General features: G+C 44.3%; 4 protein-coding genes across 7 annotated transcripts; all 4 read right to left on the bottom strand.

Moving 5' to 3' along the window:
* Positions 1-10,477: 10,477 nt before the first annotated feature.
* LOC120021486 (M-phase inducer phosphatase 1-A-like) lies at positions 10,478-25,120 on the bottom strand. 2 transcript variants are annotated; one of them, XM_038965266.1, is made up of 15 exons: positions 25,035-25,120; positions 16,493-16,609; positions 16,174-16,259; positions 15,724-15,766; positions 15,391-15,418; positions 15,227-15,292; positions 14,380-14,568; positions 14,041-14,124; positions 13,751-13,951; positions 13,412-13,507; positions 13,258-13,320; positions 13,065-13,163; positions 12,822-12,955; positions 12,567-12,678; positions 10,478-12,471 (listed from the first exon to the last, which is right to left on the bottom strand). In XM_038965266.1, the coding sequence occupies exons 1-15, from the start codon at positions 25,046-25,048 to the stop codon at positions 12,325-12,327; spliced, it is 1,479 nt and encodes a 492-aa protein (XP_038821194.1). In that variant the 5' UTR covers positions 25,049-25,120; the 3' UTR covers positions 10,478-12,324. The 2 variants fall into 2 exon arrangements, with proteins under 2 accessions (XP_038821194.1, XP_038821195.1); XM_038965267.1 differs by having other exon boundaries at positions 13,412-13,504.
* Positions 25,121-25,891: 771 nt separating this feature from the next.
* On the bottom strand, positions 25,892-28,818 carry LOC120021487 (putative nuclease HARBI1). 2 transcript variants are annotated; one of them, XM_038965269.1, is made up of 4 exons: positions 28,348-28,818; positions 28,136-28,251; positions 27,911-28,022; positions 25,892-27,822 (listed from the first exon to the last, which is right to left on the bottom strand). In XM_038965269.1, exons 1-4 carry the CDS (start codon positions 28,778-28,780, stop codon positions 27,431-27,433), a joined length of 1,053 nt encoding a protein of 350 aa, XP_038821197.1. In that variant the 5' UTR covers positions 28,781-28,818; the 3' UTR covers positions 25,892-27,430. The 2 variants fall into 2 exon arrangements, with proteins under 2 accessions (XP_038821197.1, XP_038821198.1); XM_038965270.1 differs by having other exon boundaries at positions 28,184-28,251.
* Positions 28,819-38,287: 9,469 nt separating this feature from the next.
* On the bottom strand, positions 38,288-46,323 carry LOC120021731 (UDP-glucose 6-dehydrogenase-like). 2 transcript variants are annotated; one of them, XM_038965575.1, is made up of 13 exons: positions 46,146-46,323; positions 44,346-44,436; positions 42,413-42,581; positions 42,048-42,149; positions 41,449-41,649; positions 41,139-41,336; positions 40,847-40,994; positions 40,564-40,658; positions 40,284-40,414; positions 40,027-40,169; positions 39,688-39,779; positions 39,413-39,523; positions 38,288-38,990 (listed from the first exon to the last, which is right to left on the bottom strand). In XM_038965575.1, the coding sequence occupies exons 3-13, from the start codon at positions 42,572-42,574 to the stop codon at positions 38,886-38,888; spliced, it is 1,488 nt and encodes a 495-aa protein (XP_038821503.1). In that variant the 5' UTR covers positions 42,575-42,581; positions 44,346-44,436; positions 46,146-46,323; the 3' UTR covers positions 38,288-38,885. The 2 variants fall into 2 exon arrangements, with proteins under 2 accessions (XP_038821503.1, XP_038821502.1); XM_038965574.1 differs by lacking the exon at positions 44,346-44,436.
* Positions 46,324-48,773: 2,450 nt separating this feature from the next.
* Positions 48,774-51,955, bottom strand: wdr55 (WD repeat domain 55). Its single transcript, XM_038965060.1, has 10 exons — positions 51,913-51,955; positions 51,729-51,788; positions 51,557-51,610; positions 51,293-51,438; positions 51,099-51,199; positions 50,851-50,938; positions 50,512-50,691; positions 50,284-50,383; positions 49,983-50,152; positions 48,774-49,679 (listed from the first exon to the last, which is right to left on the bottom strand). Exons 1-10 carry the CDS (start codon positions 51,925-51,927, stop codon positions 49,349-49,351), a joined length of 1,245 nt encoding a protein of 414 aa, XP_038820988.1. The 5' UTR covers positions 51,928-51,955; the 3' UTR covers positions 48,774-49,348.
* Positions 51,956-61,491: the final 9,536 nt, after the last annotated feature.

Here is a 61,491-nt window from a genome sequence, read left to right as displayed (position 1 = left end):
GCCGTGGACACACTTATCGGTGGACTTTCTTACCGATCTTCCCCCGTCCCAGGGAAGTACTACGATTTTGGTCGTTGTGGATCAGTTTTCTAAGTCCTGCCGTCTCATCCCATTGCCCGGTCTCCCTACGGCCCTGCAGACTGCGGAGGCCTTGTTTACCCATGTCTTCCGGCACTATGGGGTGCCTGAGGACATCGTTTCTGATCGGGGCCCCCAATTCACGTCCAGAGTTTGGAGGGCGTTTATGGAAAGACTGGGGGTCTCGGTCAGCTTGATCTCGGGTTTTCACCCCGAGAGTAATGGGCAGGTGGAGCGCGTAAACCAGGATGTGGGCAGGTTTCTGTGGTCATATTGCCGGGACCGGCCTGGTGAGTGGGCGAGGTATGTTCCTTGGGCTGAGCTCGCTCAGAACTCCCTCCGCCACTCCTCAACGAACATGTCCCCGTTTGAGTGTGTGTTAGGTTACCAGCCGGTCCTGGCCCCATGGCATCAGAGTCAGACCGAGGCTCCTGCGGTAGAGGAATGGGTACAGCGCTCCAATGACACCTGGAAAGCCGTCCAGGAATCGCTAAAGTTAGCAGGACAACGGCAGAAGAGGAGCGCTGACCAGCACCGCAGTGAGGCCCCCGTGTTCACACCGGGGGACAGGGTCTGGCTCTCGACCCGAAACCTGCCTCTCCGCCTGCCCTGTCGGAAGCTGGGGCTGCAGTGTGTGGGGCCGTTTAAAGTCCTGAGGAGAATAAACGAGGTGTGTTATAGGTTACAACTCCCTAGGTATTACCGGATTAACCCCTCGTTTCATGTGTCTCTCCTCAGGCCGGTGGTGGCTGGTCCCCTGCAAGAAGGTGAGGTGCCTGAGGTCCCTCCACCCCCTCTGGAGATCGAGGGGTCCCCGGCGTACACAGTACGTGCCATTCTGGACTCGAGACGCCAGGTGAGGGGCCTACAGTACCTCGTGGACTGGGAGGGGTACGGTCCGGAGGAGAGATGCTGGGTTCCGGTGGGGGACATTTTAGATCCTTCTCTACTGAGAGACTTCCACCGCCTCCACCCGGATCGCCCGGCACCTCGCCCTCCGGGTCGTCCTCGAGGCCGGTGGCAGCGCGCTGCGGGAGCCGCGCGTCAGGAGGGGGGTACTGTCACGACTTCCGCCGAAGTTGGCTCCCCTGCCTGTTCGGGCGGTGCTCGGCGGTCGTCGTCACCGTCCTACTAGCCGCCACCGATCCCTTTTTCGTTTGTCTGTTTGTTTTGTCTGATTAGTTGCACCTGTGGTTTTTTTGTTTCGTAAATGAGCTTCCCTATATTTAGGAGTTTGACCCGCCCTTGTTTTGTGCGGGATTGTCTTTTGGTTACGTGCGTGTGTTTTGGGTTTTGCAAGTGTTTCTCTGCGCCCTGTATGTTTGGGCTTATCATTTTTTTGTGAAGTAGTAAAAAGGAATATTTTTCCCAAGCGGCTCTCTCTCTGCGTCTGATTCTTTCACCCACCTAGTCCCGCGTGACACACACTCTCTCTCTGGGCTACCCTCCCAACCATGGATAGAGCTCTGTGCCATCTGCTCCTGGAGTTCCAAATCAAGGTTATCAACAAAATACACACGCAAACGTTCCCTCTATCGACTGAATGCCTGACTGACTGTATGTCTTTTTCTCTCTACTGGTTAACTCATTTTCAAACATCTGCGTTTATTGGTTTTACACACCATGTCAACATTACTGCCAGCTGCCACCCAGTTTGTGACTCAGTGGTGTCCAAGAAGTCTTTGATGGCACTCTTTAAAGGTGACATCATTCTGTGTATCAATCTCCAGAGATTAGTGCATATTGTACATGGCTCCTGGTAGCGTACAGTGAAGTAATCGTATCACAGTGTGTGTGTGTGCGCCCCACCAAACCAAGATTTGACATGTCCTGTCTGCGATAGACAAAGGGGTTTACGGATGGGATTTTTAGTCACTACGGCTGCGTTTAGACCGGCAGCCCAATTCAGATGTTTTTTTAACTAATTGGTCTTTTGATCAATCAGATCAGCTCAGAAAAATATCTAATGTTTAAAGATCTGATGTGATTGTTCAAAAGACCAAATAGTGGAAAAAAAGATCAGAATTGGCCTGCCTGTATGAATGCAGCCAGATTACTGTTTAACAACAACAACAAATAGATACAAAGGAAGTCCTCATCGGATACGATAGACTAACATAAGCAGCAGCAGTAGTGTGTCCACTTTTCTGTAACAGGTTTGACTTTAAGAGATATTGACAAGACACACTTACAGTATGTTGTTGTGGTGTTATTCTGACTGTGTACTGAGGTGGTAGTGTTGTTGTGGTGTTATTCTGACGGTGTACTGAGGTGGTAGTGTTGTTGTGGTGTTATTCTGACTGTACTGAGGTGGTAGTGTTGTTGTGGTGTTATTCTGACTGTGTACTGAGGTGGTAGTGTTGTTGTGGTGTTATTCTGACGGTGTACTGAGGTGGTAGTGTTGTTGTGGTGTTATTCTGACTGTGTACTAAGGTGGTAGTGTTGTTGTGGTGTTATTCTGACGGTGTACTGAGGTGGTAGTGTTGTTGTGGTGTTATTCTGACTGTGTACTAAGGTGGTAGTGTTGTTGTGGTGTTATTCTGACTGTGTACTAAGGTGGTAGTGTTGTTGTGGTGTTATTCTGACTGTGTACTAAGGTGGTAGTGTTGTTGTGGTGTTATTCTGACGGTGTACTAAGGTGGTAGTGTTGTTGTGGTGTTATTCTGACTGTGTACTGAGGTGGTAGTGTTGTTGTGGTGTTATTCTGACGGTGTACTGAGGTGGTAGTGTTGTTGTGGTGTTATTCCGACTGTACTGAGGTGGTAGTGTTGTTGTGGTGTTATTCTGACTGTGTACTGAGGTGGTAGTGTTGTTGTGGTGTTATTCTGACGGTGTACTGAGGTGGTAGTGTTGTTGTGGTGTTATTCTGACTGTGTACTAAGGTGGTAGTGTTGTTGTGGTGTTATTCTGACGGTGTACTGAGGTGGTAGTGTTGTTGTGGTGTTATTCTGACTGTACTGAGGTGGTAGTGTTGTTGTGGTGTTATTCTGACTGTGTACTGAGGTGGTAGTGTTGTTGTGGTGTTATTCTGACGGTGTACTGAGGTGGTAGTGTTGTTGTGGTGTTATTCTGACGGTGTACTGAGGTGGTAGTGTTGTTGTGGTGTTATTCTGACGGTGTACTGAGGTGGTTGTGTTGTTGTGGTGTTATTCTGACGGTGTACTGAGGTGGTAGTGTTGTTGTGACGAATGTGTACTTTTATTTAACCTTTCATTTTGACAGGGAGTCGATGCTGAGACCAAGGTCTCTTTTCCAGATAAGCCCTATACAGCACCACAATACACATCAAAATACAATATACTCATTAAAACTACACATTCATATACACAATAAAATCAACATTATTATACACAACACAAGAAAAGCAAACATAATCATAAAAAACTGACACGTACTTCAGTAAAAATAAGTGTATTGTCGATCATTCCAAACATAAGGAAATTAAAGGCTGAGATACCTTCCTCTCCAAAGGAGTCTCCAAAGTTAACCAACCCTGTGAACGGATTTGATAACTTGTCATTTCAAATCATAACAGTGATGTTAGGGAAGTCTGAAGTTTGTGGAGCAGGACTTTGTAAACAAAGGTGGTAGTGTTGTGAGGTTATTCTTTATTTTAACCCCCTTTTACGTGGTATCCAATTGGTAGTTACAGTCTTGTCTCATCACTGCAACTCCCGTACAGACTCAGGAGAGGCGAAGGTCGAGAGCCGTGCGTCATCTGAAACACAACCCAACCGCACTGCTTCTTGACACAATGGCCACTTAACTCGGAAGCCAGCCACACCAATGTCAGAGGAAACACTATGCACCTGGCGACCATGTCAGCGTGCACTATGCCCGGCAAGCCACAGGAGTCGCTAGTGCGCGATGTACTCCCGTACAGACTCAGGAGAGGCGAAGGTCGAGAGCCGTGCGTCATCTGAAACACAACCCAACCGCACTGCTTCTTGACACAATGCCCACTTAACTCGGAAGCCAGCCACACCAATGTCAGAGGAAACACTATGCACCTGGCGACCATGTCAGCGTGCACTATGCCCGGCAAGCCACAGGAGTCGCTAGTGCGCGATGGGACAAGAACATCCCTGCCGGCCAAACCCTCCCCTAAACCGGACAACGCCTGGCCAATTATGCAACGCCCCATGGGTCTCTCGGTCACGGCCGGCTGCGACACCGCCTGGACTCGAACCCAGAATCTCTAGTGGCACAGCTTCACTGTGATGCAGAGCCTTAGACCACTGCTCCACTCCGGAGGCCCCACATTACAACTGGGTTAACCGTATTGGTGTGAACTTGCGTATGGTGTTTGCATTTTACACCAGTGACCAGGGTTTGCGCCCCACTCCTGCTGTTTGCTATATTGGTGTCAGAAGTGGGATGGTGGCCATGGGCCCATGGGAATACACAGCCCGGGTTGTATGTGGGGGCTGAGTTTAGTGGAAGCACGGGGACGTGCCTTCCCGTTTGGAGGGATTCTAAGTTTGATTCAAGCATACTTCTAACTTTATTATATTGATCTCAGAGTAGGGTAGTGACTGATGACCAGATCAATGAACAATGACAACGACAACAACATGGTTTATTGTTCAAGACAAATTTTAATCATTCCAAGAGAAACGTCCTGAACAAACACAGCAATTTGAATACTCTGATTGAAATATGTGAATGTTGAAGGGATGTGATTTATGATGATTTATTGGGTCATTATAATGCATTCTTCACAGGGCTGTATTTATAGCCACAATCTAAACCATCAGTCTGGCAAGAGCCTGATAGCAGGGCTACCAAATAAGTTTGTTTTGGGGTAGCAGGTAGCGTAGTGGTTAAGAGCATTGGGCCAATAACTGAAAGGTTGCTGGTTCAAATCCACAAGGTGGACAAATCTGTCATTCTGCCCATAGCAAGGCAGTTAACCCCAACAACTGCTCCCCGTGAGCCGATAACGTGGATGTCGATTAAGACAGCCCCCCCCCCTCTCTGATTCAGAGGGGTTGAGTTAAATGCGGAAGACACATTTCGGTTGAATGCATTAGGTTGTGCAACTGACTAGGTATCCCCTTTCTCTTTAAGTCACAATAAGAGCAGGCCTCATGGCAGAATGCAGTTAAATTGTTTTATAAACTGGGTGGTTCGAGCCCTGAATGCTGATTGGCTGAAAGCCGTGGTATATCAGACCATATACCATGGGCATGACAAAACATTTATTTTTACTGCTCTAATTATGTTGGTAACCAGTTTATAATATAGCAATAAGGCACCTCTGGGTTTGTGATATATGGCCAATATACCACGGCTAAGGGCAGTGTCCTAGCACTCTGCGTTGCTTCATACATAAGAACAGCCCTTAGCCGTGGTATATTTGCCATATACCACACCCCCTCGGGCCTTATTGCTTAATTATACCAGCCTTCTGGTTCACACCTTTGTGATAATTTGTCTTGGAAGAGCATGCCAGTGGTTTTTCCAATAACATCACAATTAAGTAAGGTAGGTGTATAATGTTGGTATCTATCTGGATCGGTAAAACAACGCCATGAAAACAAGACAGAAAAGCACTGTAAAACGGTTAAAGGATGAGGCAGAACACTTGTTCCTGTCTGGTTGTGTAAGGATAAGAGCAGGATAAAACCTTCAAAATTATGTCATCGAGCTATGGTCATAACTATATCTATAACCATAGATCACCCCATCTCGCTCTCTCGCATGCCTTGATTTAAGTGCTTCCGTTTCAGGTACAGAGTCTTGGTATGAAAGATGACGTTTTATAGGACCAGCAATTAAATATATAGCTCATTTGTCACCAATAGAAAGAAAGGACACATACATGAATTTCCTAGACATGGAATATGCTAAATTAAAATGAGCACAATAGTGAATGGAATTTTGTATAGGCATCATGAACTTGAAACTAAGGGCAACACTTTATGCAATTCTTAAGTGACTTGCAATTTCCTTAAAAAAACATGTAACACTTATCCATATTACTCCTTAAAATAGTACAAATTATAAAGCTTATTGATATATATAAAAAAAAATGGGCGACTGGGTTTATGTTAAATTGATATTGGTTTAGCTAAGACTAATAATCGGCCTAGCCTCCTGTAGATTATTCATATTGTTTTACTATAAAGGATTGTCAATACTCTAGCCAGGCCTGCATTGTTAAAAAGTCAAGTAAAACCATTGTAGCCTATTTAACTTTTTGTCTCATCCAATGAGTGCTTTCTGAACCAATGACCTGCTATATTTACAAATAGAAGCACCGCATTTATGATCTCTGGAGATCCCTTAGAAAAAATAAGTCCCCTGACCGACTGTCCGTCGGTTGAACCCCTATATTCGAAAGTGACAGACAACCAGAAATGGTGTTAAAGGCTGTTACAGCGGAACAGTTTAGGAGAGACTGGATTTTCTTAACGAGGTGTACATGGAAGTGCAAAATGCGCTGGGTAATTTTATATCAATTCAGAATACACTAGTACAAGATGGAGAAAAAAATACTATTTGTGGCTGAGTGTGTCGAATTTCGCTTACCATGACTGAGGACATTCATAAGTATTCCAAGGACAATCATCATGCACGGCATCAGGTAAGAGAGGTCGGGAGTTGGGTACTTCATAGAGGTACTTGGTCCTCGCGCTCACTGACCCGCCGCCTGCAACATCCAGCCACACCGAGTTTGTCCCAGGATCGACTGAAACAAGGTAGCCGATACTTGCAAATGTGTGACAATTCCTAAACCTGGACTCGCAGGAATGCAGTGATTGCAGTTGTCACGTGTTTTTTTTAAGCGAGGGTGGCAGTAAAATAAATTACATGTATATTTTGATTAGCCTGCAGTGGTCAAGAATACTCAAAAACCCGTGCAAGCGTTCCGTGATCTTGTGTCACCACCAATTTAGAAAAATGTCCCTCCAAAGTTTCCAGAAGCTGTCAAGCGACACAGAGGCCAGTCCACTTTAATTCGTTTTGAATAATTATCAATTGCACTTATGTCGCCTTGCGTCGTCGGTCCTTAGTTGCGCTTGCAAGAGTTGAAAATAGATTAGTCAGACTGCATGGCGCATCTCAAACATCAAGCAGTGTTGTGATTGGCCCCCAAGTAAATGTAATACACAGACAGAAAAAGTGTGCATAGCCATACCCCGATGTGCAGCCTGGTCTCATAGACTAGACTTAATATAGTAAATGTAAATCCGGGACACTCAAGTGTGTATGATATGTTACATTTGGTATGGTTGCATGAGACAGATAGATACTTAAGGCAAAAACTAAAGTAGGGTGGTTGGTCAAGGTGGGCGTATAACGGGAACATCTAGCAACCCAAAGGTTGGGAGTTTGAATCTCACCACAGACAACTTTAGCATTTTCTCAACTACTTGCTAATTTGTAGCTACTTTGCAACTACTTAGCATGTTAGCTAACCCTTCCCCTAACCCCAACTATTTTAGCCAGTGGTGAAAAGTACTTAAGTAAAATTACTTTAAAGTACTAGTTAAGTAGTTTTTTGGGATATCTGTACTTTACTATTTATATTTTTTACAACTTTTACTTTTACTCCACTACATTCCTAAAGAAAATAATGTACTGTTTACTCCTTACATTTTCCCTGACACCCAAAAGTACTAGTTACATTTTGAATGCTTAGCAGGATAGGAAAATTGACTAATTCATGCACTTATCAAGAGAACATCCCATGTCATCCCTATTGCCTCTGATCTGGCAGATTCACTAAACACAAATGCTTTGTTTGTAAATGACATCTGAGTGTCAAAGTGTGCCCCTGGCTATTCATAAATTTAAAAAAAAATCAAGAAAATCATGCCGTCTGGTTTGCTTAATAAGGAATTTTAAATTATTTATACTTTTGATACTTAAGTATATTTTAGCGATTACATTTACTTTTGTTCTGAAGTACATTTAAAACCAAATACTTTTAGACTTTTACTCAAGTAGTATTTTACTGGGTGACTTTCACTTTTACTTGAGTCATTATCTTAAAGATACACTTCTTGTTAATCCAGCCGCTGTGTCAGATTTCAAAAAGGCTTTACAGCGAAAGCAAACCATGCTATTATCTGAGGATAGCACCCAAACAAAGACAGACAATCATAATTCAACCCGCCAGGCACGACACGAAACTCAGAAATAAAGATATAATTCATGCCTTACCTTTGACGAGCTTCTTCTGTTGGCACTCTAATATGTCCCATAAACATCACAAATGGTCCTTTTGTTATTAATTCCATCGTTATATATCCAAAATGTCCATTTATTTGGCGCGTTTGATCCAGAAAAACACCGGTTCCAACTCGCGCCACATGACTACAAAATATCTCATAAGTTACCTGTAATCTTTGTCCAAACATTTCAAACAACTTTCCTAATACAACTTGAGGTATTTTTTAACGTAAATAATCGATAAAATTTTAAGACGGGATAACTGTGTTCAATACCGGAGGAAAACAAAGTGTAGCGAGCTTTCAGGTCACGCACCTCTATCAAACAGTACCCTTCACTCGACCCTCGTTCTGGACAGCTTTACTTCTTCATTACCCAAAAGAAAAACATCAACCGCTTTCTAAAGACTGTTGACATCCAGTGGAAGCGATAGGAACTGCAAGCAACTGCCTTAGAATTCTAGATTCCCAATGAAAACCCATTGAAAAGAGTGACCCCCCCCCAAAAAAATCCTGGATGGTTTGTCCTCGGGGTTTCGCCTGCCAAATAAGTTCTGTTATACTCACAGACATATTCAAACAGTTTTAGAAACTTCAGAGTGTTTTCTATCCAAATCTACTGATAATATGCATATCCTAGCTTCTGTGCCTGAGTTTACTTTGGGCACGCTTTTCATCCGGACGTGAAAATACTGCCCCCTAGCATAAGTGGTTAAGTATCTTTACTTTTACTCAAGTATGACAATTGGGTACTTTTTCCACCACTTATTTTAGCTAACCATTTCCCCTAACCTAACTTCTAAACTTAACCCTAACCTTAGTACGAATTCTAGCTAGGTGGCTAACACTATCATACGATTGTACGTTGTGCAAATTCGTAACATATAATACAACTTTTAATTCGTAACATATCATACGAAATAGGTGATGGACATCCACAAATTAATACATACCATACGATACGTAACATATCATACTAAATGGAATGGCTTGGATTTATATACAGAATAATACGAAATGCTCTGAGACCCGGTTGCAGCGTGATGCACAATGATGCTGCAGGCCTGTCTGTGTGTGTTTACTTAAAATAATGCTACACATTTTGTTATAACTGTAATTACACTATAGAGGAAAACAGATGTACCTCCATACGTCAGAGAGGATTGAGTAAGCTACATATGTGCTTCAGCATGATTAGCTGGAATTCTTTTATTTTTTTCATCCGACCAAAGGACTCCATTGCGCATGCATATATTGTGTACAGTATGTTTGGAGAAAAATATTTAAAATATGACGAATCGCAAACCAGTGTCTGGAAAACGAATTGCCGGAAAGACATGATTACTACACCTCAAATATCCACCTCACACACACACACTAACTGACAGTAACATGATTCTCACACACTTCAAATACTTCGACAGACTACAGGGTCTTTCCATGTCATTTCAGGAAGCCATGACATTCACCATCTCAGATTGTTGCTGTAGTTAGAAACAGATAAGCATGACGGAAACATTATTTTGTTGAAATATAATTTGATCTGAGAAAGTAAACGAATTGATTGCACCCAAAAAGGCAATTTTAATATGATAGTACCTAACATCCAATTTGGACAACATTTTTTTAAACAATGAGTTAGACATGAAGAATCCAAAGTGGTCAAAAGCCATCCACGATCCCCCACACCAATCCCACCCAAACAAAGCGTATATAGTATCAGTTCTCTATGTTTGACAAGTAGTATGGCGCTGCAGCTCAGAGTATTGAATCCAACAACTTCAATGACTAATCTCTCTGAACAGGGGGGGGGGGGGACATCACCAAATTCACTAAGAATGCATTACATAGTATGAAGAAACAACACTCAGAGCCACAGCTCTATACTACTTGCCAAACAGAGAATCGAGACGATATATTCATTGTTGAGGTGTGATTGACATGGGGTGTGGGAGTTTCCGTGGGTGGTTTTTGACCATTTCTTTGGATTTTTCTGGACTGTCTAACTCATCGTTAGAAAAAAAGTATGGTCCTAATCAGATGTTAGGTACTATAATAATTGAATATTATATGAATCCTATAAATTAAAAATTGCCAATTTGGGCACAATCAATTAGCTTAATTTATCAGAGATAAAGTTATATTTCAACAAAAAAATGTTGCAGGAATGATAATCTTATCGGTTTCTAACAGAAACAATTTCAGAACAATCTGAGATGAAGGGTGTGTAAATACTTTTTCTTGTGCTTTTTGAGGTGGAACTACCATACAGGATTATCACACCACTGCCACCAATCAACTAGTGATTGAGGTGTAACAGCAAGAGCAGGGCTTGAACCTCTTGGCAGAGGCCATAGTAAAATCGTACATACGGGATGTCTACAATTATTACAAACATGATGGCCTTCTCTATTGAAATGTAATTAGACCCTGCAGAAAAAAAAGAAAAAAACTAGCAAATTGTAGTCAGCTATTAGGTTGGATTTCCTCTCACTGTTAGCAGTTGGGCTTTTCAACTGGACTTCCTGCATATTGTGCTGATGGACAACAACTAATCGCTCCATCACCGCCACAGTAATAATGCCACTTTAATAAAATGGAATGGATCACTTCACTTTCCCTACTGCTCCATTCTGGACTGCAGGGCATGTGGACCAGGGATTAAGCAACTCTCAAAATCCATTGGAACTCAGCTTGTATATTCCATACATTACACGATGCCAAAATGCACTAATAGACAGTCATGGTAGCCTACAGGATGATTTTGTTGAGCAGGTGGCTTTTGAAAGCTGCATCTTGAGACCCCCAATTGGACATAAAGGTTGATAACATGTGATTTCTTAATTCACAATCCTTTCCACCAATATCCTCATCTCCCCACTCAACATGGCCGTCCTCTCACTGCCTAGCCTGGGACTCGGAGTTGTTGCTGCCAGTGACTTTTGGCAGCAATCAGGGATCAGAGTATGTAGGCAGCCCCATAGGTGGTATTAAAAACCCACAAAAAGTTCTGACTGCCAAAAGGCCCACCACTCCAACAGCCAGCACCACTTCATTCCTCCTGGGACAGGTCTGAAGTCTGAACCATGGCCATTCCCACCCTATCCGCTTTCAGCATAGCCAGATCCCACTTTCTGGGGCCTGTGAAATCCCACAGTTCCGCATTACAGCTGCTGTGCAAAGAAGAGGGGGAGGGGCTTTTAACAGAGAGGGGCATAGAGTTAACCCAGCTGTGTTGGGGGAGGAATCACAGCTGCAAACTAGACACACCTGCAGCACTGGCAGGGAGGGATCAGGACTAAGCATATTCACAACAAAGCCTCTTCTAAAATACCACTCAAGATTTTTCTCCATTATGTTATGGTTTCTACAGTCCAGGGACCATTTCATATGATACCCATTAAAATAGTTACATTTTGTTGTGTTATTTAATTATACATCATTGTTAATGCAGCAATTCATTTTCAACTACCTGACAATCAAAACATTAAAAACTGAGTTATTTAACAAATATTAAACCTAAACTCCAAGGTCATTCACCCTGGTAAAAAAAAGTGTTTTCAGAACAGTTAAAATAAAATCATGATTCATGATCCCCAATAATAATACAAAATATATATCCATGATTGACACTGAAAATAATGCCACCCTTTCTGCTCTACAATGTGGAAATGAAATTAAGGCAATATCAAAAGCTGAAAAATGAAAACCCTTAACCGGTGGACTCTACTGTAATTAAAAGACACTACAGTGAGATTAGTGGATTACATATCCTGTTCAACTGGCAGGCAGTAATGAATATGCGTGGACAGTGTTATTATTCATGGCCATCCAAAGAAAATAGACAAAACTAGGCAGCAGTGATCACATATGCACAGTTTCCATGGCAGCATATGAAAAAGGTTATATTTGGAAAGCTATCAAACAACAAAAGGCCAATTTGTTATCACATACGTTCTTTTGACAAAGATAATTAAATTGACAATCTCTAGGTCACCGTTTGGACTCAGCTGTCACTCTGAGTGGCTGTTCTTCTCCTGCCCCCCCCCACCCCAACATGACTGCCTCAGAGTTTGAGTTTGACGAGAGTTTGAATGTGGTGGCGTCTGCGGCGCTCCTCGGCCAAGGCCCTGCCGTGTGTGCGGCACCGCAGAAGCTCCTCTCTGTGGTCCTCGTGGTGCATGGGGCAGTAGGACTGGGGCTCACAGTGCTCCTGACAGACACACAGACAGAGGAGACCAGGGGAGTGAGAAATAAACTGACTACAGCCAAGCCCAACAGACCATTTCTGTATTGTCAGGTCCATACCTGGTGAGAGTGGTAGAAGTCTCTGTAGCCACCCTTGAGGACATAGAGCTCAGGGTAGTGCAGGGCTGGGTACTCGTTCATACTGCGGTCCACACTGCGCAGGAGGTGACACCTACAGAGTGAGACAGACACTCGCTCATGAGGAAGGACTTAATCTCAAATGGAATACATGCAGAAATGCCTAATTTCTACTGATTTCACTCACTCACACACACACACACACACACACGTGACTGAAAGGTCTGCATGTCTCACGTTCTGGGTGCTCTTTCAGAGGAGAATTCACAGTGCAGCACTAGCACAAGCCTCTTATAAGGAGAGTGGGCTTTTAGCCTCTGGGATAGCAGTTGATCCACTGCCTTGTCTGTGTTGGGAAGGCTCAGCGCACCCTGCAGGTGAAGTCAGGGATAACACTACCTCAGAACACAGTACCATCTTCCACATTGATATAAAAAAAAATTCTGAACTGTCCAGGGACTTATTCTGTTCATCTCTCACCTTAATGTGTCCTCCCTGATACTCATATGGGTAGCGGCAGTCCACCACAACAAAAGACTCAACCAAACAGCTGAACTTCCCTTCCAGAAGAGCACTCATCTGGGACAATGAGAGAATTGCGTTTTTTGTTGTAAAAGGAAGAGCAATTATATTAACATGCACTGTTTGGCACACTACATATCATTGGACTTACTGTGTCAACCGTGATGTACTTCAAGCCTTGATGTCTCCCTGTCACAGTGGGTAGGGCATGCACCTAAAATGCAACAGTCATTTTAATTCACAGGACCATGAGATTGTGAAACTGTTTTTAGTGTGGATAACTAGTTGTAGTCTCAATATACTACCTTGCTGAAGTCTCCAATGAGTTCTGCATTGATCCCATCCCCACCCAGCTGCTGCTCCACGTCACACAAAGAGTGGGTCCTCTTATGCAGGTGCTGCTAGTGAGCGGAATACGAGTCAGAAGAGGAACTACCACCCCCCACCTTCACAACCCTCCTCCCGCCCCCTCTACCTTCACAACCCTCCTCCCCCATACCTTCACAACCCTCCCCCCCATAGTTTCACAACCCTCCCCCCCCATACATTCACAACCCTCACCCCCCATACCTTCACAACCCTCCCCCCCATACCTTCACAACCCTCCTCCCCTACCAATATACAGCGTAGCACCCCTGACCCACCGTTACCCTCCTATCATTGTTGATTCCAGCCCCTTGGTCTCCCTCTCCCACCTCCTCTGAGACGGCGGAGAAGGTGCAGTGTCGTTTGAGTGGCCGGGGATTGGCTGGGGAGGGGGAGGTGCGTTTCAGTGGACGTGCCAACCGCTCTGGCATGGAAGGAGATCGGAAGAGACGGCGTCCCCCCTGGCGACACACTGAAACCTAGTGAAGGTACATTTCCTGTTACTCCTCGCACCCAAGTAAAGTTCAAACCAACTGCAAGTTTGTGGATGTGAGAAGAGGAGACTTACAGAGGAGAGATCCACTTCCTGGTTCATGAGGGGTTCAGACAGCAACTGTGCCATGCTACATGACATGGCGACAGCAATAGAACCCTGGGGGAGAGAATGGACATGAGGAAAGGGCAGGGCAGTGGAGATATTCAAAATAAAGGAGTCATGTTGGAAGACAAAAAAAAACATAAGTAGTAGTAGGAAGCATTAAAGATGTAGCAACCGAGATTGAACCGTGCATTGAATACAGGAGCAGGAGTCACACTGGTGCAGACCTCGCTGCATGAACTGTTCAGTGACATGGATTAACAGAATGGGACAAGAGGTAAAGACATCAGTCTATGAGATGCAAATCACCTCATCAGCTTCCTGCTCCAGGATTTCCATGAATCCATCTACATCCCCTGGGGAGTGCTGGGTTCGGGAGGGAGGTGCAGGGAAGATGGGGCTCCCCAGGGCACAGGGCTCACCATCACCTTGGAGCTGGGAGTCTGGAGCAGGCAGCAAACACTCTGGCTTGCCCTGCGCTCTCTGCCCTGGGGCCACCTGTACATAATTTTTTTTTAAACACAGCAATGCAGTAATTGTATTTCAGGTGAGAGAGAGAGAATGCGTTGAGTAACTCCTCAAAAACACATCCACATGCAATTCTCTGTTACATGCAACAAGAGGTAGTCTCTAGAGACGGGTTGCCTCCCACAATGTTACCAATGAATGTTCCAGCATAGTGCTGTTGCTCTAGGTCTGGAAGTCACATGGCTATACAAGAGCATGAGGTGAAGAAAATTGAGCAATCGCATACTGTCATCTAGTGGCCATAATTGAATAAGCCACAAAGGGCACTGAGCTGTTACTAGACACTTATTTAACTAGGCAAGTCAGTTAAGAACAAATTCTTATTTACAATGACGGCTTACCGGGGAAAAGTGTGTTAAATGCCTTGTTCAGGGGCAGAATGACAGATTTGTACCTTGTCAGCTCGGGGTTTTGATCCAGCAACCTTTTGGTTACTGGCCCAACGCTCTAACCACTAGGCTACCCCCTTTTTGATTTCACAAATCTTGTATGGTATATGCCCTTGAGAGGTGCAATCTCTGATGGCACAATTGAAATAGGGTATTGTAGTAGAAGAAACTGGACAGCATTTGCATGTGAATATAAGTTAATCATGTATAACCATGAATGTGAAAATACATCCGCTCACATTCTCCTTGTTACTGAATGGACGTTCACTGGGGTGAAGCTTTGGACTGCTACACAGCAACCTGGGCTAAGAGACAGAAGAAAGAGTGTGTTAATTAAATTCACACTGAGATGATCATACAAAACCCATTGATATGGAGAGTAAATCCATAGACTGTTCTTTACCAGGAAGGACTGCAACGTCTTCATGCGACTGTTCCAGGGAACAAAGGAGAACATTACTTTGGATGATGCAGGTAGCAACACAGTACCACTGTCATCCACAGGGCCCATGGGGAGCAGATACTCATCCCTCCACAAATGATAACAATCATATTTGTGTTTCCAGAATGTTTGGAGCATGGGGCTTGCAATGCCAGATTTGTGGGTTCAACTCCCGGGGCCACCCATACGTAAAATGTATGCATGCATGACTAAGTGTCTGCTAAATGGCATATATTATTTTAAACACAGGGTTCAAGTTGGTGTTCTTGAAGGTGAGAGGAATAAGCCTGGTACCTTGGTGCAGGAGAGTCCAAGGCCACTGGAGAAGTAGGCTTGTCTGCAAACCAGCAGGAAATAATGTGCAAATAAAAATGGTGAGGACGGAGTGAAAACAATATGTTGCGATGGGCTCAAAAATGCAATAACAATCAAAGACAAACAAAAGTTTAAAAGCAGTGTCAACTGAAATTAAAAATGGTGCAAAAAGTAGCTGAAAGTGAAAAGCCTCTGCTACAGTACCTACCTAAGTTGGTGGAGAGAATATGCATTGCACACCAGCATAGATAAAATAGTCACACTGAACTTCTACCCAGTCAAGAGGAGCCTGGTTCCTCCCAAGGTGTCTACCTTGGGAGTTTTGCCTTGCCATTGTCGCCTCTGATTTTTATTTGGGGTGTCCCCCTGGGTTGCTTTTTTTGTTGTTGTGAATGAATATACCTACGGTATGTAAAAAGCATTGCTCACCTTTGTGTGGTGATCCCTGTGTAGCGGCATCGTCTACACTCCCAGTGCTGAGGTTGGACAGGTCCAGACATCTCCGAGGAGTGTCACTGAGTAATGCAGGTGATGCATAAGATAAACATAGGTAAATATAGTAGTATAAAGACCATGGGTGCGGTATATTTCTGCAAGGCATTTTGGACTCTCAATCCTTGCCTAATCTTATTCACAATCCATGTAAACATGGCACATGATCATGGCAGAGTATGAGTGTCAGATAGCCACCCACACATGAAATCAGCTAGCCAACAAATGTAGTTCGAGGATAGATAATAGCTTTTACCCTGTGTGAAAGGCGCTGAGTCCCGTAAAGAAGTTGGCGAGTTCTGACATTGGGGAGGCATGGTAGTCCGGTGAGTGAGGGCCAGGCATAGATAAACTGTAACCATCCATCAGTAGGCTACGTGGGAGGGGGGGAAACACATTATGTTGTTAGCTAAATATTTTCATTAGAGCAGGAGCAGACCTACATCAGTTAAACGTAGATAGATACTGAGTGATGTAGTTAGCTACCGTTAGCTAGCTAGCTACTGTAGATTTTTTATGTTGTCTAGCTATTTAGCTAGCTAGCTAGAGATTATTAGCGCGCTTACGTTACTATAGCTTACTCATCATGACACATAATTATTACATACGAGGTTAGTTATGTTATCTAACCAAAAACTATACATAATATAATATATGTAACTAAATAACTTACGATTCAACAATATCCGTAGACAAATGGATTTTAAATGTGTCGCCAAAGAAACAACCAATGGCATGGCATTAAACGTCACTTCCGTGTTGCCGACTCATCGATTTGTCAGTCAAAATCACTCACCATCATCAAATCAAAAATGTGTCAAACAGAAAGTTTTACAATGTAATGTTATAAGCTAATGGTCAAAATATGCATAGGCCATTTCAGGCAGTGCTGTCCAATCTCTAAAATGTGCAGTCTTGTGTTTGTTAGAGACTGTCACAAAATAAGCAATAGACTATCATTCTATACTGAACCAAAATATAAATGCAACATGTAAAGTGTTGGTCCCATGTTTCATGAGCTGAAATAAAATATCCCAGAAATGTTCCATATGCACAACAACAAAAAGCTTATTTCTCTCAAATTTTGCAAACAAATTTGTATACATCCCTGTTAGTGAGCATTTCTCCTTTGCCAAGATAATCCATCCAGTTGACAGGTGTGGCATATCAAGAAGCTGATTAACCAGCATGATCATTACTCAGGTGCACCTTGTGCTGGGGACAATAAAAGGCCACTCTAAAATGTGCAGTTTTGTCCCACAACACAATGCCCCAGATGTCTCAAGTTTTGAGGGAGCATGCAATTGGCATGCAGACTGCAGGAATGTACACCAGAGCTGTTACCAGAGATTTGAATGTTCATTAACTACCATAAGCAGCCTCCAACGTCATTTTAGAGAATTCGTCAGTACGTCTAACCGGCCTCACAACCGCAGACCACGTGTAACCACGCCAGCCCAGTACCTCCACATCCGACTTATTCACCTAATCGTCTGAGACCAGCCACCCGGGCAGCTGCTGAAACTGTGGGTTTGCACAACCGAAGAATTTCTGCACAAACTGTCAGAAACCGTCTCAGGGAAGATCATCTGTGTTATCATCTTCCTCACCAGAGTCTTGACCTGACTGCAGTTCGGCGTTGTAACCGACTTCAGTGGGCAAATGCTCACCTTCGATGGCTACTGGCATGCTGGAATAGTGTGCTCTTCATGGATGAATCCTGGTTGCATTTTATTGATGGCAATATGAATGCACAGAGATATTGTGACAAGATCCTGAGGCCCATTGTCGTGACATTCATCTGCCGCCACCACCTCATGTTTCAGCATGATAATGCCTGGCCCCATGTCACAAGGATCTGTACACAATTCCTGGAAGCTGAAAATGTCCCAGTTCTTCCATGGCCTGCATACTCACCAGACATGTCACCCGTTGAGCATGTTTGGGATGCTCTGGATCGACGTGTACGACAGCGTGTTCCAGTTCCCGCCAATATCCAGCAACTTCCCACAGCCAAAAGGAGTGGGACACCATTCCACAGGCCACAATCAACAGCCTGGTCAACTCTATGTGAAGGAGATGTGTCGCGCTGCATGAGTCAAATGGCGGTCACACCAGATAAGAACTGTTTTTCTGATCCACGCCCCTACCATTTTTTAATTAAGGCATCTGTGACCAACAGATGCATATCTGTAAACTCAGTCATGTGAAATCCATAGATTAGAGGCTAATTTATTTATTTCAATTGATTGATTTCCTTATATGAACTGTAACTCAGTCAAATCTTTGAAACTGTTGCATGTTGCATTTATTTTTTTGTTCAGTGTAATTCTGTGGGTAGAAGTTTCTACATCAAGGATGAGCAACTTTGATGGGGGTGGGGGCCACAAAAAATCCTACATATTTTGCCATGGGGTGTAGAGAAAATGTTGCTATTTATAAGCTACAGTGTAGTGTGCTGCAATTCCACACATTTTTCCACATTTGCCATCAAAAGGTGGGCACGGGCCACCAGTCGCACATCCCTGCTCTGAACTCTAGCAGGAAGGAAAGGTTCAGGTAGGGCTACAGTCTGGTCCTCAAATCAAATGAAATTGTATTTGTCAAATACTTCGTAAACAACAGGTGTAGACTAACAGTGAAATGCTAACTTACGGGTCCTTTTTCAACAATGCAGAATTAAAGATTTAAAAAAATAATAGAAATAATGACACAAGGAATAAATACACAGTGAATAACGACTAACAATGACAAGTAAAAAAATAACATGGCTATATACAGGGAGTACCAGTATAGAGTTGATGTACAGGGGTATGAGGTAATTGAGGTAGCTATGTACATATAGGTAGGGTTAAAGTTACTAGGCAACAGAATAGATAAGACAGTGGCAGCAGTAGGTAGTCATTTGATTAGCTATTTAGCAGTCTTGTTTAGCAGTTGTATGGCTTGGGGGTAGAAGCTGTTCAGGGTCCTGTTGGTTACAGACTTGATGCACTGGTACTGCTTGCCGTGCGTTATCAGAGACAAGAGTCTATGGCTTGGGTAGCTGGAATCTTTGACCATTTGTATAGGCCTTCTTCTGACACCACCTGGCATAAAGGTCCTGGATGGCAGGGAGCTCGGCCACAGTGATGTTCTGGGCCTTACTCATCACCATCTCTAGTGACTTGCAGTAGCCATACCAAGCGGTGATGCAGCTAGTCAAGATGATCTCAATGGTGCAGCTGTAGAACTTTTTAAGGATTTGAGGGCCCATGCCAAATCTTTTCAGCCTTCTGGGGGGGAAGAGACGCTGTCGTGCCCTCTTCACAACTGTGTGGGTGTGTGCGGACCATGTTAATTCCTTATTTATGTGGACACTGAGGAACTTGAAGCTCTCTACTTGCTCCACTACAGCCCCATCGATGTGGATGGGAGTGTGCTCCCCCTCCGTTTTGTGTAGTCCACAATCAGCTCCTTTGTCTTGCTGACGTTGAGGGAGAGGTTGTTGTCCTGGCCTCCTCCCTATAGGCTGTCTCATCATCATCATCATCATCTGTGATCAGTCCTACCACCGTTGTGTGGTCAGCAAACTTGATGATGCATTATGGGTGGGTCTTAGGGGGCCTTGTCTGCCCTACCTTACCTTCTTGCCCATCCAAATAAAATGTTGAAATATTGATCATTTATTTGACCGCGCCAACAGAAAGACGCATCAATCTTAGTTTAAGTATCCGACCGAGCGAAACAGCGCCCCTCTGTCTCAGTATGTGTAGACCATATCTGGCCAGAACAAGTCAGTTGAATGAGCCGTTGATTTCCATAGGCGGGCACGTTTTTCACTTTTTTTTTTGTTGATGGGTGTTATAGTAAAGAACCGGCAGCTCGTGAATTTCAAGTTTGGAGAAGCTTACAATTTATCCTACCATTTCTAACGATCTGAGTGCCAGTTATGATTATTTTTATATATGCATTTTCATGGAACAACTTAATTTCAATAATACAATTTACGTTTCTCAAAATCATTGTCACGTGGTTAATAATAAAATTCTGAAGTAAAATATAAAAATGTCTAAATTAAAATTAATCTAAGGCAAGAGCACCAACCTCTGCCATATGGACACATTGATACACTTTGATCCATCTTCAACTAAAGCCTAAAGCCGACAAATAAAAACAGTAGAAAATACCTTGATGAAAATTCTGTCTCTTTCAATCACATTCATCTCTCTACTCCACCTGTCTGACTTCCTTTCTATCTTTCTTGACTTGAGCTATTGCTAGTGAAGTGCAACATTGTTTTAAATCATCAACTGGGTCCAGCCTGAATTTGTCACTATAGCGAACTTGCAACATTGTATAAACTAGCCTATTCCGGGAACTCTGAGTTTCCCACACCAGTGAGCTCAGGACAGCTGGTTTTTTTAGGAAGTTTTCGCTGGATATATGGAATCATCAGATCAATATATTTTGCTCTTTCACACCGAGGCTTGGTGTTGGAAAGATTTTTCAAATACTGAGGAACTATCATTGCCAATGGATGTAAAAAACAAACAGACTTTGTTGATTTACTGTGTGAGATAAAGAAAAAATTATTGAGAAGCTCATCTTATTGGTGGTGGACGTGGGGAGTTATGACAACCAGAAATCAGACATTGCCTCATACTAGTACATGGGAGTATGGCTAGACGGTACAATGTCCTTCTCTCAGCACATATCAAAGCTGCAGGCTAAGGTTAAATCTAGACTTGGTTTCCTCTATCGTAATCGCTCCTCTTTCACCCCAGGGGCCAAACTAACCCTGATTCAAATGACCATCCTACCCATGCTAGATTACGGAGACGTAATTTATAGATCGGCAGGTAAGGGTGCTCTCGAGCGGCAAGATGTTCTTTACCATTCGGCTATCAGATTTGCCACCAATGCTCCTTATAGGACACATCACTCCACTCTATACTGGTCATCTCTGTATACCCATCGCAAGACCCACTGGTTGATGCTTATTTATAAAATGATCTTAGGCCTCACTCCCCCCTATCTGAGATACCTACTGCAGCCTTCATCCTCTACATACAACACCCGTTCTGCCAGTCGCATTCTGTTAAAGGTCAACAAAGCACACACAACCCTGGGTCACTCCTCTTTTCAGTTCACTGCAGCTAGCAACTGGAATGAGCTGCAAAACACACTCAAACTGGACAGTGTTTTCTCAATCTCTTCATTCAAAGACTCAATCATGGACACACTTACTGACACTTGTGGCTGCTTCGCGTGATGTATTGTTGTCTCTACCACACACTGCCCAATAGTGTGTGTACCATGTTTTGTGCTGCTACCATGTTGTGCACCTGTCATGTTGTGTTGCTACTGTGTTGTTGTCATGTGTTGCTGCCGTGCTGTGTTGTTGTCTTAGGTCTCTCTTTATGTAGTGTTGTGGTGTCTCTCTTGTCATGATGTGTGTTTTGTCCTTTTTGTTATTTTTTTTATCCCAGCCCCGGTCCCGGCAGGTGGCCTTTGCCTTATGGTAGGCCTTCATTGTAAATAAGAATTTGTTTTGAATAAATAGTTAAATAAGAATCACATTAAAAAAATGGGCACTTTCCTACTTTTGTATGCAGCAGGCCTACTTCTGTGCGTGCTCAGGCGCACACACTCCCTCAACATTATTAGGACAGAGAAACCAGACATTGTTAAAGCATTCCAGCAAGGGAAACGGCGCCCCTCTGTCTCAGTATGTGTAGACAACGTATCTGATGCTGTCTGGACCAAAAGAGTCAGAATTGGAAAAGATAGTTAGCGGGTGCATAGTGCACTGTCAGGATGCTGGGTTGCCCTAAAGTAAATGGATGTTTTGGCAACTTTATATAATTACTCCTGTCTAAATAAAATCATTCAAAATACTTCACCAGGGAGGATGACTTAGCCAACACTCCCGACCTCGATAATCACCAAACCTCGGTGGGAAAGACCAAAATATCATGAGTGCATTATAACTGCAGTATGCTGCAAATACTGCGTCCAAAATAACACTTTTTTTACTGCAGTAATTTTGATATGACTGCGTCCAAAATACCACAGTCAACTGCAGTTAGTGCACTTTTACTGCAGTTTCAAAACTAGCTTTTTTGTACGGGATATATCCAGTGGAGACGTCATAAAAAACACATGTCTGTCCTGAGCTCACTGACACAGGAGACTGAGCGCCCGGAATAGGCTAGTTGATAAAAATGTCAAATTTGCTAGCGACAGCTTCCGGCGAACCCAGTGAATATGTATTAGAATGTTGCACTTCAATAGCAATAGCTCAAGTTAAGACATATAGAAAGGGAAGTAGACAGGCAGAGTCGAGAGATTAATGTGATTGAAAGAACCAGAATATTTTCTACTCTTTTTATTTGTTGGCTTTTGGCCTATGTATTTTACTTAGTTGACCATATACGTTATAGCCCTACTGCTGCAGTGGACATAGGCTATCTCTGAGTTCTATGCTCTTATTTCTTTAGCCGACAATGGATCACAGTGTATCAATGTGTCCATATGAGGCTGGTTCTCTCGGCTTAGTTGAATTTTAACTTTTCAATTTTTATAATTTGACTTCAGATTTTTATGATTAACCACGTGACAATGATTTTGAAACGTTATTATTGAAATGAAACTATTCCACGAAAATGAGCAAATAAAAATAATCATAACTGGCACACAGATCGGTTGAAATGGTAAGATAAATTGTAAGCTTGCACAAACTTGAAACTCAGGAACTGCCTATGGTCTTTACTATTACATCCATTTAAAAAATGGTGAACCCGCAAGCAAGCCTGTGCACACATAGGAGGTCCCGTGAAAAACTTTGCCACCTATGGAAGTCAAAGGCCATTCACACTGATTCGTTCTGGCGCATGCCCTGTGTTTGATTGATGTGCCCATGCAGTCGTGGGTGAACAGGGAGTGCAGTAGGGGACTAAGCACACACCCCTGATGTGTTGTTGCCCACCCTAACCGCCTGAGGGCGTCCTGCCAGGAAGTCTAGGATCTAGTTGCAGAAGGAGGTGTTCAGTCCCAGGGTCCTGCGCCTCGAGGGGACTATGGCATTGAATTCCTGAGCTGTATGTAGTTCATGAACAGCATTATTACATAGGTATTTTGTCCAGATGGGTGAGGGCAGTGTTGGTTGCAATAGATATTACATCATCTGTGGATCTGTTAGGGCGGTATGCAAATTGGAGTGAACGGGTCCAGGGCGAGGGTGTTGATGTGAGCCATGACCAGCCTTTCATGGCTACAGATGTGAGTGCGTTCTGGGCACGGGACTATGGTGGTCTGCTTGAAACAAGTTGTGTACTAAATATGTTTATTTATTTTTTCTTTTCATTGTCAAATACACTGGACAGATGCAGTGAAATGTGTTGTTTTACAGGGTCAGCCATAGTAGTACAGCACCCCTGAGGCAAATTAGGGTTAAATGCATTGCTCAAAGGCACATCGACAGATTTTTCACCTTGTCAGCTCAGGTAATCGAACCAACAACCTTTTGGTTACAGGCCCAACACTCTAACCTCTAGGCTAGTCTCCCTAGGCCTAGGCAGAAGGACTGGCTCCCACATTAACAACGTTACAGGTTGGGCCTCCTGAGTGACGCAGTGGTCTAAGGCACTGCATCGCAGTTGCTAGCTGTTCCACTAGAGATCCTGGTTCGAGTCCAGGCTCTGTCGCGACCGGGAGACTCATGGGGCGGCACACAATTGGCCCAGCGTCGTCCGGGTTAGGGGAGGGTTTGGCCGACAGGGATGTCCTTGTCCCATTTGCTCTAGCAACTCCTGTGGCGGGTCGGGCACATGCACGCTGACACGGTTGCCAGGTATACCAGGTGTTTCCTCCGACACATTGGCTGGCTTCCGGGTTAAGCGGGCATTGTGTCAAGAAGCAGTGGTTGGGTCAAGAAGCTTGGTTGGGCCGTGTGTTTCGTGTTTCACACGGCCTTCGCCTCTCCCGAGTCCGTACAGGAGTTGCAGCGATGAGACAAGACTACCAATTGGATACCATGAAATTGGGGAGAAAAAAGGGTAAAAAAAATCTAAATTAAAAAAATTAAAAACAATTATACAAAATTATAAAATAAAAATAACAAATAAAATAATGTTACAGGTTTAAAATTTCTGAGACTGACCCTGTACAGGCCAGGGCTTGCACATGTGTCTATATGCATCTACTTTTCTCTAATTTTCAGAATCTGTGTAGGTAGGGCATCATATTCAAATAATAAAAACAAATAAAGATAAATAAATAGCCTGAGCTAGGAGGATGTGTAAGTCTCCATGACAACGACCACACCACGTGATTTAAAAAAATGGAAAAGGGAGATAGGGCAGCCTTTTTCAGTGCTGCAGAGCAGCAAGTTATACTTCAGCGGTTTGAGGACCTAAAACATATTTTCAATCACAAAAATAATACAACTGCTGCTGGTAAAGCGAGACAGGCAGCATGGCAGAAAATTGCCGATTCAGTCAACGCGTAAGTAACGTTAGCTGCCATATAATTTAAATACAGTACCCAGTGAGTGTAGCTAGCTAACTAAGTTAGCTAGTGATGAATTGGTTGATAGCTCTCTGGGTAAAGTGGGCTGACTAACTAGCTTGTTACTCTAGCTACGTTCAGTAGTTAGCTAGCTACAGTACAGTCTGCCATGAATGGCTTTTGTAATTCCTGTCTGATAGCAAATTTAGCTAACTAAGTTAGCTGTCTGACCAGCATCTTCGAACAGCTAGTATAGCTAGCTAGCTAACCTTATTCTAAAGATAACGGTAACTGTTAGGGTTACTTACTTTCCCTCATCCATCTCATCTGTGGTTATCCATTGAAATTGCAAGATGTCAACCTATGGCTTACGACAACATTGCAATGTCAAGTCAAACAGTCAGTGGAGATGAAAGTTACACATAAACACAAAGTAAACAATCCAGTTTTTGGATAGACTATTTGTTGTGTGTAGAGAAGATGTTGTAACTACTCATTGATTCAGATTAAACTATTTCACCTACCTGACAGGGTTAATCCATCTGGAGTAAAACGAAGTTGGCTGCAGGTCAAGGTGAAATACAAGAACATGGTACAAACAGGTGAGCTGCAGTCTGTGCACTGCCCCACACTGTGACGTTTTGTCAAGATACTAATTTACAATGTAATCTCTGATTCCAGCCAAAAAAGCAGATAGGCGGAAGACCAAGGAAGGCCCACTGCAACCTGTCTTTTCTGCTGCAGAGGACCTGATGGCTGAAACCCATAAATTCTGTTCCACTATAGACAGTATCACAGAGGAAACCTCTTCCACAGAACTCGAGTCAACACTCTCCTGCTCAAACTTTGTGAGAGGCAAGTCTAATCCATTGGGATCACCACTGCGTCTTTTTAGATCCGGCATTGACCTCACCATTTTTTTAACACGAGCATTATACATTTGCAGTGCTAGCAAACCACATGACATCAGAGGAGATCACAGCAGAATCTGGGTCCGAAGTGTCATTGAATAATGTGAGTTGTCCAAAGCTACAGAAAACATTCAAGCAGTTGTTTCTCAGCCTAGACTTTTGTTAATTTGACTACTTTGTATGTTTCAGGTACCAGTCGTATACATTGACAATGCAGAAGAAATCACGTCAGATTCCTCTATACATGAGGTAGGCCTAATATGGTTTATTCAGAAGAGATGTGTGGTTGGAAAATGTTAATCAAGTGTAATTTATTAAATTAATGTATTTGATGCGTATACAGTTATTATATAAAGTGAAAAAGTATTCTGGAAGTGGCCTAATCAGTTATCAGACCTCATTGATAAAGATAATGGCCTAAACATTACACCTCTGTAGGGTCCAGGCATAAACGAGACCACACCTGAGGCCACACCATCCACTTCCAAAACATGGGACAGAGAGGTAAGATTACGCAAAAAAAAAAAAAGTGTTTGCCATGTAAGGTCTAATTTTTCTACATTATGAATACAATATACTGAGAAAATTATGGGTGTAATGGTAGCCGTTAATACAAATTATGCATTTGATTAAATCTCAATGTTTTTAAGGGGGACAAACAAAGAAAGCCCTCAAATGTCAAAGTGAAGGACTTGTATATGAAATACTTGCAACAGGAGATTGACTACAGGAGATTAAAGATGCAAAAGATGTCTTTGGAGATGAAATTACTTGAGAAACAATTAAATGTAAGTTCCACGACATAATGTTTACAAGATGTCATGTCACACAAGCAGCATCATGTTAGTAGAATTGTAGGATAGTTAAATAAACAATCAACTTAGAACTTTTGCATAAACAAAGTAAAACTTGGTGGTAAAAGGCCCAGGATTGGGGAAAACTAACAGGATAGCTGTTCAGAATGTAAATTAACCTAAAACCATCCACATGACTTCAACAACCAGTTGTCATATTTCTAATTTAACCAATTTTGGATTAATTCATGAAATTTCTATCAACCTTCGCTCATGTTTACATGTTTCTCTTTTCTTTGCAGTCATGAACGGACATGAATCATGCGTATGTACAGTTATTGCAATCTTTCAGTTTTACTTTTTGAATAAATGTTCCTTCCCCCCCAAAAGTGTCAGATTCCTTCTTCCGATACCATTTACTGATCTCCGGAGGGCATATCTCTGGAGTGGTGCAGTGTCTATACTATCCTTCAGTGGCCTTTTCTCATTTGGGCTAAAGTCTATCCTCCTCCCGTGACCCAGAAAGAGGTCGAAGAGTGTGTTAATTTGTTAGTAGGCAAACGGAAGACTGTCCTCCCCTCCTCAATAGCCTCCTTTTGGCGAGGAAGCACAAGTGTATCCCACCGGAGTCCTTTACAGAAAAGTTTTGACATCTGCCACACCCCCTATGAATCACAGATTGTTTTCTCGAATCAAAGTATGCAAACATTTAAAAACAATATGCTATCCTTTTATCTATAAAATAGCTTGCACAACTAGCTACATTTATCACGTCATACATTTTGGGATTCCACCCTGTAAATGTAATTTGCCTGATGATGCATGATTGAAGGAGTCATTTCATACAAGCACATTTTCACATCTCATTAGCTTTTAACTTTTTTAAAAGGAGGCCAGAGAGAACGGAGGATATGGGATCCAGGAGTTGAGCAAATCCAATTGAGAAAAGGCCACGGTGGTTCAGTCACTTAGGGGAGAAAATGTAATTGTGTGAAATTGTCATAACACTTGGCTGCATGACACAAAGAGCTGAGCAGCAATGTTATCCCTGATTGCTGTACCATCTTGGTAATCACAGTGAACAGGGTCTGGGTTTTTCCGGGGCATCCAACTGAAACAGGGTGGGGCCTCCTTACGAATGATTGCAACGTTATGAAGGACCATGCATGCCACTATTATGTCACACGCTCTCTGTGGCGACACTCTGAGACCCTTCAAACAACCAAATCGGGACCTTAACGTGGTGAATGTTGTCTTAATGCATGCTCTTGTCTCGTACAATGCCTCGTTGAAGCAGCTCTCTGCGCCTGGTTTAGGATTCAGGTATGGCGTCATCAAGAATGGAAGACAGGGATACTCATTGTCAGCCACAAGCTGCCCATCAAAACAACCTGAGAAGTAAGGGAGGTAAGAGACATGCTGAAATCATAGAACTTGGAAGTTGTAACATTTGTCATTGTGATTGTGTAATGTTGTCACCTTGCTGAAACTGATGGTACAGCACACTCTTTTGGAGTATGTGGAAGTCATTCACAGATCCAGGCCACTTTGCCTCAATGTTTGTGATGAGACATTGCGAATCACAAACCATCTGGAAAAGATTTACAATGCAGTTAGTTTTCAAATGAGATTCTCTGGGAATATATTTTTTTAATATAGAATTTTTTTATCACAGTTAAGCATTTACACCTTCCCCAATATTACCTGCACATTTATGCTGTGAAATGATTTCTGATTAGTATAATCAGATACCTCTGGTCCTGAAGGCGCTTTGATGGGTATGTGAGTGGAGTCCACCACACCAATTACATTAGGTAGTCCTGCAACGATCACAGGGGTTGAATTATTTAGCTAGTTTACAGATTAATTTACTAGTACTAACAAAAGCATTGGCCTACTATGAAGGAATACATAACCTGCTATTCTATAAAAGCCGTCTTTAACTTCTTGTTGAGAGCAATGACCAGGGAACTTCACGAAATCAGGGAGAATTCTCGCCAGTGCGATGTATACTCTCCGTATGGCTCGACAAACTGTGGATTTGCTCAAGTTTTCAGCGTCACCGACTGCATGCATATATTCTCCACATGCGAAAAAATGTAAACCGATGCAGAGTGTTTGCATCACTGTAAGCGCACAGCTGCGGAGTGTATCGTTGCTCAATGAAGGTGTCAACAGATCCGCCAGGTATACTATACAATGAGACGAGAAGTGATACCTCTCGTTAATGTATTCTTCGGAAAAACTTAGAGGATTTTGTCTGTCTTTGAACAAACGCTTAGTTCGTATTGTTTTTCTCACAACTTGTGCCCCGATGTCAATTGGATCTCGTAAAAAAGGGCACGCCATCGTTCAAAGCAAAATTTGTGGATGGAAGAAACGTTCATTTGTTTTCTGTGCTGACGGAATATCCGGAATGACATCTTCAAAATAAAAGCCCCCAAATTAAAAAGCCATAGGATCCGATTATAGAATTGTGAATTCAACAACAAAAAAATCTATTAACTGTAATAATTGTGTCAACTATTAAAACAATCACAAATTAATAATGGCAATAAAAATATATATATTTTCAGTTTGTTTTCCCATTCACTTCAGTGTAAATACTCTCACTTGAGTCGAGAAATAGTGGAAGATTAGCTAGCTACATGTTATAGCTCCCAGCCCCCCCTCCCAGTCCCTATGAGGGATGTATTTTGAGTATTTGTAAATACCAATGGCATGAATAACTTACATGAAATTGAAATACTGTTTGTCTCTGAATATGTAGTGGTAGTGATTGCATAACAGTTTAAATCCTCCCCTCTTTGCATGAGCAAGGAAAGCTGTGGTGACTGGATGCAATCAACCGCTTTGGCATGATCATCAATGGTTTTTGCTCTCCGCTGTTATTGAAAGGAAATTGCGTACTTACGGTTATGATTAGTGGACAACAATACAGTGCCTTCAGAACGTATTCATACCCCTTGACTTATTTCACATTTAGTTGTGTTACAGCCTGAATTAAAAATTTATTAAATATTTTTTTCCCACCCATCAACACACAATATCCCATTATGACAAAGTGCAAACATGTTTTTAAAAATGGTTGCAAATTTATTGAAAATGAAATACAGAAATATCTCATTTCCATAAGTATTCACACCCCTAAATCAACACTTTTAGGAACACCTTTGGCTGAGATTACAGCTTTGAGTCATCTTGGGTATGTCTGTATCAGCTTTGCACACCTGGATTTGGGGATTTTCTCCCATTCTTCCTTGCAGATTTTCTCAAGTTCTGCTAAATTAGATGGGGAGTGGCAGTGAACAGCAATCTTCAAGTCTTTCCACAGATTTTTTTTATAGGATTCAAGTCTGGGCTTTGGCTGGGCCACTCAAGGACTTTCACATTCTTGTTCTGAAGCCATTCCAGCATTCCTTTGGCTGTATGCTTGGGGTCATTGTCCTGTTGGAATGTAAATCTTCACCACAGTCTAAGGTCGTTTGCACTCTGAAGCAGGTTCACGTCAAGGATTTGCCTGTATTTGTCTCCATTCATTGTTTTCTCTATCCTTACCAGTCTCCCAGTCCCTGCCACTGAAAAGCATCCCCATAGCATGATGCTGCCACCACCATGCTTCACAGTAGGGATGGTTGTCACGAATCCCGCCGAGGATGGTGCCTCTTCCTGTTCGGGCGGCGCTCGGCGGTCGTCGTCACCGGCCTACTAGCTGCCATCGATTATTTTCCTTTTGTTTCTGTTAGTTTGGGCTGATTGGGTGCACCTGTTTTGAGTTTAGTTTGGTGGGTAGGCTATTTAAGGGCAGGTAGCCCGCTGGCTTTTGTGCGGGCTTGTATTCTGTTATTTGGTGTTGGATTGTGATGTGGATTTTATTATTTTCTCGGGACAGTTTAGTCCGGTGTTTTTGGACTCGTCTTTTCATGCGCCCGTGTGTTTAGGGCATGATCGTTTTCCCTGTCAATTGGAAAATAAATCCACTTTCTTGAAACCCTGCTCTCTGTGCTTGACTCCTCCACCCAGTACTCCTAGCAGCTTTGACAGAAGCCCGCACCACCTATGGAGTCAGCAGAAGCAGCGACCACCCCTCTCCCAACTATGGAGGAGCGTGTCCATCATCATACAGCTGTCCTTCATCGTATCGGGTCAGCGATGGACCAGATGATGGAGAGGATGGAACGATGGGAGAGGAGTGGTCTCCCGACGCCCCCTTCAGCTCCCCTGCAGACGACACAACCCACTCCTACAGTGTCATCGGCTGGGACCAGCACATTGCGTCTCACCCCCCCGAGGGTGTACGATGGAGCAGCGGCTGGTTGCCAGGGATTTCTGCTCCAGCTTGAGCTTTACCTGGCTACCGTGCGTCCGACTCCCTCGGGTGAGGAGAGTGTAAGCCTCCTTGTCTCCTGTTTGACGGGGAGGGCCCTGGACTGGGCCAACGCAGTCTGGAACAGCCCAGACTCGGCTCGGGACCATTACGCGGAGTTCACCCGCCGGTTTCGAGCGGTGTTCGACCACCCACCAGAGGGCCGAGCGGCGGGTGAGCGTCTGTTCCACCTCAGACAGGAGACGAGGAGCGCCCAGGATTTCGCTTTAGAGTTCCGGACCTTGGCTGCTGGTGCGGGGTGGAATGACAGGGCCTTAATAGACCATTACCGTTGCAGCCTCCGGGAGGACGTCCGCCGGGAGCTAGCTTGTCGGGACACCACACTCTCCCTCGATGAACTGATAGACATGTCGATCCGACTAGATAACCTGCTAGCTGCCCGCGGGCGTTCAGAGGGGGTCCTGTTCATTCCACCTCCCAGCCCTCCCGCTCCAACTCCGATGGAGTTGGGAGGAGCTGCATCTAGGGGGACCGGAGGAGGTGGCTCCTCTTGCACCTACTGTGGCCGGAGAGGACACACTTCGGACCGGTGCTGGAGGAGTCCATCTGGGAGTCGGGATGGCAGGCGGAATACTCCTCGGCCACCCCAGGTGAGTAGGCACAAGACTCACCCAGAGCTCCCTGTTGGTCACATGTTTTTGGTTATTTTTTTCCCTGCGTTTTTCCCCTCTCTTCAGCATAAGGCGCTAGTCGACTCAGGTGCAGCTGGGAGTTTTATGGATCGCGGACTCGCCCGTAAGTTGGGTATTCCGCTGGTGCAGATAGACCCACCTTTTCCCGTGCACTCCCTAGATAGCCGACCGTTAGGGTCAGGGCTGGTCAGGGAGGCCACGATTCCGCTGGACATGGTAACCCAGGGGGATCATAGGGAGCAGATCAGTTTTTACCTTATTGATTCACCTGGGTTTCCAGTGGTGTTGGGGGTTCCCTGGCTAGCCATTCACAATCCCCTCATTTCCTGGCGACAGGGAGCTCTTCAGGGGTGGTCAGATGAGTGTTCAGGTAGGTGTGTGGGAGTTTCCATCGGTGCCACGTCGGTGGAGAGTCCAGACCAGGTTTCCACTGTGCGCATTCCCCCAGAATATGCCGATTTGGCTATCGCTTTTAGTAAGAAAGAAGCGACCAAATTACCACCTCATCGACGGTGGGATTGCGTGATAAACCTCCAGGAGAACGCTGCACTTCCCAGGAGTCACGTGTACCCATTGTCACAGGAGGAGACGTTGGCTATGGAGACATATGTCACGGAAGCTCTGGGACAAGGGTTCATTCGGCCCTCCATGTCACCCGCCTCCTCGAGTTTCTTTTTTGTGAGAAAAAAGGAGGGAGGACTGCGTCCGTGCATTGATTATCGAGGTCTAAATTCAATCACAGTGGGATTTAGTTATCCACTACCTCTCATCGCTACGGCGATGGAAACATTCCACGGAGCGCGTTTTTTCACAAAACTGGACCTCAGGAGCGCGTATAATCTGGTGCGTATTCGGGGAGGAGACGAGTGGAAAACAGCGTTTAGTACCACATCAGGCCACTATGAGTACCTCGTCATGCCGTATGGGTTGAAGAATGCTCCAGCCGTCTTCCAATCCTTTGTAGATGAGATTCTCAGGGACTTGCAGGGGCAGGGTGTGGTAGTATATATTGATGACATCTTGATCTATTCTGCCACACGCGCCGCGCATGTCTCCCTGGTGCGCAGGGTGCTTAGGCGACTGCTGGAGCATGACCTGTACGTCAAGGCTGAGAAATGTGTGTTCTCCAAACCAGCCGTTTCCTTCCTGGGTTATCGCAGGTTTCCACCTCGGGGGTGATGATGGAGTGTGACCGCGTTAACGCCGTGCGTAATTGGCCGACTCCGACCATGGTAAAGGAGGTGCAGCGGTTTTTAGGGTTTGCCAATTACTACCGGAGGTTTATCCGGGGTTTTGGCCAAGTGGCGGCGCCCATTACCTCACTGCTGAAGGGGGGGGCGGTGCGTCTACGGTGGTCGGCCGAGGCAGATGGAGCCTTCAACCAGTTGAAGGCAAGGTTTACTGAGGCTCCCGTGTTGGTGCATCCGGACCCTTCGTTAGCGTTCATAGTGGAGGTGGATGCGTCCGAGGCTGGTGTTGGAGCCGTGCTATCACAGCGCTCGGGCACGCCACCGAAGCTCCGTCCCTGTGCTTTCTTTTCTAAGAAGCTGGAGCCGGCGGAGCGGAACTATGATGTGGGGGACCGGGAGTTACTAGCTATGGTAAAAGCCCTGAAGGTGTGGAGACACTGGCTTGAGGGGGCTAAATACCCTTTTCTCATCTGGACTGACCACCGCAATCTGGAGTATATCCGAGAGGCGAAGAGACTGAATCCGCGTCAAGCTAGGTGGGCCATGTTCTTTACTCGTTTTAGATTTACGATCTCTTACCGACCAGGTTCCCTCAACACTAAGGCCGACGCGCTGTCTCGTCTCTATGACACGGATGACCGGCCCATCGATCCGACTCCCATCCTTCCAGCCTCTTGTCTGGTGGCCCCGGTGGTATGGGAGGTGGACGCGGACATCGAGCGGGCGTTGAGGGTAGAACCTGTGCCGTCCCAGTGTCCGACTGGCCTTAGGTACGTACCGCTTGGTGTTCGTGATCGATTCATTCGGTGGGCTCATACACTACCTTCTTCGGGTCATCCGGGGATTGAGAGGACAGTGCGGGGTCTTAGGGGGAAATACTGGTGGCCCACCTTGGCTAAGGACGTGAGACTCTATGTCTCTTCCTGCTCGGTATGCGCACAGAGTAAGGCTCCTAGGCACCTGCCGAGAGGGAAGTTACAACCCCTCCCGGTTCCACAACGGCCATGGTCTCATTTATCGGTAGATTTCCTGACTGATCTTCCCCCGTCTCAGGGGAACACTACCGTTCTGGTCGTTGTGGATCGGTTTTCTAAGTCCTGTCGTCTCCTTCCATTGCCTGGTCTCCCTACGGCCCTACAGACTGCGGAGGCTCTATTTACCCACGTCTTCCGGCACTACGGGCTGCCGGAGGACATCGTATCTGATCGAGGTCCCCAGTTCACGTCCCGGGTGTGGAGGGCGTTTATGGAGCGTCTGGGGGTCTCGGTCAGCCTTACCTCTGGGTATCACCCCGGAAGTAATGGGCAGGTGGAAAGAGTGAACCAGGAAGTGGGTAGGTTTCTGAGGTCGTATTGCCAGGACCGGCCAGGAGAATGGGCGAGGTACGTCCCGTGGGCAGAGTTGGCTCAGAACTCACTCTGTCACTCCTCAACTAACATGTCGCCATTTGAATGCGTATTGGGGTACCAGCCGGTCCTGGCTCCGTGGCATCAGAGCCAGACCGAAGCTCCTGCGGTGGAGGAGTGGGTACAGCGCTCTAGAGAGACCTGGCGGGCAGTACAGGACTCTCTCAGGCAGGCCAGTGAACGGCAGAAGAGGAGCGCTGACCGCCACCGCAGTGAGGCCCCTGTGTTCGCACCAGGGGACAGGGTCTGGCTCTCGACCCGAAACCTGCCCCTCCGCCTGCCCTGCCGGAAGCTGGGGCCGCAGTGTGTGGGGCCATTTAAAGTCCTGAGGAGGATAAACGAGGTGTGTTATAGATTGCAACTCCCTTCTTACTATCGCATTAACACCTCGTTTCATGTGTCTCTCCTCAGGCCGGTGGTAGCTGGTCCCCTTCAGGAAGGTGAGGTACCCGAGGTCCCTCCGCCCCCTCTGGATATCGTGGGGTCCCCGGCGTACACTGTACGAGCTATTCTGGACTCGAGACGCCGGGTGAGGGGCCTGCAGTACCTCGTTGACTGGGAGGGGTACGGTCCGGAGGAGAGGTGCTGGGTACCGGGGAGAGACATTTTAGATCCTTCCCTCTTGGTTGATTTCCACCGTCGCCACCCGGATTGTCCTGCGCCTCGCCCTCCGGGTCGTCCTCGAGGCCAGGGTCGGCGCGCTGCGGGAGCCACGCGTCAGAGGGAGGGTACTGTCACGAATCCCGCCGAGGATGGTGCCTCTTCCTGTTCGGGCGGTGCTCGGCGGTCGTCGTCACCGGCCTACTAGCTGCCATCGATTCTTTTCCTTTTGTTTCTGTTAGTTTGGGCTGATTGGGTGCACCTGTTTTGAGTTTAGTTTGGTGGGTAGGCTATTTAAGGGCAGGTAGCCCGCTGGCTTTTGTGCGGGCTTGTATTCTGTTATTTGGTGTTGGATTGTGATGTGGATTTTATTATTTTCTCGGGACAGTTTAGTCCGGTGTTTTTGGACTCGTCTTTTCATGCGCCCGTGTGTTTAGGGCATGATCGTTTTCCCTGTCAATTGGAAAATAAATCCACTTTCTTGAAACCCTGCTCTCTGCGCTTGACTCCTCCACCCAGTACTCCTAGCAGCTCTGACAATGGTGTTAGATGGGTGATGTTGTGCCTGGTTTTCTCCAGACATAGCACTTTGCATTCAGGCCTAATATTTAAATGTTTGTCTCTTCAGACCACAGAATATTTTGCCTTATGCTCTTGAGTCTTTCACGTCCTTTTTGCAAACTCCAGGTTTGTTTTCATGTGGCTTTTTCTCAGGAGTGGCTTCCGTCTGGCCACTCTCCCATAAAGCCCAGATTGGTGAAGTGCTGTAGAGACTGTTGTCCTTCTGTTCTCCCATCTCAGCCAAGGAACTCTGTAGTTCTGTCAGAGTGGTCATTGGGTTCTTGGTCACCTCCCTGACCAAGGTCGTTCTTGCCTGGTTGCTCAGTTTGGTCGGACAGCTAGCACTAGGCAGAGTCTGGGTAGTTCCATATTTTTTTAAATTTCCCAATGATGAAGACCACTGTGCTCGTGGAACTTTCAACACTAGAAATATTTTTAAACACTTCCACAGATATATGCCTCATCACAATCTCGGAGATATACAGTACCAGTCAAAACTTTGGACACACCTACTCATTCAGGGTTTTTTATTTATTTATTACTATTTTCTACATTGTAGAATAATAGTGAAGACATCAAAACAAGGAAATAACACATAGGGAATCATGTAGTAACCAAAAAAAGTGTCAAACAAATCAAAATATATATATATTTTTTTAAATTCTTCAAAGTAGTCACCCTTTTTATTGATGACAGCTTTGCACACTATTGGCATTCTCTCAACCAGCTTCATGGGGTAGTCACCTGGAATGCATTTCAATTAACAGGTGTGCCTTGTTAAAAGTTAATTTGTGGAATTTCTTTCCTTAATGCATTTGAGCCAATCAGTTGTGTTGTGACAAGGTAGGGGTGGTATACACAAGATAGCCCTATTTGGTAAAAGACCAAGTCCATATTATGGCAAGAACAGCTCAAATAAGCAAAGAGAAACTACAGCCCATCATTACTTTAAGACATGAAGGTCAGTCAATCTGGAAAATTTCAAGAACTTTGAAAGTTTCTTCAAGTGCAGTCGCAAAAACCATCAAGCGCTATGATGAAACTGCCTCTCATGAGGACCACCACAGGAAAGGAAGACCCAGAGTTACCTCTGCTGCAGAGAATAAGTTCATTAGAGTTACTAGCCTCAGAAATTGCAGCCCAAATAAATGCTTCACAGAGTTCAAGTAACAGACACATCTCAACATCAACTGTTCAGAGGAGACTGCGTGAATCAGGCCTTCATGGTCGAATTGCTGTAAAGATACCTACTACTAAAGAACACCATTAAGAAGTGAATTGCTTGGCCAAGAAACACGAGCAATGGACATTAGACTGGTGGAAATCTGCCCTTTGGTCTGATGAGTCCAAATTTGAGATTTTTGGTTCCAACCTTTGTGAAACGCAGAGTATGTGAACGGATTATCTCCGCATGTGTGGTTACCACCATGAAGCATGGAGGAGGAGGTGTGATGGTGCTTTGCTGGTGACACTGTGATTTATTCAGAATTCAAGGCACACTTAACCAGCATGGCTACCACAGCATTCTGCAGCGATACGCCATCCCATCTGGTTTGAGCTTAGTGGGACTATCATTTGTTTTTCAACAGGACAATGACCCAACACACATCGAGGCTGTGTAAGGGCTATTTGACCAAGAAGGAGAGTGATGAAGAGCTGCATCAGATGACCTGGCCTCCACAATCACCTGACCTCAACCCAATTGAGATGATTTGGGATTATTTGGGGCACAAAGTGAAGGAAAAGCAGCCCCCAAGTGCTCAGCATATGTGGGAACTCCTTCAAGACTGTTGGAAAAGCATTCCAGGTGAAGCTGGTTGAGAGAATGAAAAGTGTGTGCAAAGCTGTCATCAAGGCAAAGGGTGGATACTTTGAAGAATCTCAAATATAAATGATTTGTTTAACACTTTTTTTTGGTTACTATGATTACATATGTGTTATGTCATAGTTTTGATGTCTTCACTATTATTCTACAATGTAGAAAAGAGTCAAAATAAATAAAAACCCTTGAATGAGTAGGTGTGTCCAAACTTTTGACTGGTACTGTGCTTACAGTTCCTTGGACTTTATGGTATAGTTTCTACTCTGACAACTGTGGGACCTTCTATATAATAACAATTTGGGGGGTGCTTATATCTGTCCTGTTGCAGGCAAGTGTGTAATCTAAATGTTGTTTTTTGCCCACCTCCTAACTCCCCGAGACACCCACAGGGAGTGGGGTCACAGTAAGGGTACCCATTGTACAGTGCCCCTGGAGCAATTAGGGTTAAGTGCCTTGCTCAAGGGCACAGTGACAGATTATATATTTTTGACCTCGTCAGCTCCAGTATTTGAACCAACAACCTTTGGTTACCGGCCCACGCTCTAACCTTGAGGCTACCTGCCGCACGACAGGTGTGTTTCTTTCTAAATCATGTCCAAACAATTGAATTGGACCCCAATCAAGTTGTAGCAACATCCCAAGGATGATCAAAGGAAATTGGATGCACCTGAGCTCAATTTGGATTGCCATAGCAAAGGGGTGTGAATACATCCATATTTCTGTATTTCATTTTCAATACATTTGCAAAAAAATATTCTAAAAACATGTTTTCACTTTGTCATAACGGGGTATTGTGTGTAGATAGGTGAGGGAAAAAAATATTTAATCCATTTTGAATTCAGGCTGTAACACCAACAAAATGTGGTATAAGTCAAGGGGTATGAATACTTTCTGAAGGCACTACATGTGTGTCATAATTTGGGCCTTGTTGCTAAAGTGCATTTGTCAGAGCAGAACAGATGTTGAGGATTAGGATCATCTGTCAAATAAAGCCGCTGCTCCACGGGGAACCCAGCAGTGCATCAAGACCGTCGACCGAGGTATGCAGTTCCGTTAGGAAAGTCTTCCAGTTTCCTAGAATTAGCTGACAGAATGACCGTGCGAATGCCTGACCATCCATGAGACATCTAACTAATAAGGAGGGGGAGCAACCTTGCAACACCACTACATAGTACACAACACTTGATATTAAGTAACATAATTGTAGTACAGTACTATTGATTCTGGGCCTGCAAATTATCATTTTTTAAATTCCAGATACTAAAAATGCTTTTTATTCTGCATGTAAAAACTATAGATAAATGTTTTACTTTACAGAGTTCATGCATAAAGATAATACATATAATTAGAATATTGCATTATCGGGTTCACATTCAACTAGCACCATCTTGTATAAAAATTGCTTTGAAATGAATAAAAACTAAATACATTATCTTTAGTAAGAAAAATGGAATCTGTCCTTTAAAAATTGCTTTCATACATGAATACTTTTAGGCAGAAAACTTGAAAAAAGGGCAAATACAGAAAGTTATGAAATCAGTTTAAGTTGTTTTACCCCTTGTGTAAGTAAAACATCCAAACCCTGGTAGTTGTCCAACATGCACAACACAAAGAAATGAAGCATAAGGTTGGAGGGATATTGTTGCCGCATGTAGCCGACAAACCAGGTCTTGAACCCAAACATTCTCCAGGCCTATCTTTCATTGTAGCTAACATAATTATTTGTTTGAAGTCATTCCATCTAGTTGATGCGGGTGCTGAAATGTCTGATTTTAATATTAAAGCAAAACTATAACTTGGTTTAATTTTCTACTGCATTGAGCCGGCTCTGACGCTGCTGTCCCGTAAAGAACACTTCACAGTTTGTTCTTCTTCAATGTTTGCGGTTGGTCCATTTCAGACCTGTCGCCACTGGCAGTGAAAGGGATTCTTTGGTTAACTCTTTTCCCAATAGTCTCCACCTGGAAAGGACAAAACAGTTACTTTGGAAACTGCTGGACTGTCTATTACTCAACTTTTTTCAAATACTAATGGGACTCACTAAGCATGCTGCTGTGAATGGATCTTTGGCTTTTTGTCAGCACAGCCTTCCAAAAGCAAAGACAACCTTTTTTTTGGTCCTAGGGTGTTTTCATAATCTCATCAGAATCCTAGACATTGTTCACGTCTTACTGTAGGATGACAGGTAGTCTAGCGGTTAGAGTGTTGGGCCAGTTCGAAAAGGTGAAAAATCTGCCGATGTGCCCTTGACTAAGGCACTTATCCCTAATTTGCGCCAGGGTTTGCCATACTACTATGGCTGACCCTGTAAAACAACACATGTCACTGCACCTATCTGGTGTATGTTACGAAACATATTTTTACTGTGGCCGTGGTTACTCGCCTGGAAGCCAATATGCTGGAGTTGGTCGTGCAAGCTGTCCAAGATCCTTCTGCCGTCAAAGATGAAGGCAGGTTTCAGCATGGCTTTATGGATCCTCTCATAGTCCAGCTCCTGCAATACAAATATAGACTTCATGGTTTACATTGAGAGCTCCCTTTCATCAATGAACAGTGCAACTACGGTATGTCATTATATAAGTGGCACCAAAATCTGTGTGGCCAGAGTCATCTCCTTGCCATTTGATGAGTGAGTAGTTTAAAAATTTAAATACACACCGTGAACATATCCCACTCTGTGCAGATCACAATTGCATGGGCATTCTCACAAGCCTTGTATGGGTCTGTGACGATGGTGACTAGACGAGAAACTAGGATGAGCGAGGATAAACAAGGATTACTTCATGCATATAAATACAACTTTTTCACACAATTATACAACATACAGTAATCCCATCTCATTAGAATAGGCAAAAAAAGTATCCCGCGTTATGGCAACTAACACAGAGAGAACAGAACACCCCTTGAAATATCATTATGTATTCAATAAAGGTATTCACGTTAATCTTCTTGATGATTTACTATTATATTAATTTACAGAAAGAACACTGTGGCTACCTGTGGCAGTGTCATGTCTTTCTGAGAGTGTGGGCTTAGTCAGGTCCTGCATGATCTGCTCAGCTTTAACCTTTGGGTCATAGATGTGTAGACAGGCTCCCTCCTCCAGCAGGTAGCGACTGATGTAGATACTAGAGGATTCCCTAAAAACAAAATGCACACAAGGATATGAGTATACAAGCTTGGAGGGGGCAACAGGACAATACGCTCAGAGCTTTGGATGTAAGCAGATAAATATTTTAAATGCCCCTCCATACCTTGTATCGCCAGTGTTTTTCTTGAAAGCGAATCCGAGCAAGGCTATCTTCTTGTCTGTCACTGTGTTGAAGAGGCAGTTGATTATCCGTGAGGAGAATCGTTTTCGCTGGTAGTCGTTTATCTCTATAACCTGGGAGACGCAACAATGAGATGTTCAACATTTGTCATTGTGATACTGTATTTTACTGACCGTAAAACAATAAAGTGTTACAGGAATGTCTTATCAAATGAGAAGCGCGTTCTGTATTGCACTACTTTGAGTTGATGATAAAAGCCCACCTGTTGCCAGTATCTTGCAACCTCGGGTAAGTTCAGCGCCTCGCATAGGTACACAAGATTGAGAACGTCTTTCTGGAAACAGCTGCCACCAAATCCTGTGAAACAAACACAGAATGTATCATGACTGAACTCATCCACTCACATCCCACTTTTCCATAACTGAAACCCAATCACTCAGTCATCCAATGATCTCATCCAACCACCCAATGATCTCATCCAACCACAACTTAACTGTTACTACTCCACAACTCAACCACTCCAGCCTTGCTTCTCTCCCACTCACCTACGCTGGCCTTCAGGAAGCGGCTGCCTATTCTCTGGTCTGTCCCAATGGCATGCGCCACCTCCTCCACATCAGCACCGGTTACCTCACAGAGGGCACTGATAGAGTTGATGCTACTGATACGTTGGGCAAGAAAGGCATTGGCTGCCTATAAAAAAAAAAGAGGAAAAACCAAGGATAGAGAAGTGAGCCAATGAATAAAGGCAGGAAACATTGCAGGAGGTGTCTCAGATCGTAACACTGCTGACCTGAGATTGTTATACAGTAATGTACAGAAGGACATATAAAATACCAGCTTGGAAAGCTCAGAGGACCAGGTATTGGTGGTGATGATCTTGTTCTTGGGGACCCAGTGTTCATAGATGCTCCGCAAGGCCTGAATAGCATGTTGGCCCTCAGGGGTCTCATCCCCCCCAATCAATACCCTGTCTGGATTCTTCAGATCAGTGATGGCTGTTCCCTCAGCAAGAAACTCTGGGTTTGAGAGAACCTGCAGGAGAACAAGATCATACTTTTAAAGACCTGAAGACATGGCAGGTAGATGAAAGTAGACGTTTGATACGCAGTCCATCCACACATGCAAGCCTGTCCCCTCTAATCACCTGGAAGCTGAGGCTACTCTTGGTGTTGGCATTGAAGATGCGGCGGATGCTCTCAGCAGCACGTACAGGAACTGTGCTTTTCTCCACAACAATCTTACAGCCACTGGAGACGTCGGCAATGCGCCGGGCACATGCTTCTATGTACTTCAGGTCCGCTGCTCGACCCTTACCAATCCCAAATGTCTTGGTAGGCGTATTGACCTGGCAAAGGAAAGGGGAAATGTTTCAGGTGGATTCAATCATGGATCTTTCTCCATCACTGCACTTTGGGCGGCAGGTGGTTGGAGCATTTGGCCAGTAAACTAAAGGTCACTAGGTCGAATCCCCGAGCAGACATGGTGGAAAATCTGTCTGTGTCCTTGAGCAAGGCACTTAGCCCTAATTGCTGACCCTGGTCGTGACCCCCAGAGGTTGTCTTAGGGGGAGATTTTTTAAATATATATTTTTTTAAATACACGTATGAAGTAGGACAAATATAAGCAACCACCAAATTATTACTATTACCTTCAAAGAAAGCAAAACTGAAACACATGTCTCAACAATACTTCCAATGAAAGCAATTGACATAAGAAAGGAAAGTGTTGAAAAGGAGTATTTACAGATATGAAGACCAGGTCTGCATTTTTTATGGCCTCATCAATGTCTGTGGAGAAGAAAAGGTTGACCCCGCGGCATGATTCCACCACTTCCTGGAGTCCAAGCTAGAAAGAGAAAGAGGTTGTTAGAGCACAAGTGTCAAAAGTATCATGAGCTCAAAAGTCATGTGGCCAAAATGAATGACTTTACGTGGCAACACTAGTAGCTGGAAATATTGGAAAGACCAATACAAGTTAGGACAGATCTTTGAGAAACCTGGATATGAATGAGTAATACAGTTTTACTTAATTTCCTGCAGTTGAGACAAGTTCTACTAGGTTGAGATCTGTTCTGATAGTTTCTTGTACTAATATTGTCTCCCACTCACCTCAAAGATGGGAAGGCTATCAGAATTCCAGGCACGGATGCGGTCCTCGTTCACGTCAACCACGGTAACCGTCACTTCAGGGCACATCTGTGCGATGACGCTGCAGGTGGGACCGCCCACGTAGCCAGCCCCAATACAACAGATCCTCCTCACCTCCATCATTCTCCCTCTCGAGGAAGAAAATACAATCATGTAAGACAGGGGTCTACATACTCATTTTTTCAATGGATTGAGTGATAAAATAGCAATTTTTCCCCCAACATTTCCATTTAACAGAAACTAAGCAAATACAGATGGGCCTGTCATGTATTTTAACTCCTGGCGCTACTGACATCCTTTACCAAGCAGGGTGTCAATTACATACAGTGCATTCAGAAAGTATTCAGATCCATTGACTTTTTCCACATTTTGTTAAATTACAGCCTTACTCTAAAATTGATACAATAATTTCCCCCCCTCAATCTACACACAATACCCCTTAATGACAAAGCAAAAACACTTAAGTTTAAAAAAATATCACATTTACGTAAGTATTCAGACCCTTTACTCAGAACTTTGTTGAAACGCCTTTGGCAGCGATTACAGCCTTGAGTCTTCTTGGGTATGGTGCTACAAGCTTGTAGCGTTCAAGTCTGGGCACTGGCTGGGCCACTCAAGGACATTCAGAGACTTGTCACGAAGCCACTCCTGCGTTGTCTTGGATGTGTGCTGAGGGTCGTTGTCCTGTTGGAAGGTGATCCTTCGCCCCCCAGTCTGAGGTCCTGAGCAGGTTCTCATCTGCCAAAGAGTTCAATCTTGGTTTCATCAAACCAGAAAATCTTGTTTCTCATGGTCTGAGAGTCCTTTAGGTGCCTTTTGGCAAACTCCAAATGGGCTGTCATGTGCCTTTTACTGAGGAGTGGCTTCCGTCTGGCCACTCTACCATAGAGGCCTGATTGGTGGAGTGCTGTAGAGATGGTTGTACTTCTGGAAGGTTCTCCCATCTCCACAGAGGAACTCTGGAGCTCTGTCGGAGTGACCATCGGGTCACATACCTGACCAAGGCCCTTCTCCCCCGATTGCTCCGTTTGGCCAGGCGGCCAGCTCTAGGAAGAGTTTTGGTGGTTCCAAACTACTTCCATTTAAGAATGATGAGGCCATTTTTGGTATCCTTCTCCAGATCTGTGCCTCGACACAATGCTGTCTCTGAGCTCTACGGACAATTCCTTCGACCTCATGGCTTGGTTTTTGCTCTGACATGCACTGTCAACCTTTATATAGACAGGTGCTTGCCTTTCCAAATCATGTCCAATCAATTGAATTTACCACAGGTGGACTTCAATCAAGTTGTAGAAACATCTTAAGGATGATCAATGGAAACAGGATGCACCTGAGCTCAATTTCGAGTCTCATAGCAAAAGGTCTGAATACTTATGTAAATGAGGTATTTCTGTTATATATATTTAATCAATTTGCAAAACTTCCTAAAAACGAATTTGCCTTTTCATTATGGGGTATTGTGTGTAGATTGATTAGGAAAAACGTTTATTTACAAAATTTTAGAATAAGGCTGTAACATAACAAAATGTGGAAAAAGTCAAGGGGTCTGAAGACTTTCCGAATGCACTGTATATGCATTTTCTTATAACTTGCCGTAATAGTAAAGTTTACAACAATAGTAAAGTTTAGTTTGTCATGGTGTACAACATTGGAATCCAAGAGCTGAATTGCAGTGTACCTTAATAATTATATAAACAAAGTAATAAACTGTCCTTGTGAGGAGGGAGCATCACGGTCATAGCCAAGGGAAAGCCTCGAAAATATATATTTTTTTAGACCAGCACATGGTTTCAGTTAAGCCTTTGAGTTTGTCCTTTCCCAAGGATGTCTGGTATCCAGCACGTCATTGAGAAGGGCTCCAGCCTTGAGGTCAAAACGTTGGCAAGGTTCTCACCGGGATTTTTTAACAAGGTGGTGCTGCTGAATATGGCTGGGGTGGAGGCCCGAGAGATTTGTGTTTTTGAACACCTGCCATTTCCTGCAATCTAGAGCAAAAAAAATGTGCCTTATCATGATAAGTAAAAAATAAATATATGTTTTACATAGTGGCACAGCCAGTCCAAAAGATGGCACAGTGCCTCTCATTTTTTGGGGAGAATCCTGGTTGGCTTTATGTGCTGTGCTATTTGAAAGTCAATACTGACTATCAAAACTAAAATTATTTTCAAAGCATAATCTGAATGTTTCATGGCAATACCTTCAATATTGAGTTGGATTCCCCAGTGGGTATCAATGGAATAAAAAGGAATTCTGTGTAGCAAATTAAGCCACCTCTATTTGACCAGTTTTCCCCTCACTCTACCTATGCTGCCACGCTGTCTCTAAATCACAGAGGGCTCTATGTGCAGTCAGATGGAACTTCCTGGGACTACTGTCAGTCAACACACGAGCGTGCGCACACATAATTGGCCCCTAGCCCTCTACCGCACTAGGTACAAATTATACATTATTCCCAACTTTTACCGTGTACAGGATCTGCCAGATATGAGTATAAACATGCGCAACTGGCCGCCGTATGCCCTTTATCAGTAGTAAATCAGATATTTATTTGTAAAAACAAAATTATTGAACCTTTATTTAACTAGGCAAGTTAGTTAAAAGAACAAATTCTTATTTACAATGTAGGTCTACCCCTAACGACACTAGGCCAATTGTGCGCCGCCCTACGGGACTCCCAATCACGGCCGGTTGTGATACAACCTGGAATTGAACCAGGGTCTGTAGTGGCGCCTCTAGCACTGAGATGCAGTGCATTAGACTGCTGCACCACTCGGGAGACCAATCATCACAGTAACCAGACCAATGTCAAGAATCTTTAGAGGGATGATTAGGAACAGATCTGGATATTGAACGACCAAAAGAAACCATAGAAAATTATTCAGTGAATAAAACTGCATTTCACAATCAGAACCCCTTTTGTGGCCGGTGAGGAACCAATAACCCCAAGCACACAACAAAATCTACAAAGAATGGTTAATTGATCACAAAAAATCTATATTTTACTATGGTTATTTGTCTCCCTGGACTTGAACCCCACTGAAAACCTGTAGTATGAATTGAAGAGTGCAGTCCATATGCGCAGGCGAAGGATATCAAAGATCTGTAAAGATTCTGAAGGGTCTAAGATTTCTCCCAATGTGTTCTCCAATCTCATAAAACCTTTAAGAAAAAAGCTCAGTGTGGTTGTCCTCGTAAGTGGAGGGTGCTGAACTATTGACTACATGACAGACTCTTAACTTGTTAAACAAAATCTTTCTCGGGGGAATTGTATAAGTATAAAATAACTTTTTTTGAGCATACAATATAGCCACTGTAGCTCAGTATTTGTATTTATTTTATAGTCTTATTTCAACATCTTTATCAAGGGATCCAATTCCCGGAACCAACTAGAGTCTGTAACGTATAGACGTGTGGGTTTAAAAAAACTTCCCACACGGTAATTTAGAGGGTTTAAAAGTTGGCCAAATTGGAGCCAACACTTCGATGTTATTTGCTAGCTAGCTACCTAACCGTATCTCGGTAACTTGCGCCTGTACACCAGCCACCTATAATTTATCCATACCTGTTATTTACATGAATGTATCCCCATCTAGTCGATCATCAATGTGTTAAGCTAGCTAACGTTACAAAGCCAAATTGGATAGCTTATTTTTTAGGGGCTAACTAGCTAGCCCACTAAACACAAAACACTTACCAGTGTTTAATGATGGGTGCGCTGTTCAACCGAATACAATTTCACAGACTATCAACCACGTTAAAGTGATTCCGTTGTATTTTCTTCCAGGGGTATGATTGCTGGTCTGTGGTGATGATGATCAGAAGTGGTGTAGACGCTTGCTCCAGTGAAAAGAGTTTGGTATGCTGAGTGCCACTGTGAGACTTCTATCTAAATCTCAAACAGGGGGCGGGGTTTCACATTCCTTTAACATCACATCCCCACATCCCCACTGATGCTTACCAGAAATGTGTTAATTTAAGAAGACGCAACCATTCAGTCTATGGCACAAAGTTACAGAAGTTCATATTATACAATTTATTACAGGGTAATTACATTATGCCAGTGTGTGGCTGAACAATCTTGTTGTTCGAAGGGGTTTAGGATTTAGTTCTTTGAGATCCAATTCATGTAGCCGAATTATTGATTGCCTATCACTAGTTAGTACATGGGTGTGACAAACATTTGCAAATGTAATGAAAATACATTATTTCACATATTGAGTATTATTTATAAACCTTGGAGACAAAACATGAAGCTGAGCAAAAGACAACTATAGCAGAAGGAATTTGATGAGATTTGTCTGGGAGAGGTGGTAGGAGTGTACTACAATCTATTAGTCCAATGATAATACAATTCCATCACACTGACGGATGAATGGAGAACAGCATAGAAAAACATACAGTGGAATTTGTAACAGTGTCACAAAAGCAATCCACTCATCGTAATGATTTAATCGTAAACCCCGAGGCACAACCCAGCTCAATTTGAGACCAGACATGCACAGACCACAGCTGAGGGTGTCCATCCCCGTTGTTATTATAGAGCGAGTAACTCAGCTGGGTGGAGAGAAAAAACAGTACGTCTCATATCCTGTTATTTTTATTCTATATTTTTCTTTCTGCATTGTTGGGAGGGGCTCAAAAGTACGCATTTGCAATTTGCAAATAAAAGCCATGGGAATAGTCTCACAGCCCAATCGTAGTCTCTCATTCCATACACATTATGGTAATATTATGCTAAGAAACCGTGGTGCTGTTCAATAAGGATATTCTAAGACACTCATTGCTGACGTGTTACCGTGCGGGGTAATTTCACTAGTCCGTCCCCCCTCAGCATCATGACTGCTGTCTTTGTGCTATGTTCCTAAGGAAACAAGGAGAGGGTCCACCCACTCGTCAGATTAAGTCATACCCAGCTCCCCCAAATCGTTACTAACCCAGGAAAAGTTAGGAGTCATTACACACCATCAAAGCACTCTACTCATTCACTTCCCTCTATCCACCCTCAGGGCAAATGTAATTACCTTAGCCTACTTTTAGGTGCCCCTTTGTCCTAAGTAGAGAGCAGTGCTGGAACAAGTACCCAATTGTCATACTTGAGTAAAAGTAAAGATAACTTAATCGAAAATGACTCAAGTAAAAGTGAAAGTCACCCAGTAAAATACAACTGGTGTAAGTCTAAGTTTTTAAATATACTTACCGTAAGTATCAAAAGTATTTGGAACTGCTAAAATATACAGTACTTAAGTATCTAAAGTAAATGTATAAATCATTTATAATTCCTTATATTAAGCAAACCACATGGCATAATTTTCTTATTTTAATTTACATCTAGCCAGAGGCACACTCCAACAGACATAATTTACAAATGAAGCATGTGTGTTTAGTGAGTCCACCAGCTCAGAGGCAGTAGGAATGACCAGGGATGTTCTCTTGATAGGTGTGCGAATTGGACCAATTTCTGTCCTGCTAAGCATTCAAAATGTAACAAGTACTTTTGGGTGTCAGGGAAAATGTATGGAGTACATTATTTTCTTTAGGAATGTAGTGAAGTAAAAGTAGCCAAAAATATCAAAGTACAGATACCCCCAAAAACTACTTAAGTAGTACTTTCAAGTATTTAAAAAAATATATATAAGTCAGTTAAGAACAAATTCTTATTTACAATGTTAGCCTACACCGGCCATACCCGGACGATGCTGGGCCAATTGTACGCCACCCTATGGGACTCCCAATCACGGCCAGTTGTGATACAGCCTGGATTCGAACCAGGGTGTCTGTAATGATGCATCAAGCACTGAGATGGAGTGCCTCAGACCGCTGCGCCACTCAGGAGCCCTTATTTTTACTTAAGTACTTTACACCACTGGTAGAGAGTATCCACTTGACACCCCATTCTTGAGAAACATCTGTTCTAGTTAACATTGGTCAAACTTCCCTCAAAAAAGAGCAGTGTAGACTAGAGACAACTTAAAATTTGATTTACGATGCCACCGTAACAAATTCTGGGCCATGTAATACAAACCAAGATGGTGAGACGCTCTATTGAGGGAGCCTTATGGGACCGTTAAAATGCTGTTGTCCTGTAGATCCCAGAGTTTGTGTCCTCTAAGGACTGGTTGTGTCAGTTTGTCTATCTGCACAGACAAAGCTCTTGGAATGTGTCTTCTATTCTGTCACTGCTCTCTTTAGTACTATTGGTCTCCAACAACAAACAGAACACCACACTTCTGCCATCACTTTACATGGTCCCTAAATTGCAAATAATATTTTGTACAAGATGCCAATGAGTGATATACTTTATAAACAGGACATCAATCGAATCGAATGTCAAAAGTTAAAATTTTATTTCCATGTCTTTTTAAATGATGTTATGCTGTACATTACATACATGTGCATGATGTCATGCTACAATACTGGTAATAAGGCAAAGATACTACAGCAAACCAGGCCGAGGGGTTTCCTCTTGCAAGACGAATCTGAACAGTGACACTTGACCTCTGACCCCATAAGCAGCCCCAGACTCTTCCTTGATCCTGAGTTCCCATAGCTCAGCTCTCCAATGGCAGAATCCAACCAGATCTATGGGACTAATTTCTAAGGGCTCTAAATTTAACGTTTTTTACAGCATAACATATGTTAACCTGGGATTGCACCAGACTTTTGAAGAGTCATGTTTCAGGAGAAAAACACACTGCAAGCAGTGGATGAAACAGGCTGTTCTCATCTCCAAGGCTATGCCCCAAGCATACGCCATCTAAAGCTTCCACTCTGCCAAGATGCCTCTTTCAACAGTGCCGGCTGAGAAGAGTTTATTGGTGCAATGGCCAGGAGTTGTTTGACCAATAGCACACAACACCTCTGGCGACACATGATGGGCATGACTTCCAAAAGTATCTTTTAATCACTGTCGCTGTCACTGTCTCCTTCATCCTCTTCTTTCTCTTCCTTTTTTGCCTCAGTCTCTTCCATCAGTCCAGAAAAGAAATCATCCCCACCCCCATAGGCTTTCTTGCTGAGGGACTTGAGGTTTCCATCTTTCTTCTTCCTCTTCCGGTAGTCACTGACTGTCATGTCGCGGAGACTTGAAATGTCCCAGAACTTGATCATCTGGTCATGGGCACAGCTCGCCAGGAAACGTGAGTCGCGAGAGCGGGCAATTTGCTCAATAGGCTCCCCAACATGCTGCCCTATGCAGCCCAGTACCCGATTGGGCAGGAGGTTTATGGCACTGTCAAGAGGGAGAGATAGATTCTAATTAGTCTAAGTAAAAACTTCAGTACTGTATCACTGAAAACTAAAAATGGTCCTAAGGAAAAATCAAGCCATGTCATAAGTATGTTTGGCATACTCTTGCCCTCTATAGGAGATTTGAAGAACAACGCCTTGCAAAAGAATCTCCCTCAAATCTGTGCATTGCATGTTATCATCTAATGCAGATGACAACGAACTTAACATACTACTTCTAAATAATTAAAGTCTACAAAACCATTCAACTCTTTAGATCCTATATAAAATCCAACTGAACACTTACCGTATAACTCCATCCATGGAGGCAGCACACAGTATACTGTCTGTAATGGGAACAATGCAGTCCACAGATTCTGCCTTCACAGCAAAGCGGTCACTGGTGGCTCCAAAGCCGTTCCAGTTGAAGATGTACATAGTCCCTTCACTGGAGCCACACACCACCTTCTTCCCTCGCTGTGTGATGAGGCAGGGAACAACTTAAGTTATTGACTCTGAACGTTTTTAGATAATGCAAGGATTTCAAGTGTCTCAGCCAGTAGACTAGCCAGTCCTGAACCTTCAGATAAAGAGGATGAGACACTCACTTTCATAATGGCCACCGAGGTAAGGTCCCCGCTCTGGAACTCTGACAGGAGCTCAAATCGCCGCCTCTTGATGTTGAAGACCCCCATCGTCCCATCACCACTGTGACATAAAACATAATTCATGTCAGTTGACAAGTCACATCTGTACATGCTAGTCTCAATGAATAGAGCCACTGAAAACACTTATTAATTATCCATCCCCATCCCGTGTCTGAACTGAACTCTTACCTGGAGGTGAGAAGCATTCTCTTGGCCTGGTCAATAGCAATGCCGCTGATATAGTCATCATGATGCTTCAGGTCCATGAACGATGTGCCCTTCCTCATGTCCCAAACCTTCAGTGTCCCCCCATCATCCCCGGTGGCGAGCACATTCTCATCCACCAGCAGCAGTGCATTGATTGGGACACTAGTCAAATATGGGTGAAGGTGAGGAACACAGTCATTGCAACCACAATAGTGCAATACAATCATTAGGCTCTCTCAACAGAACATGGATCAAGTGAGGGTGTAGAAAAAAAATTAAAAGCCCTAAACTAGTGACATCAATGGACTAGAGAGACTTTACCTGTGGGCTTTGGCGATGCGTGTGACAAGTTTTCCCCCTTCCACATCCATGAGATGGACTGACTTGTCTTTTGAAACGCTGAACAGTTCTACATACACAGAAAAGTAACTACTGGTTGATGTTTAACCATTTAAAACATAACAGACAGAAGGGCCCAGCAAGTTGTGTTGACCAACATGAGATGATAAAAATGTATCACAAGCAAAATAAATGCAAGGCAACCAAACCCTACCAGTGATCACACTTACTCTGTCCATCATGAGAGAAAGCAACTTCCCTGCAGGACTTGAGATGATGTCCAGACGACCATAGCTCCTTGCTCTCCCCCTCTGTGCACGAGTAGGAGTATCTGGGGATGCAAAACAATGACGTTCACTTCCACAATGGCACTTACATTTATGTAAATGTTCATAAGCATCACAAGTGGATTTATATTTCTTACACGTAAATATCACCGTCAATATCCCCGGCAGCAAAAATATCTTGTTTTGGATGGAAGGCCAATGTGTTGACAATTGCGTCGAGTTTGATGTCCTCTGGCGTTTCGCGTATCCTTGGCTCTCTTGGTTCCTCTGCCGGTTCGTCTTCCTAGGAGAATATGAGAGTAAAGACTACTATAATAGGCTGTCATTAAATGTGATGATACCGAAGCACATTAGGCGTGGAGAAGCCTTATAACCTAGTTGCATGCATGATTGTTAATTACCTCAGAATCTTGATCTTTTTTCAAATCATCTTTTGTTTCCTCTACCGACTCATCCTATAGAATGGGATAGAAAAAGACTGTCAGATTGGCTTAACAAAATAGTTGAAATGCGGTGATGTACACATTCGGACTAGAGCTGAAGCATGTATGAATGGTTAGCTAACTTAGCTACCCCGGTATCTTCTGTTTTCAAATCATCAGAACCAGTCATTATCGAAATAGCCCCGACTTCCTGAATAATGTAGGCAAAAACAACACCATTGATAAGTCACAATCACGTTTAGCCATTGACAAAAACTTGTTTAAAGAGGGCTAACACCAGAATTGTCGTATGGTAAAGATACTCGTGGTCTCACCAAGGAAGCCGCCATTATGCTTCTGTAGACGTCAACCAAGCCAAAGATGCATTCAAACACGCAAATTTTGCAACGTTACTAACGTTGCGAAATTAACCAAAACGTTGCAAAATTAACCAGGCATACCCTCGGTTGGGCCAAAAGCGGACAATGCCCATTAGGGCAGCAACAAACGCAAACAGAAGGGGGAAAAAAATATTTAATAAAAATACATTCAGCTAAATAAATGTATCTAGCTAGTTACACTGAAATAAAACAGTTAAAATTTTTCGAATGACTCCAACACATAGACTGTAAAAAGCTCCAACGACTGCCACACGAGGTCTCCCTCCGCCAAATCCTACACAATTTTATACTGTTGCAATGGTGGATTACTTCCCTTTGCTCCTCGTGTAGCCTACTGCTCAACAGATCATGGGTCCCCAGATCAAGGTTTTTAGTGGCCTTAAGCAAAATTAGATTTTTGGGCCCAACACCTTGTGACATCAACCATTGATCTCGAAAGGTTGCTGGGTCGAAACCCCGCGCTGACAAGGTAAAAATATGTTGTTCTGCCCCCGAGCAAGGCAGTTAACCCACTGTTCCCCGGGCGCCGATGACGTGGTTGATTACGGTAGCCCCCCGCACCTCTGATTCAGAGGGGTTAGGTATCCCCTTTTCCCTTTCCCTTTATTTCTTCCAGACACCCATTTGGGTCACGGCGCCGTGTGACTGATTGCGGTTCTAACCAGGATCTCTTGTGCGCCACAAGTCTGCTGAGCTAAAGGCAAGGCATCATCTCAGGGAGCTAACACAAGTCTTCAGGTCTCAGACGGACGAGGTTAATCACCAGAGCGTTATTCACCGAACAACCTCTGTTAATGACTGTATCGTGGGTGCACATTTGTGTTTTTGCCCTAGCAGTACACACCTCTCCACAGGAACAGGATTAAGAAACACTTATGTAGCAAATGGTGGTGGGAGAGTGTATATTGCATTAGCGAGAATTAGAATTGATTTATTGATTAATTGATTGATTGATTAATGTTGATCACATCTCTGAAAAATAGCTGCCATGAGAAAACACAATGTGGATATTATTATTATTATTATTTTATTATTATGTTTGTATTCTGTTTAGGCTATCTTCATTTGGAAGTATGATATAGTCTACACCTGATAGGCTACCCACATCCCCCCAATAGAATCCCCATACTTTAACGATGACTGCTTCTCCATCCTAGAGGGGGAGAGCAACAATTTCCTGGCCCAGGGACACGTACTAGTCTGTGGCAAACTAAATGCCAGAACTGGACAAGAACCTGATACCCTCAGCACACAGGGGGACAAACACCTACATGGGGGGACAGCATTCCCTCCCCCATATGCCCCCATAGACACAACTACGACAACATAACCAACAAAAACGAGTCACAACTCATGCAGCTCTGTTGAACACTGGGTATGTACATACAGTGGCTTGCGAAAGTATTTACCCCCCGTGGCATTTTTCCTATTTTGTTGCCTTACAACTGGGAATTAAAATGGATTTTTGTGGGGTTTGTATCATTTGATTTACACATGCCTACCACTTTGAAGATGCAAAATATGTTTTATTGTGAAGCAAACAAGAAATAAGACAAAAAAACTATAACTATTTATCCCCCCCAAAGTAAATACTTTGTAGAGCCACCTTTTGCAGCAATTACAGCTGCAAGTCTCTTGGTGTATGTCTCTATAAGCTTGGCAAAACTAGCCACTGTAATTTTTGCCCATTCTTCAAGGCAAAACTGCTCCAGCTCCTTCAAGTTGGATGGCTTCCGCTAGTGTACAGCAATCTTTAAGTCATACCACAGATTCTCAATTGGATTGAGGCCTGGGCTTTGACTAGGCCATTCCAAGACATTTAAATGTTTCCCCTTAAACCACTCGAGTGTTGCTTTAGCAGTATGCTTAGGATCATTGTCCTGCTGGAATCAGTTAACCACCTAACTGAGGAACTCAATTTAACCTTGCGCAATACCCTATATGCAGTTGCACCCCTAAAAACTAAAAACATTTGTCATAAGAAACTAGCTCCCTGGTATACAGAAAATACCCGAGCTCTGAAGCAAGCTTCCAGAAAATTGGAACGGAAATGGCGCCACACCAAACTGGAAGTCTTCCGACTAGCTTGGAAAGACAGTACCGTGCAGTATCAAAGAGCCCTCACTGCTGCTCGATCATCCTATTTTTCCAACTTAATTGAGGAAAATAAGAACAATCCGAAATTTATTTTTGATACTGTCGCAAAGCTAACTAAAAAGCAGCATTCCCCAAGTGAGGATGGCTTTCACTTCAGCAGTAATAAATTCATGAACTTCTTTGAGGAAAAGATCATGATCATTATAAAGCAAATTACGGACTCCTCTTTAAATCTGCGTATTCCTCCAAAGCTCAGCTGTCCTGAGTCTGCACAACTCTGCCAGGACCTAGAATCAAGAGAGACACTCAAGTGTTTTAGTACTATATCTCTTGACGCAATGATGAAAATAATCATGGCCTCTAAACCTGCATACTGGACCCTATTCCAACTAAACTACTGAAGAGCTGCTTCCTGTGCTTGGCCCTCCTATGTTGAACATAATAAACGGCTCTCTATCCACCGGATGTGTACCAAACTCACTAAAAGTGGCAGTAATAAAGCCTCTTGAAAAGGCCAAACCTTGACCCAGAAAATATAAAAAACTATCGGCCTATATCGAATCTTCCATTCCTCTCAAACATTTTTGAAAAAGCTGTTGCGCTACAACTCACTGCCTTCCTGAAGACAAACAATGTATACGAAATGCTTCAGTTTGGTTTTAGACCCCATCATAGCACTGAGACTGCACTTGTGAAGGTGGTAAATGACCTTTTAATGGCGTCTGCCTTTGATACCATCGATCACCACATTCTTTTGGAGAGATTGGAAACCCAAATTGGTCTACACGGACAAGTTCTGGCCTGGTTTAGATCTTATCTGTCGGAAAGATATCAGTTTGTCTCTGTGAATGGTTTGTCCTCTGACAAATCAACTGTACATTTCGGTGTTCCTCAAGGTTCCGTTTTAGGACCACTATTGTTTTCACTATATATTTTACCTCTTGGGGATATCATTCAAAAACATAATGTTAACTTTCACTGCTATGCGGATGACACACAGCTGTACAATTCAATGAAACATGGTGAAGCCCCAAAATTGCCCTCGCTAGAAGCCTGTGTTTCAGACATAAGGAAGTGGATGGCTGCAAACGTTCTACTTTTAAACTCGGACAAAACAGAGATGCTTGTTCTAGGTCCCAAGAAACAAAGATATCTTCTGTTGAATCTGACAATTAATCTTGATGGTTGTAAAGTCGTCTCAAATAAAACTGTGAAGGACCTCGGCGTTACTCGACCCTGATCTCTCTTTTGACGAACATATCAAGACTGTTTCAAGGACAGCTTTTTTCCATCTACGTAACATTGCAAAAATCAGAAACTTTCTGTCCAAAAATGATGCAGAAAAATTAATCCATGCTTTTGTTACTTCTAGGTTAGACTACTGCAATGCTCTACTTTCATGCTACCCGGATAAAGCACTAAATATACTTCAGTTAGTGCTAAATACGGCTAATAGAATCCTGACTAGAACCCAAAAATTTGATCATATTACTCCAGTGCTAGCCTCCCTACACTGGCTTCCTGTTAAGGCAAGGGCTGATTTCAAGGTTTTACTGCTAACCTACAAAGCATTACATGGGCTTGCTCCTACCTATCTTTCCGATTTGGTCCTGCCGTACATACCTACGTGTACGGTACGGTCACAAGACGCAGGCCTCCTAATTTTTCAGCAAACAGCTGGAGGCAGGGCTTTCTCCTATAGAGCTCCATTTTTATGGAATGGTCTGCCTACCCATGTGAGAGACGCAGACTCGGGCTCAACTTTTAAGTCTTTACTGAAGACTCATCTCTTCAGTGGGTCATATGATTGAGTGTAGTCTGGCCCAGGAGTGTGAAGGTGAACGGAAAGGCTCTGGAGCAAGGAACCGCCCTTGCTGTCTCTGCCTGGCCGGTTCCCCTCTCTCCACTGGGATTCTCTGCCTCTAACCCTATTACAGGGGCTGAGTCACTGGTTTACTGGTGCTCTTTCATGCCGTCCTTAGGAGGGGTGCGTCACTTGAGTGTGTTGAGTCACTGACGTGGTCTTCCTGTCTGGGTTGGCGCCCCCCCTTGGGTTGTGCCGTGGCGGAGATCTTTGTGGGCTATACTCGGCCTTGTCTCAGGATGGTAAGTTGGTGGTTGAAGATATCCCTCTAGTGGTGTGGGGGCTGTGCTTTGGCAAAGTGGGTGGAGTTATATCCTTCCTGTTTGGCCCTGTCTGGGGGTATCATCGGATGGGGCCACAGTGTCTCCTGACCCCTCCTGTCTCAGCCTCCAGTATTTATGCTGCAGTAGTTTATGTGTCGGGGGGCTAGGGTCAGTTTGTTATATCTGGACTACTTCTCCTGTCTTATCCGGTGTCCTGTGTGAATTTAAGTATGCGCTCTCTAATTCTCTCTTTCTCTCTTTCTTTCTCTCTCTCGGAGGACCTGAGCCCTAGGACCATGCCTCAGGACTACCTGGCATGATGACTCCTTGCTGTCCCCAGTCCACCTGGCCGTGCTGTTGCTCCAGTTTCAACTGTTCTGCCTGCGGCTATGGAACCCTGACCTGTTCACCAGACGTGCTACTTGTCCCAGACCTGCTGTTTTCAACTCTCTAGAGACAGCAGGAGCGGTAGAGATACTCTTAATGATCGGCTATGAAAAGCCAACTGACATTTACTCCTGAGGTGCTGCACCCTCGACAACTACTGTGATTATTATTATTTGACCATGCTGGTCATTTATGAACATTTGAACATCTTGGCCATGTTCTGTTATAATCTCCACCGGGAACAGCCAGAAGAGGACTGGCCACCCCTCATAGCCTGGTTCCTCTCTAGGTTTCTTCCTAGGTTTTGGCCTTTCTAGGGAGTTTTTCCTAGCCACCGTGCTTCTACACCTGCATTGCTTGCTGTTTGGTGTTTTAGGCTGGGTTTCTGTAAAGCACTTTGAGATATCAGCTGATGTAAGAAGGGCTATATAAATACATTTGATTTGGAAGGTGAACCTTTGTCCCAGTCTCAAATCTCTGGAAGACTGAAACAGGTTTCCCTCAAGAATTTCCCTGTATTTAGCGGCATCCTTCAATTCTGACCAGTTTCCCAGTCCCTGCCGATGAATAACATCCCCATAGCATGATGCTGCCACCACCATGCTTCACTGTGGGGATGGTGTTCTTGGGTGATGAGAGGTGTTGGGTTTGCACCAGACATTGCGCTTTCCTTGATGGCCAAAAAGCAACATTTTAGTCTCATCTGACCAGAGTACCTTCTTCCATATGTTTGGGGAGTCTCCCACATGCCTTTTGGCGAACACCAAACGTGTTTGTTTATTTTTTTCTTTAAGCAATGGCTTTTTCTGGCCACTCTTCTGTAAAGCCCAGCTCTGTGGAGTGTACTGCTTAAAATGGTCCTATGGACAGATACTCCAATCTCCACTGTGGAGCTTTTCAGCTCCTTCAGGGTTATCTTTGGTCTCTTTGTTGCCTCTCTGATTAATGCCCTCCTTGCCTGGTCCGTGAGTTTTGGTGGGCGGCCCTCTCTTGGCAGGTTTGTTGTGGTGCCATATTCTTTCCATTTTTTAATAATGGATTTAATGGTGCTCCGTGGGATGTTCAAAGTTTCTGATATTTTTTTATAACCCAACCCTGATCTGTACTTCTCCGCAACTTTGTCCCTGACCTGTTTGGAGAGCTCCTTGGTCTTCATGGTGCCCCTTGCTTGGTGGTGCCCCTTGCTTAGTGGTGTTGCAGACTCTGAGGCCTTTCAGAACAGGTGTATATATGTATACTCAGATCATGTGACAATTAGATTGCACCCAGGTGGACTTTATTTAATTAATTATGTGACTTCTGAAGGTAATTGGTTGCACCAGATCTTATTTAGGGGCATCACACCAAAGGGGGTGAATACATATGCACGCACCACTTTTCCATTTGTAATTTTTTAGAATTTTTTGAAACAAGTTATTTTTTTCATTTCACTTCTCCAATTTTGGCTATTTTGTGTATGTCCGTTACATGAAATCCAAATAAAAATCAATTTAAATTACAGGTTGTAATGCAACAAAATAGGAAAAGCGCCAAGGGGGATGAATAGTTTTGCAAGGCACTGGTGTCAATGTTAGGCTTCAAGGGGACTCCTATGGTAGGTACACATATAGCTCATCACTTGGCAGTAGTACTGTAGGCTACTTTATCACTGACCTCAATCCAGAGTCTCTTATACATTTACATTTACATTTAAGTTATTTAGCAGACGCTCTTATCCAGAGCGACTTACAAATTGGTGCATTCACCTTATGATATCCAGTGGAACAACCACTTTACAATAGTGCATCTAAATCTTTTAAGGGGGGGGGGGGGGGGTAGAAGGATTACTTTATCCTATCCTAGGTATTCCTTAAAGAGGTGGGGTTTCAGGTGTCTCCGGAAGGTGGTGATTGACTCCGCTGACCTGGCGTCGTGAGGGAGTTTGTTCCACCATTGGGGTGCCAGAGCAGCGAACAGTTTTGACTGGGCTGAGCGGGAACTGTACTTCCTCAGAGGTAGGGAGGCGAGAAGGCCAGAGGTGGATGAACGCAGTGCCCTTGTTTGGGTGTAGGGCCTGATCAGAGCCTGAAGGTACGGAGGTGCCGTTCCCCTCACAGCTCCGTAGGCAAGCACCATGGTCTTGTAGCGGATGCGAGCTTCAACTGGAAGCCAGTGGAGAGAGCGGAGGAGCGGGGTGACGTGAGAGAACTTGGGAAGGTTGAACACCAGACGGGCTGCGGCGTTCTGGATGAGTTGTAGGGGTTTAATGGCACAGGCAGGGAGCCCAGCCAACAGCGAGTTGCAGTAATCCAGACGGGAGATGACAAGTGCCTGGATTAGGACCTGCGCCGCTTCCTGTGTGAGGCAGGGTCGTACTCTGCGAATGTTGTAGAGCATGAACCTACAGGAACGGGTCACCGCCTTGATGTTAGTTGAGAACGACAGGGTGTTGTCCAGGATCACGCCAAGGTTCTTAGCACTCTGGGAGGAGGACACAATGGAGTTGTCAACCGTGATGGCGAGATCATGGAACGGGCAGTCCTTCCCCGGGAGGAAGAGCAGCTCCGTCTTGCCGAGGTTCAGCTTGAGGTGGTGATCCGTCATCCACACTGATATGTCTGCCAGACATGCAGAGATGCGATTCGCCACCTGGTTATCAGAAGGGGGAAAGGAGAAGATTAATTGTGTGTCGTCTGCATAGCAATGATAGGAGAGACCATGTGAGGATATGACAGAGCCAAGTGACTTGGTGTTTAGCGAGAATAGGAGAGGGCCTAGAACAGAGCCCTGGGGGACACCAGTGGTGAGAGCACGTGGTGCGGAGACAGATTCTCGCCACGCCACCTGGTAGGAGCGACCTGTCAGGTAGGACGCAATCCAAGCGTGGGCCGCGCCAGAGATGCCCAACTCGGAGAGGGTGGAGAGGAGGATCTGATGGTTCACAGTATCAAAGGCAGCCGATAGGTCTAGAAGGATGAGAGCAGAGGAGAGAGAGTTAGCTTTAGCAGTGCGGAGCGCCTCCGTGACACAGAGAAGAGCAGTCTCAGTTGAATGACTAGTCTTGAAACCTGACTGATTTGGATCAAGAAGGTCATTCTGAGAGAGATAGCAGGAGAGCTGGCCAAGGACGGCACGTTCAAGAGTTTTGGAGAGAAAAGAAAGAAGGGATACTGGTCTGTAGTTGTTGACATCGGAGGGATCGAGTGTAGGTTTTTTCAGAAGGGGTGCAACTCTCGCTCTCTTGAAGACGGAAGGGACGTAGCCAGCGGTCAAGGATGAGTTGATGAGCGAGGTGAGGTAAGGGAGGAGGTCTCCGGAAATGGTCTGGAGAAGAGAGGAGGGGATAGGGTCAAGCGGGCAGGTTGTTGGGCGGCCGGCCGTCACAAGACGCGAGATTTCATCTGGAGAGAGAGGGGAGAAAGAGGTCAAAGCACAGGGTAGGGCAGTGTGAGCAGAACCAGCGGTGTCGTTTGACTTAGCAAACGAGGATCGGATGTCGTCGACCTTCTTTTCAAAATGGTTGACGAAGTCATCCGCAGAGAGGGAGGAGGGGGGGGGGGGGAGGAGGATTCAGGAGGGAGGAGAAGGTGGCAAAGAGCTTCCTAGGGTTAGAGGCAGATGCTTGGAATTTAGAGTGGTAGAAAGTGGCTTTAGCAGCAGAGACAGAAGAGGAAAATGTAGAGAGGAGGGAGTGAAAGGATGCCAGGTCCGCAGGGAGGCGAGTTTTCCTCCATTTCCGCTCGGCTGCCCGGAGCCCTGTTCTGTGAGCTCGCAATGAGTCGTCGAGCCACGGAGCAGGAGGGGAGGACCGAGCCGGCCTGGAGGATAGGGGACATAGAGAGTCAAAGGATGCAGAAAGGGAGGAGAGGAGGGTTGAGGAGGCAGAATCAGGAGATAGGTTGGAGAAGGTTTGAGCAGAGGGAAGAGATGATAGGATGGAAGAGGAGAGAGTAGCGGGGGAGAGAGAGCGAAGGTTGGGACGGCGCGATACCATCCGAGTAGGGGCAGAGTGGGAAGTGTTGGATGAGAGCGAGAGGGAAAAGGATACAAGGTAGTGGTCGGAGACTTGGAGGGGAGTTGCAATGAGATTAGTGGAAGAACAGCATCTAGTAAAGATGAGGTCAAGCGTATTGCCTGCCTTGTGAGTAGGGGGGGAAGGTGAGAGGGTGAGGTCAAAAGAGGAGAGGAGTGGAAAGAAGGAGGCAGAGAGGAATGAGTCAAAGGTAGACGTGGGGAGGTTAAAGTCACCCAGAACTGTGAGAGGTGAGCCATCCTCAGGAAAGGAACTTATCAAGGCGTCAAGCTCATTGATGAACTCTCCAAGGGAACCTGGAGGGCGATAAATGATAAGGATGTTAAGCTTGAAAGGGCTGGTAAATGTGACAGCATGGAATTCAAAGGAGGCGATAGACAGATGGGTCAGGGGAGAAAGAGAGAATGTCCACTTGGGAGAGATGAGGATCCCAGTGCCACCACCCCGCTGACCAGAAGCTCTCGGGGTGTGCGAGAACACGTGGGCAGACGAGGAGAGAGCAGTAGGAGTAGCAGTGTTATCTGTGGTAATCCATGTTTCCGTCAGTGCCAAGAAGTCGAGGGACTGGAGGGAAGCATAGGCTGAGATGAACTCTGCCTTGTTGGCCGTAGATCGGCAGTTCCAGAGGCTGCCGGAGACCTGGAACTCCACGTGGGTCGTGTTCGCGCTGGGACCACCAGGTTAGAGTGGCAGCGGCCACGCGGAGTGAAGCGTTTGTATGGTCTGTGCAGAGAGGAGAGAACAGGGATAGACAGACACATAGTTGACAGGCTACAGAAGAGGCTACGCTAATGCAAAGGAGATTGGAATGACAAGTGGACTACACGTCTCGAATGTTCAGAAAGTTAAGCTTACGTTGCAAAAATCTTATTGACTAAAATGATTAAAAT

The sequence above is a fragment of the Salvelinus namaycush genome, chromosome 26 (assembly GCF_016432855.1).
Source record: "Salvelinus namaycush isolate Seneca chromosome 26, SaNama_1.0, whole genome shotgun sequence".
Lineage (NCBI taxonomy): Eukaryota > Metazoa > Chordata > Actinopteri > Salmoniformes > Salmonidae > Salvelinus > Salvelinus namaycush.
Note: the sequence above shows the minus strand (reverse complement) of the source record. Positions and strands in the feature narration are given on the sequence as shown.

Bases quoted from the DNA above. Each gene is read 5' to 3' on its own strand.
- LOC120021486 (XM_038965266.1), bottom strand. The intron at 16,260-16,492 runs GTAAAAGCTATT...TGCATTACTCAG, and splicing joins CTCAGCGCCTTTCACACAGG to TGACACTCCTCGGAGATGTC. The intron at 12,472-12,566 runs GTATGGACCTGA...TGTGTCTGTCAG, and splicing joins ACTTCTACCACTCTCACCAG to GAGCACTGTGAGCCCCAGTC.
- LOC120021487 (XM_038965269.1), bottom strand. From the start codon at position 28,780: ATGGCGTGCCCTTTTTTACGAGATCCAATTGACATCGGGGCACAAGTT. The intron at 28,252-28,347 runs GTTATGTATTCC...TGATCGTTGCAG, and splicing joins CGGCTTTTATAGAATAGCAG to GACTACCTAATGTAATTGGT. The intron at 27,823-27,910 runs GTGACAACATTA...CTTACTTCTCAG, and splicing joins GTACCATCAGTTTCAGCAAG to GTTGTTTTGATGGGCAGCTT.
- LOC120021731 (XM_038965575.1), bottom strand. From the start codon at position 42,574: ATGATGGAGGTGAGGAGGATCTGTTGTATTGGGGCTGGCTACGTGGGC. The intron at 40,659-40,846 runs GTGAGTGGGAGA...TTTGTTTCACAG, and splicing joins CTTCCTGAAGGCCAGCGTAG to GATTTGGTGGCAGCTGTTTC. The intron at 39,524-39,687 runs GTGTGTATTTAA...TTTGTATTGCAG, and splicing joins CAGAGTGGGATATGTTCACG to GAGCTGGACTATGAGAGGAT.
- wdr55 (XM_038965060.1), bottom strand. The intron at 51,439-51,556 runs GTAATTAACAAT...ATATTCTCCTAG, and splicing joins AAAAAGATCAAGATTCTGAG to GAAGACGAACCGGCAGAGGA. The intron at 50,384-50,511 runs GTAAGAGTTCAG...TTTATGTCACAG, and splicing joins AGAATGCTTCTCACCTCCAG to TGGTGATGGGACGATGGGGG.